The 72,089-nt window shown below is 33.8% G+C and overlaps 1 protein-coding gene across 1 annotated transcript; it reads left to right on the top strand.

Annotated features, from left to right (window-relative positions):
- The first annotated feature begins 35,587 nt into the window (after nucleotides 1–35,587).
- Nucleotides 35,588–70,475, top strand: LOC143238593 (cell adhesion molecule Dscam1-like). The gene is made up of 15 exons (XM_076478954.1): nucleotides 35,588–35,948; nucleotides 40,052–40,339; nucleotides 45,291–45,410; nucleotides 50,158–50,328; nucleotides 52,077–52,221; nucleotides 52,759–52,907; nucleotides 54,396–54,527; nucleotides 55,129–55,284; nucleotides 55,548–55,618; nucleotides 59,614–59,851; nucleotides 60,139–60,237; nucleotides 62,261–62,449; nucleotides 62,940–63,089; nucleotides 63,982–64,106; nucleotides 67,704–70,475. Exons 1-15 carry the CDS (start codon nucleotides 35,867–35,869, stop codon nucleotides 67,755–67,757), a joined length of 2,169 nt encoding a protein of 722 aa, XP_076335069.1. The 5' UTR covers nucleotides 35,588–35,866; the 3' UTR covers nucleotides 67,758–70,475.
- Nucleotides 70,476–72,089: the final 1,614 nt, after the last annotated feature.

Here is a 72,089-nt window from a genome sequence, read left to right as displayed (position 1 = left end):
TCAAATGCATTTCAGTATATACTGGAACCTGAATCACTTTGATATGCCTAACTGGGTTTAACTATGCCTAATCTAATTAACTTTGATAAATAAACAAAGTCATAACTGAATAATTTTATGATACTAAACTAATTAATTACTCATTAAATTCTCAGTAACTTCTCTATAAATACTTTACTAGCTGATTGACATGACACTGACTAATTAACTGCTTACTCTATTTACAACTAGTTAATCCATTTAGATCTTAGTTGAATTTACTGGATATTAACCCTATTCGCTCACTGGCTAGCATGTAAATTAAAACATTGAAACTATAGTTTACACGATGTAACTGTTTTTGTTTCCTGTTCTATGATCCTCCAGTGACACAGCGGCATGTCTGCGGATTCATACCGCGAGACACCGGGTTTCGATACCCGTAATGGGCAGAGCACAGACAGCTCATTGTGTAGCTTTGTGCTTAATTCCAAAAACAAACAAGCAAATCATATTCCATGCAATACTTTGTACTACGTATGTTTCGAAAGTTAAGAATAGGTCAAGGTTCATTTTCACAAAGATAAATAGTTTCGACACAGAATAAATGAGAGTATGCCGAATTAAGCTGGTTTCTGATGTATTTGTGCTATATACAGCTTTGTAATTAGTATGTCCGGTCTGTAAATCCAAGGGTTTGTGGCTCGCGTCAAATCTCGATTTTCACTCAATCTACAGTGTCCCAAGAATTGGTGGTGGGCACTGTTTACTGAACTGCATTTGTCGTTGTCCAGCTTTGCACGTGAAATTCTGAAACAAACTCATTTAAAAAACTATAGAAGAGAATATAGAAACGAACATAACGATAACAATTGCTAAATCAAGCAACTGTCACGAAAATAAAAAGAAAGAAATATGAGCTGGGGAGAAACCTATATCCACTGAATGAACGTGTTATGTATTCCAACAGACAAAGCTATACAAATAATCTGCATTACAAAATTGTCTTCGTTTCTTTCCTTTTCCTGTGTGTGCCATTAGTAATTGTTTCTCGGTGATCCAACAATGATACATATAAGCTACGACGTTTTCCTTGAAACTTTCCTGCGAGCTACAAAGCAATGCCAAACGTTTACTATAACGAAGACGCCACAAGGTCACGCATCAATCTCAATTGATGTTAATTACAGGTGGCGCTACAAGTATGTGCCCTGTGTCATGGTAGTTTGATGGAATGAGCTTTCTAACAGAAGATGGCATTCCAATCGTTTTTGTTTTGTATTTAAATATATGTAAATGATTATACAAACAACAAGACTCATTGAAAAATCGGAAATAGACTTGAAATTTACCGTTTGTATAATTTTTTTATGAAATGATGAAAAAACACACAAACATTAAAAACAACAATTTAAAGATGTGCCTTGCTGCCCCTTTATCTTGGTAAATATGTTATGAATCCTTTATTATACAGATATAACGTGGTTTGCATATCATATTCTCCTTTGCTTCCACACGTGGGTTTTTAGAATTCGTAAAAGGACGTACTTAAAAAAAATCCACTTAAAAATTACAATGATAATTGGTAGGTTTAAGTACGCTTCTTTATAATAATTTGATTGATAAAGGGAAGTATTTAAGGAAAGATAATGTACACAGTATAGAGAATATACTATAATGTCTTGTTCTATTTACTATTACAGCAAAATGAGCTTGTAAAAGTATAGGTGAATATTCTAATCATTCTTCATCGCAGTGAATTAGTACGTAGATATGTATTAGATTTATTGTTATTGGTTGCCGTGGCGGGCTGTATATCATAAGATTCAAGGTTCGAGCCTATACTATGCCATTGAGCACGTTCAGTATTTTAAATTGCGAGGAATTTATAAAAATAAGAGTTTTTCTGCTCCGGTTAATTGTGGCTGCATTGGCAGAGGACGCTGCTGACTATTTGCCTTTCTTCTTTTCCATAGCTCTAAATTAAGCACGGCTATGTCTGAACCTCAGCATCTCCGACCTGGGCACTTAACCCATTTGTTACATAATATTTCGTTCGGGTTGAAAATACTAAACACTGTTACTGATCTTATTATTTACAAAGCCATGTCATCAGAAAGAGAACAACAAACACCTGTTTAATGAGAACAATCAAAACACAGAATATTAGCTTAGTTCTTTTTCTATAGCAACAGGCTGAAGAGGTCACGGTTCAACTATTTTTCCTATTTCTTGCTAATTTGTTTTTGAAAATGTCCTAAGTACACAGTTTTAATTTGTTATTTCCCCGAAGGTGAGCCGAAAGCCGCTTGGAGTAGTCACTTCTTTTAACCATTTGCACCACCATACAATACTATGTTGTCTGTCTGTCAGTCAGTAGAGACTAAAATCATGTTACGTAAAGAACAGTTAACCTTGTAATTTGTAGTGTTATAGCGTCAGTAAAACGTGCGCATTCTATGAATCATGAAAAGAACTATGTTCTCTGCAGGCTACAACACATGACATAGGAACTTGAAAATAAATAAATGAAAATATTTGTTAATGCTATTTATTTGTTTTGTTTTTTTGCTTTCATGCAAAGCTACACGAGGGCTATTTGCGCCGTCCCTAATTTAGCAGTATAAGACTAGAGGGAAGGCAGCTAATCATCACCACCCACCGCCAACTCTTGGGCTACTTTTTTACCAAAGAATAGTGCGATTGAACGTGACACTATTTCACTGCCATGGCTGAAAGGGCGAGCATGTTTGGTGTGTCGGCATTCGAACCCGCGACCCTAAGATCACAAGTCGAGCGACTTCACCATCTAGTCATGCCAGGCCATTTGTTAGTGTTAATGTTAGCTCTGTTTACCCTAACAGATGTACTTCCACAAGATTACCGATACCGGAAAATAATGTCGTTTTAGCTACCTTAAATTAAACTGTTTCTAATTATGTGCTCTCGTTTCTTTTCAGGTGAATTTGATTTAGCAGCAAAAATAACTCTTCTTGCTCATCAACTTTTATGTTAATAAAAATAGTTTTCCTCCAATCAGAAACAATAACTGACCACCATTCCTAACGATAATCACGTTCGATATTGCATGCTCTACAAGTTTCATAAAAGTAGGCAACCAGGAACATTTTCGGGTTTATAAAGATGCCTTGAGTGTTCAGTGTCCAGAAATGACAGAAGTGGTTCAGAAAATTTAGTTCAGGTCATTTTGATCTCTCAGATTACCATCGTCCAGGGATACCAGTAGATTTGGACAACGACCTCTCGAAGTCAAAGGTTAGTCAGAACCCCATCAAACCATCCAGTAGTTGTCAGAAAAACTTGGTTTTTCTTGGTATAGTATTCCAAAAACATATCGGGAAGTTCAACAGATAAATAGTTTGGGGTCAACACAAACTACCCGAGGATAACAAAACCGAGTGCAAAACAGTTGGCAATTCATCAATAACCAGACATGAGAAAAAAACTATTTCTTCATCGTATTATTACAAGAGATGAAAAATGTCTTCTTTATGTCAATACCAAGTGCAAGAATCATGGCTCAGCCCTGACTTGAACCAAATTCCGACAGCCAAACCAGGTCTATACCGGCAGAAAGTCTTGTTGCCCATTTGTGGGACTGAGACTACTTAATTCACTTTGAGTTATTGAAATTGAATTAACAATAGTAACGTCTGCACAAGACTCTCATTGAAAGACGTCTGGTATTGATCAATGTAAAAGGTGTCATTCTGCAGCATCACAATACGAGGCCAAATTCTGCAAGGACAACTAAGAACAAGATCAGGGCTTTGGATTGAAAAGTTTTGCCCCACCCACAATACTCTCCTTACTTTGCCCCTTCAGGTTACCATCTATTCAGATCTCTAAGTACTTTCTCAGCAATGAAACCTTCCGAAATATTCATGGTATCGAAATTTCTCTCCCAGAATTATTTCATTCAACACAAGCTTTCTTATAATGAGGAATTGAAAACTTGACTGAAAGATGGCACACTGTTATTAATAATAACGGGGATTATGCATCCGATTGAAAAATAAACATTCACCTTCAAAAGACGTTTTACTGTATGAGAGGGGTATGTCGACATTATTTTCAGGTATCCCCAATAGTTACTAATAATAAATAAATGGTTAGCCATGCATATTATCTATACATTCTGTGAAATACAGTGTTATTGTAGTGGACTTATTGTTTGTTCAAACTCTCACTTGTTTACAAAGAGAAAGCTGTTAGGTTAGTTAAGAACATTTATACTTTAGTCAACAGTTCAAATTAATTTAAAACTTACATTATAGAACACGTGTCTATCTAGCTAGATAAAAAGGTTTGGTTTTTGAATTTCGCGCAAAGCTACACGAGGGCTGTCTGCGCTAGCTGTCCCTAATTTAACAGTGTAAGACTAGAGGAAAGATCACTAGTCATCACCACCCACCGCCAACTCTTGGGCTACTCTTTTGCCAACGAATAGTGGGATTGACTGTTACATTATAACGCCCCCACAGCCTGTAAAAAATGGGATTTATAATAGAAATCTTACCAACAATCGTAGCATTTATATAGCTAAAACAATGACAAATTGTCGACGTCTGAAATTCTTCGATTCTTGATATGGTTATTTAAATTAAAGACACAAAACTTTTGAGCCTTACTATGCCTTTAAATACATCCAACTAATCACACACGATTAAATTGTATTTGCTTTATAATGTACATATAAGGTATAATCATTTTCATACACACAAACTATATACATCTGAGCTGTGTCCACCGAGGAGAATCGAGCCCCGAATTTTATGCTGTAGGTCCGTAAACTTATCGCTGATCCACCGGAGGGGGTAGGAAAAAAAAAAGAGAGGTCTCTATTTATGACAAAGTTTGAACAGACAGCAAATTTCGTTTGTCAGTTATTTTATTATCTATTTTTTCCACAGAAACACTCAGGTAGTTTTAAACATTTTAGCAGGCGACAGTCTCTCTTGGATAATAGCATTATTTCATCTTTCTGTATTATTAAGTGTTTATCTTATAAATACAAAAATTCCAAATCCGGTTTTTCCACCTTTCTATAAAACGTTGATTACTGTATAAGTTTAGTAAATAAGCTGTCTTTTACCAAAACAAAAACTGCTCGTGAAAGGAATTAAAGGAAAATAAAACAAGCACAGCCAAACAGAAAGTCTGTATTAAAATAACCTGAAATAATTGTGCTATTCAAAAAGGTGTAACCTCGAATGAGTAGTAAATTAACAAGGGGCAGTAAAAATATACTATCCGCATTCTTTGGACTAACTGAGCTCTGATGGGATCAATGATCTATAGAAAATGAGTTCCATATAAATATACAAAACTGACAACACACTGGAGTTCATATATCTAAAGTGGAATCTACGATGCCCACCTTATTTGCCTGCAAAATTAATCTATGTTTAAGCTGTCTCCGCCCCCTTGTGACTGAAAATGTGAAAAAATAGTACGAGATTCTTTTGCCCTTATTAGGACTTGGAAAATCCCTCTGTTTCCCTGCATGAACATTATAATGTGCCTACGCACACGTCTAAATGCACGTGAGTGATTAATTATGGTCAGGTTGTAATTAGATGTTGTCGTTATAATAAGCTATCGGCTAAAAGAGATTATTAGCCTAATTTATACGAACTCATACTAAAGGAACGTTTTTTAAGTCGCGATAAAGAAAATTCATGAGATTTTTTTAAAAGGATAACCCTTAACTAGATTATAAAAGTTCGTATAAGACATGTGGTATTTTGTCATAGAATGAACACATAGTATACAGTTATAACAAATTGTATAAAACTATTTTCTAGATTTATCTAACATAAAAATTGCCTTTTTCTTCCCTCTGGATGCATTAAATTGTTTCAACATCGTTTTAGTACCTTTCTTAATATGAAGGATCTAAACAAAACAGGAAATGTAAACTTACGTTAATATAGTTAGAACAAAGCTCTTTCATACAAAATCTTGACTTTAACAATAAATAAAAAGTACCCGATAGCGATGTTTTGAATTTAGATTAATCGTTTTAGGGCTCAGCATGGACAGGTGGTTAAGACACTCGACTCGTAATCTGAGGGTCGCGGGTTCGAATCCCCGTTACACCAAACATGCTCACTCTTTCAGCCGAAGGGGCGTTATAATATAACGGTCAATCCCACTACTCGTTGGTAAAAGAGTAGCCCAAGAGTTGGCAGTGGGTGGTGATGGCTAGCTGCCTTCCCCCTAGTCTTACACTGCTAAATTAGGGAGAGCTAGCGCAAATAGCTCTCGTGTAGCTTTGTGCCAAATTCAAAATAAACTAATAATTTTAGTTGTAAACAGGAAAAAAAAAATTAAATATTTTGGACAAATTCATTTCTTCAAGTAAAATAAATGAATAAATTCGGTGATTAACTCTGCAAATCAGATATTAGAATTATTTGACAAGAGGAATGAAAATGTTATTGCGTTTTAAATGCAGTAATTTATTTATCGTCTTTTTCTTAGTAACTTTGAAAACTTGATAAAAAGTAAAATGTTGTTATAAAAAACAGATAGCTAACTTTTTTGTCAAACAGAGGCGTCGCTAGGTACTTAAAAGATTCGGGGATCGCGCCCATAAGCCCGAGAATTTGTGGCGTTTCAGCACGATATCGATCAAAGTTTTCTGTTCTGATTTTTCAAGACACCAATTGGGAATCCGGGGAATATGCTTCGTGTGCCAGTGCCATGCATGTTTCTCTTGTTAAAACTCTAAAGTTGCTTGGCATTTGTAAAATAAGAATGTTGATAATAATACAAATAATATTTCGTCGTTAACTGAAAAATGCCCCACCTGGTGGTTGATACGAAAGTATGAGGGCTTATGACACTAAAAATCGGATTTCGATAACTGCGGTAAATAGATAGTATATTGTATAGCTTTGTACGTAATAGCAAACAAACAAAAACTGTTAACACTGATGTAAAAACTCAACACAGTAGGTGTTTGGTTCTTTTCTACACATACACAGCATGGCCAGGTGGGTTAAGGAGTATGACTCGTAATCTGAGAATCGCGGGTTCAAATCCGTGTCGCACCAAACATGCTCGCTCTTTCAGCCGAATGGGTGTTATAATATAACGATCAATCCCACTATTCGTTGGTAAAAGAGTAGCTCAAGAATTGGCGATGTGTAGTGATGACTAACTGCCTTCCCTCTAGTCTTACACTACTAAATTAGGGATGGCTAGCTTTGCCCGAAAACCAAAAAACAAATAAACAATCTTTTATTCACTACTTAGTTTTCTGTGCTAAAAGAAGATTACTTGTCAGGTCCGATGTGAAAGGTGCGGCATGGTCAGGTGGTTAAGGCGCTCGACTGCTAATTCAAGGGTCGTGGGTTCGAATCCCCCTCACACCAAATATGCGCGCCCTTTTGGCCGTGGGGGTGTTATAATGTGATGGTTAATCCCACTGTGCGTTGGTAAAAGAGTATCCCGAGAAATGGCGGTGGGTGGTGATGACTAGCCACCTTCCCTCTAGTCTTACAGTGCTATATTAGGAACAACTAGCGTAGATAGCTTTGCGTGAAATTAAAAAAAAAAACTCATGTAAAAATTATTTTATTTTTACAATATTTAAAGTTTACAGAAACCGTGTTCTTCCAAAACTCTTTGTGTTCGGTATTTGTTTTTTGTCACAATTTTGGATTCTGTTCAAAGTTGTAATTTACTGACTTAAAGTAAAGAGAATATATGGTGGGTAGCTCGACAATTAAAGATCATTTTTAATGATTTAGTTTCGAAACAAGTCCTGCATATTTGCTGAACAGAGTCTCTTTTGTTATACTAAACGGGTGAGCTATGAGCACGGTTTCACACCCCTCAAGCACTCCCAAGTACACCCACTCACAGCCTTCATCGAGGTGTCAAAACCAGTCGGCGTTAATACGATTAATGGAAGACAATGTCACATCACTCATCCCAAGGCCATGGCTCCACTAGATGGCGGGTCGGTCACGACCTTCTTCCCTCACCCATCCCTCTATAATTTTTCACAACTACTGATAACAATGTCTAGTGTATTATCCATCATATATGTTTAAGAGCTGTGTGTTAGGTGGACAAGTGAAAACAAGTGCAGCTGGAGCTATTATAGAAACTTCAAGTTACAGAAGTAGATAAATTGCCATCAATTTATGTATTAATAGCCATAACACATGTAGGAGAAGTGCGAGCGAACACCGAATTCAAAAGCATAGTTTTTATTGAAGTCTTATTGGTCATGACAGCTTGCATAATTTTCTATGAAATCAACAGAAAGCTTTAAGGTAATATATACCGTCGTATCTTTGAAAGGTGATTTGAGGGTAAAAGTAAAGTTACAGAAAGAGATAAAATCTTCCGTTGAAAAAAAAGGTATAAAAAATGACCGATGTCAAAATTAAGAAGCATGATGTATGTAATTATATACAACAGAATATGTTGATTTAACATGAAGATTACAGATTATAATCATTATTTGTAATACACTAAATTCTTTTTTTATTAGCTCAATATTAGACTTTTCCTATTTGCTCAACCTTTGTTATATTCTACCTACCTGTTGGATTGTTGGAATGTTTAACTGTTCGAACCAGACATTTACATATTATCTCGGTTTTGAAAGATTTTACTTGTTTAACACCAGGCCTTTTACTGCTGGTTCAGCATTTGGAATATTTTACTTGTTCAAAGTCAGATCCTTTCTTATTGGTTCATCCTTTGTAACGTAAGACCTTCTGTTATTAGCTCAGCTTTTAGAGAGCTTTTACTTGTTAAAGGATAAATCTTTCATTATTCATTTAGCTTTTGGAAAATATTAGCTATTCAACGTAAAAAATTTTAGTACTAGTTCAGCCTCCGGAAACTTTTACTTTCCAAAGTCAGGTGATTTTAGGGGAACCCCCGCAAATAATGCCTTCAATAAAACAAACTCCAAGTTCAAACAACGTTAAACTCTAAACCATGACTACCGGTTCAGTCCTAAGATAATTTCTCTTTCTTATCTCTGGCCAAGTTTATTAACCTTATGGAAACCCCCTACAGGAACTATCTTAAATAACCAGCTAACAATACCTGATGTTCTGTGTTTTAAATTTTTCTTATTAAAATACATTTGAAACATTCCAGGAAGAACATGGTAAAATAAATAAGAGCCATAAGGTACGGTCAGTCTATAAGGGGTCAGACATATGTACTCATTAAAGTATATGAAGTCAATGCATTTGTGAAAAACATATGTACACTACACGTTTCGCACTAGTTTTAAAATTCTAATATAAAGATGTCCCCCAGCTGGGACAGCGGTAAGTCTTCGGATTAACATTACTAAAACAAAAAGCTCGATTTCTCTCGGTTGATACAGTGAATAGCACGATGTGGCTTTGCTTTATGAAAAACAAACAAACATAAATCATACAAAGATAGTTTTGTTATAAGATTATTTCATTATTACATTCCATGTGATTTGTATGTTCGTTATTGAATTTCGCATAAAGCTCCACGAGATCTATCTGTTATAGCTGTCCCTAATTTAGAAGTGACAGACTAGAGGGGAAGCAGTTAGTCAATATCATCCACTGCCAATTCTTGGGCTACTATTTTATTAACGAAAAGCAGAATTTGATTGCTCCACAGCTGAAAATGCGAATCATAGTCTGCGTGTTGACCACCAGGCCATGCAAAGCCCGGTGTTCCACATGGGTACCAACAAGTAGAATCTAACATTAAATGCTGCAACAAAAATTTCACGATATTCATGAAACTCTGGATGCTTACAGTTGTATAGTTTTAACATACTTTAACGATAAGGTAACATTTAAGGTAAAACATCATATCACTGGTTTCCTAATATAAAATATTTCTTTTAACCAAACTAACACATCAGAAAGTAAACTGACTCTTAAGGAATATAACTTAAATCGAAGTTATGCTTTTTATAGTGGTGTAATCTTAAAAAGCCAATTTCTTTAGTTTATCTTGAGGACATATGTATATCTAGTTCTAAACAAATGAGAAAATAAACAATACTAAATTATAACTTATTAGGACTTTGTACATTCTATATTGACATACGTTTGTGGTGCTTAATTTTTAAATGATTACCATAGTTAATTAAACCGTTCAAACTTCTCAAATGTGGTTCTATAGATGGTCTGTACTACAGATCATTCAAACTTCTCAAATGTGGTTCTATAGATGGTATGTACTACAGATCATTCAAACTTCTCAAATGTGGTTCTATAGATGGTCTGTACTACAGATCATTCAAACTTCTAAAACGTGGTCCTAAAGGTGGCCTGCACTTCATGCCGTTCAAACTTTCTCAGTTACCGTATACCTAAAGGCCAGAACTGTTTTCGTGTGTGTCTCCTCCATATTTTTCAACCTTTAGAATTGTATAAATGTTCATAGTATATCATATACAAGTTTGAATAACTCCTAACAGATCTTCACACTAAAACAACATATCAGGTGCAACATATCTGAAATGTTTCCAATGTTATCAAATTCTAATGTTTCACACACAGACAACAAGTTTCGATTACAGTTCTAATATCATTGAAAGAGAGGTGACAATAAAAGCGAGTCTGAGGAAATCAACTTTAATCAATATCAAACAACTAGTGATGTGTGAAGAACAATGATAAAGTGATATTTATGTGAACTAAAAAGTAAGAGGAAAAGGAGCAGACATATACCTGATCCAATAACGGAAAGTTAGGAAAATAACTCATCTCAACAAGGGACCATTTTCACCCTGTGTGGTAGCACTTTAACCTAGTGGTAATGGCCCCTTTAGAATGACCATACACGAATTGTTGTATGCATGTGCGCAGAGTGAGAGGGTAGGGCTTATTTGTTTGTTTTTTTATTTTTGCGGCACAAAACTACATGAGAGCTATCTGTACTAGCTGTCCCTAATTTAACAGCTGTTTTCCCTCTAGTCATCATCACTCACCGCCAACTCTAAAGCAACTCTTTTACCAACAAATACTGAGATTGACTGTAGCATTATAACACCACCACAGCTGAAAGGGGGAGCATGTGGGGGGGGACGGGGTTTTGAACTCGCGACCCTCAGATTAGGAGTCGAGCGCCCTAACCACGTGGCCATGAGAAGGAAAGGTAAAGCCATCAAGTAAACCATACTCAGTGGTCAGGTCTTATTATATAACATTCTAGATACCAGAGTTTCCTGCTACAAGCTACTCAGAAGAACATTAAGGTGGTTCTTGTGAATAAGTTCTCTTATAACCTTCCAGCACGTTGCTGCCAAGTTGAATTACTTATAATGGTATCTGTGATGCTTGATGACACACAGATTAGTCGTTTTTAGACAAATGTTTACAGTTTTTGTTTAGCCCTATCCTAACTTTATTCGAAGTTAACGTTACTTTTACTACGATGTTATCCAACGTTATAACTATAATCCCAGTTTAATGTGTGTGGCAAAATTCTATATGAAGTTGCTCTTAGCACACGCTTTTTTCTTACGGTAATTCTTTTAAATCCAGTCATCCCCTCTTTTATCTTAATATTTAACATTGTTTTACTTTGAATGATTTTTCACTGAGTCGCATGTCGTAAATTAAGATTAAGTGAAAATGGAGAAAACTTAAGATACCAACACATCTAGTCGTTGAAAAATTATTTATACTCGCACGTCACCTAATAACCGAATATCTCATCGTTTTCACTTGTCGATTGAAATAAGTCTGGTGTACAAATTACAAACCTTTGACTTACAGTCCGAAAAAAAAAAAACTCGATGGATTTACGATTTTAAACTATTCATAAATTTTATAGAGCCAGATGGATATTATATCCCAAAACAAAAGACGCAAAATGAAACTTGGTTAAAAAAACAAACCTAGTTGGTCGACAACTTCAAAGTCCTTCAACGTTTATAGTTTTACTCGCAGAAATCAGATAGTAAAGAACAATAATAAATAATTCAACGACAAAAATAAATCTAATTTTCAATCACGTATTATTTACATACTTATCTGCTCTTCCATTATATTTGTTGGGTTAATAACTTATTTATAAAGCACAACTCCTTGTTGTCTAGGCCTCGTATTACATCTGGACATAACCATTTGATAAGCATCGGGAGAGCTATCTGTCTTGTCTGTTTGATTAAGAGTAAATGAAGCTAATCTCTAATGAAGAATGAAGTGATTTAACTTTTGATTAGTTCCTTCTAACTTATTATTTTCTTCAATGATATTTTAATACATAGTATTTATGGTGGTTATACACCAGAACACAGGGAAAACGTTAACCTTTGTTTGTGAAATAATAATGGTGAATATTTTAAAATGAACTCAATCTGAAAACGAAATAATGCTGAATGTATGTTTTGTTTTAATGCATTTACCACAAAACTTTGGAATTTATGTTTAGAGCTCATTAAAAAAAACATTTTTTTCTCAAGTATCAATTCTTTTTTATTTGAAAAATGGATTTCTGTTGCTTCTTTTTGTTACAGTTCGACACAATCTTTGAGTGATTGTTAAGTATTTACATTAATAACTTCTGATAATAACTATATCGGCCAAGGGTAAAAAGTAACTTGTGCATTAATGACCATAGTTTTACATAGAAACGGGTAAAAAACTACATAATGTCAATAACCAAGGTAACTAAAATCTTTAGTGGTCGACAGCTGTGGGTATAACAAAAATCATGGAAAATAGGGTCCAATCTCTCCAACTAAAATACTTTACAAAAATTGCCATAGAAAACCGGTCTGAATATCACCTATTTTAAATAGAAAACAAAAGAAGAGAAACATTACAGACACTAAATATTCGTAAGATTTATGGGTTGGTCATATTTCTACAAATGATGACCAAACAACTGCATCAGTCATTAGCTGCTAGAGGTGGTGTAATGGTGTGCGTAAGGCTTCCAAACATTAATTGAATATTTTTATTATTTTAGAAGAACTAATAATGTCCAAAGTGTTCTTGAACATTGATAACGAGTACTGTCCGCACCAAAATGCTACATTTATAGTCTGATAGACGAAAGTTCTTATAAGATGATGATGTAACTTCTCTCATAATCTCCGAAATGGGTTAGAAGAACATTACAGTGTACTTTTGACATTTTCTCAAGGCAAGCACAATGACCAGATCTCAAACAATTAAATATATTTAGAATGAGGTTGGCCGCCGAATTTACCACCATAATTCTCTGTCAAATCAAGTACTACAGTTGCTGATCATACTCCTCGAACAAGGATACTACAATCGAATACAACAACTTCCACTGTCTTATGGAGTTTATAACATGCCGAATCCAGGCTAATATGGTGGCAAAAGGTTGTCCTATTGAATAATGAGCTGGAATAGTAATAGCATTTTCCGCAACTTTAATTAAAGCCACATCAAAATAGATTAATAAATCAAATCGTATTCAGAATAATTACAGAAAGTTTCGTCGACTTGGTGCGTTCTTTTCCAGAAGAAGTTTCCTACTGAGTGAGAAAGATAGGCGAAGACCATGATAAATGTAAAAAATGAAATAAATAATAATTAATTAAAGGCAAAAAACAAAAATTTACATCAAGTTTATTTCTCCTTTATTAGGCCTAATTAACGTAAAACTAAAAACAAAATCTTGGTTGGAGTTAACATTTCTGAAATTATTATCACAAATCATTAGATATTTGACATAATGATTCAATGTTACTCTATTCATATTCAAAACATGGTTATTAATATTAGTCTCCAATTAAAATGCTGTATTTGTTGGTAGCTACTACATCTAGAAAAAACAATAATAATATACAAATGCGATTTTACCAAAAATGGTTTATGGTTATTAATAATAATTATACATTACTTCTACAGGTAGAAATTATTCACTACAGTTTCCCGTAGAAAACAGTTATTTGTATTTTGTTCATAATCAAATGCACGTTTATTATTATAGTATTTTGAGAACAATTTCCAGTCAGATTCATTTGGTACCATACAGAAATCAGTGCAGTTTCGAACTTTCTCTGAATAGTTTCAAATTATTTCGGGATCATTGTTTCGTAACGTAATATATCTCGTACCAGCAACGAAGAAACTAAAATACCAATGATTCTTTGCTCTTGAGCAGACAACCATTCTAAACCTTAGCTCTGAATTCAGTCCCAGGTACGTTAGCAACTAAGCAGGTGTGAGTAATGGGGTCGCTATAACGTAAAGCGTCACAAGACCTGGACAGCGCAGAGTGAATTTTAATTGCCTTCAATGAAAATTCAAGGGTTGGGCAAAAATAAAATAAAATAAAAAGACAGCGACGGTGCGCTTGACGCCCTCTGCCCTCTGTTACTAGAGTTACGGCTGCATAAATACAGAAATGTTGACACGTTCAATGGATAAGAACTACATTAATTCGAAAGCGACATCGTTTCAGGATTCGTGTTCCAGAAAATATTTTCAAAAACAAAACTGAAAGTGCTGCATAGGCTTGACCTTGGATAGACAACGTAGTACCTGCATTTGTTATTTTCCGTTTATCTACACTTAAAATCAAAGGCTCCTGACAGAGAACACAAGATTTATTCTACCGAACCTCACACTACCCAGTGAAGAAGAGAAAGAGTGACATCTGGTGGCACTCTCCATACTTCTAGGATTTAACACTTTTCATATCTTCCCAGAATTCTAAGTGATAAAACAACCAGCAAAATAGGGATATTTATGCATGGTTAGATGAAGGTAAGAGGATGATGGTGATAACCACCACCGATAGATGCTCCTCCAGGAATATCAGTATATTTTATTCAGAAACAATTAATCATTCTTCAAATAAATGAAATTCTGCGAACATGTTAAATTCCCTCTGGTTACATACGGGTAACTTGAGACTTGTTTAGGATGTTTATGATTAAAATCAGTACTTTCGCTGCTCTTTCGTTTGCCTGTTTTTCAATCAAATACGGTGAAATGCTTCAGTTACTCTATCAGAAGAAGAAATGTTGTCTTCATTGGACGCGTATTTTATGAGAAAATACACTGTTAATGAGTTGGAATTAATCTAAGTCACATCTTCTTGCTACTGCCTGCAATGGACCACATGTTGTTTGTTATTAAGCACAACGCTACACAAAGATTTGTTTCTTTGTTAAGCACTAAGATATATAATGGCCTACCAGGGGTATCAAAACCGTATTTTCTAGCGGTATAAATACGTGGATACACCCCTGTGCCACTGTGGGGGATGGGGAGGCAAAATGGAAACAATAGGATTTCGATACCCGCGGTTGGCAGAGCTCAGATAGGCTGTTGTATATCTTTGTATTTAACAAACAACCAAATCTTTACTGCTTCGCCAATAACAGACATAACCTCACGATAAACGACATACACATTATGTTACCGACACGATGTTCATTACCACAACGTTTTTTAGTAACGTTAACAATGATTGTCAGATTGTGTTCTGCTTGTCATTTTTTTAATATCAGTTTTTCTTTTACCAGTGGCTTACAGAACGCACATATAATCTAAGTGAGATCGCTAAAACGTGCTTTATTTTAGTTTTCCACTCAAAAGTAAATCACGCAACACCAGAATACACTAGAAATATTTACTAATATAACTTCATTGCTTTTGTGATAATTTTACACCAATGAAAAAGTTTACAAAAGTAAGACTATATATTTAGAATGGCATTAATCCTGACAACTAAGGCTTAATAATTTTTGTACAACGGTAAGTTTGAAGGTTTATAATGCTAAAAACCGAGTTTTGATACCCATTGTGTAGTTTTACTCTTAACAAAAAAAAGTCAAACAAAATTAATAATTCCACCTTCACAGCTCTAAAAACTAAAGGTCTGGTACATAACTCCATCCATTTTCTCACATATGAACTTTGTTTGAAGCATTCGTTATTTTTAATAGAACTAGTCTATATAACACTTCAAACAACTATTGTTCAGTGAACGTATTTTATCATAAATCACGTCATACCCAGAACATGTAACAGTGTCAATTTTACTTATTCATTTTGTTTTTAACAATACAGGTTGGTCAACTGACAAGAACAGACAAGTAAAACACAAAAATATGACAGTTCAACAAACAATAAGAAACGACATTTGTTGGGACTTATAAATTCTTTGAAACAATCATCACTAAAGACAACTAACATTATGTATTCAGAATGTTCGTGTCTCACCCTCTCTGGGATTAAAATGTGGCCGGTCGTAAAACACAGCAGAGCAAACAAAACCCTTTAATAATTTAAATTCTTATCACATGCTGTGTAATCTTTAACAAGCCAAGCCCGGCATGACCAGGTGATTAAAGCACGCGACACGTAATCCGAGGGTCGCGAGTTCGAATCCCCGTCACACCAAACATGCTCGCCCTTTGAGCCATGGGGACGTTATGATGTGACGGTCAATCCCCACTATTCGTTGGTAAAAGAGTAGCTCAAGAGCTGGCGGTGGGTGGTGATGACTAGCTGCCTTCCCTCTAGTCTTACACTGCTAAATTAAGGACGGCTAGCGCAAATAGACCTCGTGTAGTTTTGCACGAAATACAAACCAAACTTTAACAAGCCCAACCAGTACCAGTACGCCCCCAGTGGTACAGCGGTATGTCTGCGGACTTACAAACGCTAGAAACTGGATTTCGATACCCGTGGTGAGCAGAGCACACAGAACCTATTTTGTGGTCTTGTGCTCGAAACCTACCCTATTTGAAACGACTACAAGGATCCCATTTATAAATATTGCATTCTAAGGAGGTATTATATTAAACTATATTTTTTGATAAGTAAGCTCAATAATAATATTAATAACTAACATGAAGATATGTAAGTTAAAGGTTGTGTCTCCTACTTTTCCGAGCTGATAAAGAGGTAACAAAATGAGTATAAGGGTATTAAACATGTCTAGACTAGATGACCAAAACGGAAGAGGGTTTTAAATAATGGATTTTCCATGAGTCACACTAGACAAGTTGTCTTGATTCACTGTGAACCTGAGATCATGGAATATTTGTCATAACAGTCGGCGTAGTCTGCAAGTTCTATGGAATAATGAAATTAATGAATCGGGTCTCCGGCTAATCAGTAATGAAAACCATCGAGTTATACAACTTTTAAGTACAGGAAAACTGATTATGATCTATTCCTAGAACTCCTCGCCCCATAGACTACAGAACTTGCTAGTATTTTGAGAAAATGTTATTAAATGGCCAAGACAAACAGTTTCTGTGAGAAGACATTTCAATGTGTATTTTCCAGTCACACAGTTTAGTCTCCTAGGCAGAAATAATTACACACAAGACTAAAGTCAAACAGTTAGTTCTATCATAATCCTTCTTATCATAGCCATCATATGTCGAAAACTGAAGGGAAACTCTGCTCCGAATTGTTCCTTCCTGAAGAGAAACCCTGTTCCGAACGGTTCCTTCCTGAAGGGAAACCCTACTCTGAACTGTTCCTTCCTGAAGAGAAACTCTGCTCCGAACTGTTCCTTCCTGAAGAGAAACCTTGCTCTGAACGGTTCCTTCCTGAAGAGAAACTGCTCCGAACTATTCCTTCCTGAAGGGAAACCTTGCTCTGAACTGTTCCCTCCTAAAGAAAAAGCCTACTCTGAACCATTTATTTCTAAAATTAAACCTTGCTCCGACCTGTTCTTTCCTAAGGTGAAACTCTTGTTTAGAACTATTCATTCACAAAGTGAAATCATGATCCAATTTATTGCTTCACAAGGTGAAGTATTACTTAGAACTATTTCTTCATAAATACTACGAATTATCTTCCTAAGGGTAAACCTTGCCTCGGATTATTTCTTTCTACGTTAATGAGGTATTCTCTGAAAAGAGTTTAAAAAATAGTACATTTAACCAAAGTAATCAGCGACATAGCTCTGAAAAAAAAAGTTCCTAATTCCATTTAGAATGTACCACCATGACGGGACAACAGATTTTGTTCTTATAACCGTTCCTGGTTTATCATCGTGACAGAACAACGATCCTCTTATTATATAATCATCTCGAGTTAAAAAGAAACATTACCTAATTCATAACCATTCCTACTGTTTTTCCTAATATCGTGTGATGGGTTGAGAGATTTAGATCTATGCCGAAAGGTGACGCTACTGCTTTTCGAAAACAACTAAGTCATTTTATTTATTTGTTTATTCTTAGAACGAAACCACATCCGACTATCTGCTGTCCTACTGTGGGAAATCCGGATTTGAGAGTTGTAATTTTGACAACTTACCACTAATTCACCGGGAGACACTATTATTTAAATAAGTCTTTCAATATTCCTTTTTTTCTTTAATATCAGGTATCTACTTTGTTTAACTCTTTAATTTTCGCTTTATCAGGTAAACAACTTTCCCAGTGTCAGGTTCATTCTTCGATACACAATAAAAATAAATCCATGACTTAATATTTTCTTACATATATGAAACCTGAAAATGGTACGAAATTCCAAATTCACATGACGGTATTCCAGAATATACCCACAGCAATGAAATATCCACAACTTCTTGGAAAATATTATTTATCGATCAATTAGTTTACCCAAACTAAAGACAAAGATACAAATAACTAAACTTTATACACTGACGGATGTCTAATAGCTTATATATATACATAATAATACACGTTTTAGCAAATTAACAATGCATATCCAAAATATCTATAGATGTATATAAACATAAAGTAACTCTTTATAATAAGTTTGTTCGTTTAAAGTTGAGCACAGAGATACAACGGGCTATCTGTGTTCTGCCCACCACGGGTATCGAAAACCGGTTTCTAGAGTTATAAATCCGCGGAAATACCGCTGTGCCACTGAAGGGAAGGCATTATTAATAACAAGAAGAAATTTAACAAATGTGACAGCTCAGTTGGACATTACCCGAAGTCATGAGTCTAATCCCTTAGACTGCTATTTTATAGATTTGGAATGAAAATACTTTAGACAATGCAAGACATTGTCTAATTGTTTCTGGCCTATTGGGAACATTACACGTATAAAGAACACTATCTATAATTATTTATAACTCAGGCAGGACATTACATCAAGATGAGATACTCTCCTGTTTGACTTAGGGATGATTCATGTATTTCTCCTAGTGAAAAATGTTAAACAATACTGGGTAAATCATTTAAATACCTGGTAATTTGTTATTTTAACAAATGCCAAGCATACAGATCTGGCCCGGCATAGCCAGGTGGCTAAGACATTCGTCTCGTAATTCGAGGGTCGTGGGTTCGAATTTCCATCACGCCAAACATGCTCGCCCTTTCAGCCGTGGAGGCGTTATAATTTGACAGTCAATCCCACTCTTCGTTGGTGAAAGAGTAGCCCAAGAGTTGGCAATTGGTGGTGATGACTAGTTGCTTTCCTTCTAGTCTTACACTGCTAAATTAAGGACGGCTAGCGCAGATAGCCCTCCTGTAGCTATGCGCAAAATTTAAAAAACAAAAAACAAACAAGCATACAGATCTAACACGTCTATGTTGTCTGTTTAGGTCCCGGTCGTTTAGCACGACGTCGTTGGAGTAAAATGTGAGCAATCAGTTAACAAAATCAGTGTATAATGTTAGTTGCTCAAGATATTCCATGCTTCCTGTACGTTTCGGTCAAGGTTCTAAAAGTCATTTCGAGGTTAGAGCAACGAAAACAAACAAATCTCAGATTCCTCTGCTTCCCTCACTCCTACCTTTCTACATTTATCTTATGGCGAAACCTGTGTGTAAACCTTACAAATAGCCAAGCTACGGAAGTATTTAGAAACTGAGAAATGTCTTTAATACGAGATGTATGAGAAACTAGTTTTATGAAAACTAACTAGCTGTTGCTGACTCACGAATAAACTATTTAGTTGATGAACACCTTTATGTATCCTAACCTAACCCTTGCATACCAACCATTAACAGAAATAGTGTTACATCACCCGACATGTTTTAAATTCAAACTTGTTAGGTAATGAACATATACTTAGATAATGCTCAACGCCCACAAGGAACAGGATACCATATTATTCTGATTTTCGATTAAAAAAACAAATTTTATTACAATCATCATAAGACAAACGAAAAGAAACAGAGTTATGAAAAACTGGCGAATATTATACATAACTTGTTGCTTGGCAACTTATTAAAATATGTGTAAGGAAGAGGGGTAAACAAAAAAACGTGTTTGCTCTTATGTCACGTGATATCTTATGTTGTTTACATGCTAATCCTTACGAAGGTATCTTTATATTAATATACTTCAATACCTAAATTAATCATGATTTTGCTATAATAAGTGGCCTCCCGCTAGTACAGCGGTATGTCTCCGGATTTACAACGCTAAAATCAGGGATTCGATTCCCCTCGGTGGGCTGAGCAGATAGCCCTTTGTGGCTTTACTATACGAAAACACACACGTTATAATAAGCTAAGGTTTTTTGTGGTGTTATTTTATGAATTATTACATATTAATACTATGTACAACTGTGAGCACTTAAAATTGCTTGGAAGCAAAGGTTTATTATAGCACTCATTTCAAATTTGTTGTGGGAAAAAAAATAGAGGTCGACTTCCAGTGTCAGCTACACCTCCTCAAATCAACTTCTACATTTTCTAATCGCCTTCCGTCATGTCTGCCCTCTGTAGAAGTATAAAGAGGCTAAAAACAGGAAATACGAAAGAGCAGGTGCACCACTGCTTTATACATTATTAAACAGGAAGTAAAATAAATGACAACATTAGTGAATTCGATCTATTACAAAAATCACGAAAAAATAAATATTTATAATATAAACAGATTGTAGCGCCATCTGTTGCAATATTTTCGTTAAAATGAATGTTGAAAATTGCAGAAAGAGTTTGTTTGTTTGTTCTAAATTTCGCGCAAAGCTACAGGAGAGCTATCTGCGCTAGCCGTCCTTAATTTAATAGTGCAAGATTATAGGGAAGGCAGCTTGTCATCACCACCGATCGCCAACTCTTGGGCTACTCTTTTACCAACGAATAGTGGGATTGACAATAATATTATAACGCCCCTACGGCTAAAAGAGCAAGCATGTTTGGTACAACAGGGATTTGAACCTGCGACCCTCAGATTACGAGTCGAACGCCTTAACACACTTGGCCATGCAGGGCTTACAGAAAGAGATCCAAAATGTTTCACAATTACACAATAAGCCCGCGGATTTAACCTTCATAAATGTTGTTCTTGGTTTTAATGGTGGATTTTCCATAATTCAGCTACGCATATTTTGAAAATAATATTAATTTTTTCTATTACGTAAAAACCTTTTACAAATCGAGAACAAACAAAAACAACTGTTACTCAGATAAAATTATTTTTTTGTTTACTACAATGAACATTTTTTATTGTCACATTTGTTAACAAAAATACAAACAAACCAAAGGGTAGAAAAATGATGTTAAATGAATATAAATCCTTATTCTTCCTGATTTGTTTATGAAATTTGTATCCTTTAGACTCAAAACTGTGTGTCGTGGTCTTTCTTTTATGTATTATGTCTGGAACATCTTGTTTCAGTGACCATCAGTAATGAACCAAGATACTGATGTTCCACCTTCCTTGATACCCTCTCTCCATTTCTTTAACGTCTTGATGAAATCTTTTGCCTCATTCTTTATTGACAGTACCTAGAATTTCAGGAAAATGGTCAATTGTTGAGAGTATTAAATAAACTTTGAGCTCATATTACAAACCAACTCTTGGAATGTATCAAGTGTGTTATTATAAACATTTTCATTTTCTGGGTCATTGTCGTTTCCTAAAAAATGTGTCAGTGACATCTTTACAAGCAATCCATGCTTTTTTTTCGACTTTCCTCATAGTTCATTTGAACTGTTCATCCAAAGTCAATTTCCTAACCTGAGAATCAACAAAATTCCCTTCTTTAAACCTCACTTCTGAAAGAGCTAAGCATAGATACTTGAAACAGTTGCCATCTCTTTTTAAGGCCTTTACGAACTATTTCATCAAACTCAGTTTTATGTGAAGTGGAGGTAATAGTACTGTCTTTGGGTCAACCAAACTTTCATGTTCAGTGTTTTTCCATCCTGCTATCAGCCGATTTCATGTTACCATTGCTCCTATATTCAGTGCTGATTTCATGCTCTGCTGTTCTGTTCATACAAAAAACCATGGAAAGTTTGTATAACCAGATTGTTGACCCAACAACATAAATACCTTTAAGTCTCCACAAAGTAGCCAACCGTGTTCTTTGTTTTGACCTTATTAAGAGGAAGTTCGAGATCTTCATACGTTTCTTTCAAGAGATTCGAATTAGCAATAGGAACAGATACATATATGTTACCATTGTGAAGGAAAACGCCTTTTAGACTTCTTTTGGAGGAATCAATGAGCAATCGCCACTCACTTGGTTCTTAGACTGCAGCTCATAACATTAGTATTAATTCAATAGTATTGTTGCAATAAACTAATGAATCTTCTTGCATAAAAGTATGGCATAAACTATATGTCATGATCTATGTATCAGTAAAATTATGTCCTTGGAGAAAGTAAGATCTGAGACCAAAATCTCGACCCCCCAGGTCTCTCAAGAATCCTTTAGATTGCCCAAACCTCTCATCAAACAGTTAAATTCACCTTGTGTAATAAGTTGTGATTCACCAGACATTTCAGGTTGAAATGTCTCTGTCACCATTTCTACTGACATCAGAATTAGATGAAATTGTATGAGGCGTCTCTGGTGGAAAAGATACAAATAGATCAGGTTCATGAGCAACAGATCTTGTAGCAGGTTGAAGGCTCGGATAAGAAATTTCCTTTATATTTCAAATATTGTATCCTTGCACGTTATAGGAGCAAAAGTAGCAGTCATCTTCAGAGTTTCTAGGCATACACTAGATCACTGTAATTCTAAAAGGTAAATACTTTGTTTTGCCTTTAGTCCATTGTCTCAAATCTTCGACACAAATGGGGCAAACGTTTTATTCCAAAATACTCATAATACGCTTTTCTGATGAATTATGTAATGTTTTGTTTTTGTATCTTAAAAAAACTATTGGTCACAAATATAAGAGAATGTGTTTGAGTCACTTACACAATTCACTATTGCCATAATAATGGATAAATTATAGTGAAAAGAAAAATTAACGTTAAAGTGACGTACAAGTAAATACTATCCAGAAATGATAAGTCATGTAACCTGTTAGCTGTTTATATACTAGTGGTGTGTTTCTTATTGATTCTAGAATGATCGATAAGACTCTCACGTCGCGATTGTTCTGGATAAATGTATAGCCAGTGATTGTCAACATAATAAGCATAACAAAATGTGGTCGGATTTCAATGAAAGTGATTCACTTATGTAAAAGTACATTTGAAAATCTGAACGTGATGGAGAAAAATGAATATGATTTTCGAATTCAGCGTACATGTGAAAAACATTCTTTGTTGTTACTTTATATTTAATATAAATATTTGTTTAAAAATTGTATTTTGTATATTATCTGCCCCCTGGCTAGTACAGCGGTAAGGTTATGGATTTACATTGTTAAAATCATGGGTTCGATTCCTCTCCGTGGGCTCAGCAGATAGCCCGATGTGGCTTTGCTAAAAAAGAAAAACACACTCTATGTATACTATATAGTCATCGTATGAAATAGAGGGCGCTATAAAAAGTATAATATAATTCGTAGTGCATTTTACAAGAATTTTGTGCTGGCTGTTTGTGCTGGAATCTGTAAATGCGTATTAAAAGTTTATTATACCATAAATGATTAAGCACTTAATTCATATCATTTGCTCGTTTAGAAAATCACGAGTTCAAGATCCACCAATATGTCTTTGATCTGGCACTGGTCAGAATGTGGAATATTTGAGCTAAATCGAAGCTAATCAGTGTGAGCATATTTAGTCTAAAAATAAATTTAAAAATTTCAAGTGTTTCAGAAATTATTTTTGTTTCAGGATTTTCGCCCAAACCTTCACAAAGAGTTCTCTTTGTTTAGGCATGCCTAATTTTGAACTAGCATTTAGCTAGTCAACAGCCCCATTCTTCTACTCTTGGGATAGTTGTCTGGTCGAATACTGGGGTTTGACTGTCACCATTATAATACACCCATAAGTACAAAGTATAGATGGCACGTATGCGGCAGCAAACCGTAAACGATGAACCTTCACCTTCATATTCATAGTCCAAGCACGCTGGCCACTCGACTCTGACCCCATTCCACATACACACACACACACATACCCTAAAAATATACAAAGAACTGACTTCTCTATTACAAGATTAACAAAAGCGTGTTTAATAATGTGTGCAGTCTATTTCTGAGGTTTAGTTTTCGCTTATCTCCAGCTCTTGTTGTTTTTACGATATTTAAGGCTTGTTTGTTGGGTTTTTTTAATTTCGCGCAAAGCTACACGATTGCTATCTACACTAGCCGTCCCTAATTTAGTAGTGTAAGACTAGAGGGAAGGCAGCTAGTCATCACCACTCACCACCAACTCTTGGGCTACTATTTTACTAACGAATAGTGAGAATTGACCGTTATATTATAACACCCCCAGCTGAAAGGGCGAGCATGTTTGGTGTGACGGGGATTCGAACCCGCGACCGCCGGATTATGAGTCGAGTGCCAGAAAGAACGTGACAGAAAATTGAAAGAAAGAGTTAGAAACATAAAAGAAGAACACGTGTATTAATTTAAAGAGAAGTTAAAAGAAATAAATAAAAGAATGAAAATATAGAATAAATCGCATTGAATACAAAACTGATAAAGCTATAGCGAACATACAGACAGATATTACAATAGAAAGTTTGAAGAGGTGCAGATGGACATCAGTAAAGTAGAGAGAAGCTGTAATGAAAAAATAACGAAATAAAGAAGACATCATTGAGTTAGAAAATAACATTAGCAACAGAAAATTAATTATTAAATGCAAATATTAGACTAACTACACTTCGTTTCGTTTCGCTCAGGAGTTTTTTGTGGAATGCCATATGCTACAAAATATAGAATAGGAGAACTTTATTTTAGTCTGCAATTACTGTCACAACTACTGTTATTGAAGGACCTTCTTGGACTACTCCAGCCATGACAGTACTGAATTCAGCTTCGTGATTTAGAGTGCCAGTTCAATATTAGCTAACAGAAAAACTACTAAACCATAATGTGAAAATATCAAGAAAATCACACCACGCTCAGCTCGAAATTACTTACAGAGTGGATACGTAGAACAGAGAACAACAAGCTTTTCCTCTTGTGACTCATTTAAAAGAACCAGCCAATTTTGACAAGATTAAGAAACCTTCTAGTTGAGAGTCACGACAACCGTCGAGCATTTGTAGTTAGCTCTTTTGTCCTACAGTTTCAGAAAGACGTATTAAGAGCAAAGTTCCGAAAGAGGACAAGGAAAAAATTGAGTCTTAAGCCAAACTAACAAAATATTTCGAAAGGCTTATCCTTTTATCTTACCCATATCGCTTATCGTGAAATGATACATTTATTGACACTTGAATAATTTATAAACGCTATAACAGGCGAGGATAGAAGAATTACATTGAAATAGAGTTGAAATATTTGTACATCCTTAAAGTGAAGTTTTGCAGATAGCAATTGAGGTTATTTGTTATTAATTGACCATTAACAGCGCAGATGAACTCATCTCTAGTTATGGGATCATCAAACTGAAAAGCTTGATCGCAATATGATATGTTGATCAGTTACTAGAATTCCACCTGATTTGGTAAAGAAAGGTGGAAACCTGTTTCCAAGTATGAAAGAAAAAGGGCGACAGATGAACTAATCATGACACCATCTCTAGTTAAAACACCATCTTCTCTGGTCACAGCTTAGAAGAACTAAATAAACTAGTTACACAACTGGAAACAAAACGGAGAAAATGAACTACAAAATAGTAGGTGTTTAAAGTGTAACTAGAACTTACATATGACCAAGATCTACAGACTAAAGCCTGTATGAAATAAATCGCTTTCCAAAACGTATGAGAAAGTGGGAACTGTTATAATAGTTGCAAGAATGGTCATTATATACAGTATAAACTGTTAGGAACCACTGGTTGTAAAAACATCAAGGAGATTAAAACCTCAAGAATGAATTTTCAGGCTCAAACAGATTGAGGAACAACCTAGGTCTAACTAAATAGACAATAAGAAACAGGAATAAGCTTGACTTATAAGGCAAAGTTTAATTGAGAATACTTCATCTGCCTAACATAAAATAACTTTATTATTTAATCTAAAGAAACTAATCTATGAGTTAATAGGTTTAATGACGAGAAAGAAATCTCACAATATGTTGATCAACTACCATAATTCAACCTGATTTGATAATGAAAGGTACTTCCATGTATGAAAAAGAATGAGGAATTGTAAAGGCATAAGAAGAAAATTAGAAATTTCCCTTACTGTAGGAAACTTATCTATGCCTCATGGTCTGTGTATAATTTACATTGTGGAAAAGTTCACAGTGATAATTAAAAGCAGTGGTTCTCAGAGTCCAGAAGGATGAGTGGTCCAAGCTGTAAATCAATTATTGTCAAATTCCTTAGAAGTACATCATTGAAAAAATAGTCAAATTGGCAACTACAGAGAAGATAGTGTTAGTAAAATCTCAACCTACCGAGTTTTGCTTTAGCTCTGATAAATCATGAAGAACTTAAGTAGAAGACCAGATGGCAAAAATGTCAGGAATACAACGTTAATGACAACTACTACACCAAAGATTGATCGTCCTGACACAAAGAAAGCATTCATTGTACCACCAAGAAAAAACTACTTATACTATCACTCGTTGAAAATAAACTCACATATCGTGACTGAACTGTGATAAAAGTAACCATTCCTGCATATACTAGAGGATTAATGGTTATTATAACTATTGCAGGCCTGAAAAATGAGTATATCCTTATTATGGGCATTAATACAACACACCATAAGGTTCGAGTCAAATATGGATTGGACATTGCAAGATGTGAGGCTTTATAGGCAGTACTTCCACGTCAAAGAACATAATAATTAAACATATTTAAAGAACGATGTAGGAAATCTGATGTTAGACCCTAAAATAAGGGCAGCTTACTACCTCACTTACAAGAATTGTGTTACCAGAGTTGTGGACGTCTTACTTCTTCATTAAATATCAAGACACCTTCTCCTCTGGACTTCTTGACTTAAGTCGAACAAGTAAAATATCTCACAAAAGTCATGCAGGAAGTGCTGCTCCAATACATCAGTTAGCCAAATGACTTCCCCTTCCAAAATAGGCTGAAATTTTAAAAGAGATGGAAGCCATAAAGAAACCGATTACTAGTCCTTGGGGGCATCACTTTCTGTACTTGTGAAGAAGAAGGATGGATTCACAAACTTCTGCCTGCGCTTTCATAAGGTGAATAAAGTTACAAGGTAGGTGCCTATTCATTACAAAAGACTGGCTGTACATTGGATGTTCTATTGGGGTTAAATGGTTTGCAACGTTAAATCTTAAGAGTTATATTAGCAAGAGTGTGCTTTGTCTTAACTACCATAGAACGTGGTACCCATCTATTTGGATAATATACTTGTACGTGGAAAGACCTTTGGTAATGCTTACGAAGTATTAAAGAAGGTTCTGGAAAGGTTGCGAAAAAAGAACCTTAAGTTGAAACCAAAGAAGTATGAGTTATTCCATCAACAACTGATTCTACTGGGACCATAGTCAGCAGAGAAGAATTGTCTATTTATCGAAAATGGGGTTTTCATGGAACCATCCAACACTAAAGAACCTGTATGAAATAAGGAGATTTATTGGACCCTGTTCTCACTAACGTCACCTTGTAATTTTCTCTTTGCCATAGTTTGCCCTCTACATAAAGTACTTGAAAAGTTGAGTAGATTTTTGTTTGCTGCTGATTGTGAGTAAACATTCAACAAAAAAATAAAAAAGACTTGATCACTGATCTTGTATTAACATACCCAACTCAAGATCCACTCATTTTATATACAAATGTCATTGATTTTGCAGTGGAAATAGTTTTTTCACAAGTACAACACAAAAAGAAACATTTTGTTGTCTACTATAGCAAAGTAATGAATGCCACAGAAAGAAACTATTGTACAACTCAGAAGGAGCTACTGAGTTTTGCTTTAGCTTTGACAAATCATGAAGAACTTAAGTAGAAGACCAGATGGCAAAAATTCCAGGAATACAACGTTAATATTTCCGTGAATAGAATGCTGTTGCATCATCCTAAGTACAATGTATTAATGAAAAATGTAAATGCTTAGAGAAACTGAAAGCAGAGGGTAGATAAAAACAACCTAAAGTACAACAAAGAATACTCCAAAACGTAACATATCATCATCATTGTTTGGGAAAGAAGTGAAATTGTCACTGAGTCTCTTGTACTCTCATCCAGAGAACAGTCATTCAGAAGAGTCTTTCACAGAATAAGTAGAAAAATTAAGGAACACTAATGATGACATACACGATTATATCCTAGAAAAATAGATGTTAGCTAATGATGCATGAAAGGTGCTACGATCTTTCTATATAACTGGATTCCATTGAGGTGACATAGTATGGCTTTACAATACCTGACACAAGAGAAATCGAATTTTAGAGTTAAGCAAGTACTGGGAGAGAACTGTATAATATACTGAAAATAATTAATGATGTGGTTTACAGAGTCCAGAAGGATGAGTGGTCCAAGGTGTAAGTCAATTATTGTTATCTTCCTTAGAAGTACAACAGTGAAAAAATAGTCAACTTGGCAACTCCATAGAAGATCTTGTCAACAAAATCTCAACCTACTGAGGAGCCCAGAGTTCCTGTTGGAACTACTTCTAGAAGATTATCAAAGTTATAACCACCAGTGGATTCACCTAAACATCTATCTAAGAAGAATTCCTGCAGTAACAGGATGCCTAGTTTCAACAAGGATCAAGGCACTACACCAACCATATACAATAGGCTTCAGAAAAGAATAATACAAAACAGTCTTGGTGACTGAACAATTTATTGTAAAGTGTTATTATTTTATTATTAGAATTTTTCAAGAGAATCACAACCTAGGAAGAGGCAGTGTTCTTAGTTATATTTTTAATGCTGTAATTTATTTTTAGGTAGACAACGAAGAACGCCTAGAAAATTCAAAGTTTTTACAAATATTTACAACTTCAAGCTTGTAAAAACATTAAAAGAAAAAATAAAATAATTTGTTCTTCTTACGGGGACTAATATATAATAACTTTTAATGATTTTTACCAAATAAAATAAATGATCTACCAATGGAAAACATTTTACAAAAAAAATTGTTTATTTAAAAAATTTGAAATGGAAAGCCTTAAATGTAAAATGAAAAAAATTCCTTCATGGTGTTTATATCGTAAATTATGAAATAAAATTTTCATTTGCGCAAAAACAAAATACACACTTTTCATATACAGAAATTGAAAAAAAAACTGTTACAAATATGTCAATTATAGCAGACAATATTACTTATTTTGCTACTCTAATAATAACAAACAATATAGTTAAAATTGAACCAATAAAACAAGAAGTAAAATACAGCTGGTTCCTTTTGAGCCTACCCCGCTGATACAGCGGTAAGTTTACGGATTTACAACGCTAAAATCAGGCGTTCGATTCCTCTCGGTAGACTCAGCAGATAGCCCCATGTGGCTTTGCTATAAGAAAACACGCATACAATCCTCTAGTTGGTCAGCAGTAAGCTTTAACGTACTTGCATTTCCAAAATTAGGAATTCGTTTCCACGTGGTGAACAGAGCGCAGGTACCTAAATTACTGTATAGTTTGTAGTAACATAAAATCAGACAGGACTTATAAATCCTGTTATTCATTTTCTCTTTATTTTTAGCGGTACCAATAAACTTCTTTTTAAGTAGGAATATATTTGAAATTCAAAGTTAGACTTTATCGTTTTTGAAAATAATATGAAGACAATTCCTCACAAATGACACTTTGTACCACATGGACGAAGAATGTAATGTAAGGCACTAACAGAGACTGCTGGACAAAAGATAACAAAGAAAGTTCACTACGGCACAGTATAAACTAAATTTCTAAAATTTAAATAAAAATAAATAAAACTTAAATAATTATATTTAATTGTTTTATAAATATGGTATTCCAATGTAAAGTGATAGACAGAAAAGTTGCAGTATTAGATGAACTGGATTTTCCTGCATGAATTTCGTATCACAGTAATTGTATTTTTGGCTCAGCTGGTAAGGCAACCCGGCCTAATTTCATAACACTGGCCAGATGGAAGGTAATCAGGCAGCAGGACCTTACCATCCATCATCTACGTTAAGAGATTGACTGTCACTCTGATAACGCACCTACAGCTTAAAGTGGGGTCATATTTATGGTATTACATACACTCTAACATTAAGAAGATTAAAACAAACAAACATTTTCTATGAAAATTGAATTGTATGACAATCAGCACAATACCGACCCAACAATTCAAACACATATACGATGAGTCAATGATTCTATAACTATAACCAGTTATATGCAAGACAGGAAAATAACCACTCTGTATTCTCATATGGAAGTTGAACTAGCAACATGCGAAGGCCTTCTTAACAATAACATTAAAAAAACAAAAAACATGGAGATAAAGCAAGGTTGGCATCCTTTATAGAATAATGCAGTTTCAACGTACGAGATGAAATCGGTCAAGACTGGACCGCTACAAATAATTAAAGTTTGAACAAATTGTGCACATTTTGAATATTAAATAAATACTAACAGGTATGAAAATCGTAACTACTACACAAAGATGGCGCCAGTATCATTCAGTCAAAACAGAGTGATGAAGGAAAGGGGTGCAGGGGATTCGGTGGTAAGGGTGCTGCTAGAAATGTTACAAGATTGTTGATTTATGCTGTTTACAGTATGAAATGTACTATTTTTTTGTTAGTCACGTAGTACCCATTGCAGGATATTTATATTACGTTATCTACTTCAAGAAAATGTTTATTCATAGTATTTAAGTTACGGATAGTAGTATTGAATAGTCTGATTTACTTTTCGGTTTGATTGCTTTCAACGTTTTAGAGTAGGCCTATTATAAACATTCTAATTTCACCCGGCATGACCATGTGGTTAGGACGCTCGACAAAAAATCTTTGGGTCGGGGGTTCGTCTCCCAGTCACACCAAACATGCTAGAGCGTTATAATGTGATAGTCAATCCCACTATTTGTTTGTAAAAAAAGTAGCCCAAGAGTTAGCGGTGAGTTAGTGGTGATGACTAGCTGCTTTCACTCTTGTCTTACACTGCTAAATTAAGGACGGCTAACGCAGATAGGCCTCGTGCAGCTTTGCGCGAAAAACAAACATTCTAACCAGTTCTGTAGGTAAGTCAACCTTTCTTTTCACGCAAATATACAAATATGTGTTGATATTGGCCTCGTGTTATTAACATGTTTTAACATAACACAAACTTAAAAGTTTCCATCAAAAACAGGATTTACAATATATATAGTTCAATGGTTTTTCATCAACTCGACATAAAAATACAATTCGTTATATTAAACACAAATATTTTCATTTCTCTAATCAAAATTGGAGAAAATAATTTAATAAAATCTCATGTTTCTGATCATGCGTAAGGATGTATATTTATAAAGTTTACACATTTTTTTATACCAATTTTGAATTCATAATTTTATGTTATCAAAAGATGGCGGTAGTGTATGTCTTTTGGCTTTTAAATTGCATAACTAGAGTAGCCATCGCTCTGTAAAGCTTGAATTTTACTGTAATTAAAAAGCGGAACTTTTCAGGCGAGTATCCCAAAGCACAGTCTGCGGACTTACTCTGCAACAAATTGGGTTTCGATACCCGTGGTGGGCAAAACACACATAGCCCATTACGTAGACTTAGACTTAATTCCAAAGAAACAAATTATTCAGCGAAACTCCTTAGTAAGTAGCAGGCTGAGAATGTGAGAGATATGACTTGTGATATGTGATATGTTTCTTTTATTTTCTCTAAAGCATCAACCCTATAGAAACTTTACAGCTTTCAGCTTTTACTTTTTCTCTCTCTTAAAAGTTGAAAACTGTTGCAAAATAATTATACTATTTTATTACTTATGGAATATTTATATATTCATTACTTTCTGGTCTTATGATTGTTATTTTGTTTCTGTTGTTTACAGGCAAGGAAACAAATATAGTTCACCGAGAGGAGTGATTAATAAAAACGAAACAATATAAAAATAACTTTTAAAATATTTTTGAAAACTTTTTAATCTGTTACTGATTTCGTATCGTCCACGATACTCTTTAGTTTGTATAATAAAACTTTCTCAAACAAGACCTGCTTATTAACGTATATGTGATTTTATTTATTTCTTTTGAATTAACAGGAATAAATAAAAAGGTTTTTAAATACTTTAATAATTTTTATGTTGTTTCATTTAGATATATAGATATATGACTCAGGTCCAGTTTTTGTGTCTTGTTACTAAAATGATCTTGCCTCACACTTTGGAGGCTTGGGTGCATTATAAGAGTAACTGTTAAATCCAGTTTTGTGGAGGACAAGAATACCCCAATAACCGGCGATGAGTGCTCTTGAGTAACCCCCTTCATCTAGTTTATAAGTTCACAGTTTGGAGAGACTAGAACAAATAACTTTGAAAGAATAACAGAAAACAAACAAAATATAATGTCTATAAATTGCTTAACAATAGTAGATAATTATGTATTCAAAATATTTATCACTTTGACTTGACTTTCTGAGAAACCGGTTAGTTGACCTTTTATGTTTTAAATACAAGTTAGGGTTAACTTGGTAGTTTTAGTTAGCAACTGCAAACGCATCGGTTAAAAGCTTCAACCACGAACTATATCTTAAGGTTTGTAAACGTAACCAAGGGAAAATTCTGACTAAATAAGCAGATTTAAAACATTTGTATTAAATTTCACAAAACATAACAAATTACAGTAGTCATTATTTCCGTTTTTATTTATTGATCGTTTTTTCTGCACATCGAAAACAACATATTTCATCACTAGATAATAGATGTTTAAAGGTTTATTTATACAGACAGAAAAACTTTTTTGGAATAAAAGATTTATCTCTAAGCATAAGGATAAAACATTTGTTCTTTACTTATCAATAAAAGTGTTAATATCCACACCAGTCGTTCTGAGATACATTTTTATTTCAAGTGGGTTTCTTGTCATCAAGAATTTTTTCCAGAAACTTTTATTTTGTTTGCTTATAGTCAAACCCAAATCTGCACAATGAACTAGCTTTACTGTGCCTACCAAGAGTATCGAAACCCGGTTTTTAGTTGTATAAGTCTCCGAACTTATCGCTGAAACACTGGAGAGCTTCACAAAACTAAATTCTACAAAGAGAGTCATAGACACAAATATTAGTCATGTGATTGTCTTCACCTTGTAACTCACTATTAAGTAGGAAAAAACAGTTCTACAGGGATTCTTTTATTCACATTGTAGAAACTATAACTCTTCAAAGAGGAAGATAAATTGCATTTTCAGAAATATAGTTGCCGTGATTAGAAAACTCAGACTTATTGCCGAGTTAAACTGTTGTTAAGAATTTAGGTGTTTAATGCTCTTCATTGTTATTGAGTAAATAAGTGAAAAAAAATAGTCACTGCTTTTCGGTGGAAATACTATACAATGAGTATATGTTCTAACCATTTACCTGGAAGATATGTGTTACAAAAGAAATGTATTATTTCTTAGAAAACTATTCATTGAAAGTTTGTTTCTACATTCTACAAACTAATGTTTTTTACTGCAATTAGTCGTATGTGTACCTGCATTTCTCGGTTTTAAAGACGGTCCACTGACACATTTAGCTAGCCAATATAATCGTCAGAATAAAATGTATGGCCTTTGGGCCTAATATTTTGCATTGTATTATTATTTTTCTATGATAAACAATAGCAATCTCTACCAATTTGTCTTTGTCCTAGTTTATGGTGAACACATCCTAGTAATGACTAATTTTGTAGTTTATGGCAACATATGATTCAACATTTCTGAAAGGTTCAGCATAGCCAGGTGGTTAAGGCATTCGACTCGTAATCCGAATGTTCGCGGGTTCAAATTCCTGTCACACCAAACATGCTCGCCCTTTCAGCCGTAAAGGTGTTATAATGGGATGGTCAATTCCACTATTCGTTGGTAAAAGAGTAGCCCAAAAATTGGTGGCAGGTGGCGATGACTAGCTGCCTTCCCTCTAGTTTTACACTGCTAACTTAGGAACGGCTAGCGCAGATAGCCCTCGTGTAGCTTTGCGCGAAATTCTAAAGAAACCAAACTAACATTTCTGAGCAATGACGTCTAACTTAAAAGTTTCCAACAATATGTAATACAATAATAACTATCTGTACTACCCGTTCCATGAACAGAAGTTATGTAAATTAATGAGTAATGAAAGGTTATCTCAGGGCATGAAAAGTTACTTTCCTAAAATGTAATTGTAAAAAACGTAAAACACCTATAAAACTGCAAAGCATACAGTTTGAAATCGACCTAACAAATCATCACGCCAAATTTGGCAAAGATCTGTCAACAGGGGCAAAGTAGTAGTATAAAACGCGAAAACACAAAAACGCCCATAAAAATCACAAAACGTAAAACTAAATATTTGTATGTACCCCCCACCCCACCCCGCATCGACCTGATGAGCTCCATACTAATTTTGCTGAAAATCATTCCTCACCCTGCGAAGTAATTACTTGGACATAGAACAGACATTACTATTACATCTATATACAGATACTGGCTGGAAAACCCGTCTCCTGGATGGAATTTATGTAAATTTATGATTAATGAAGGGTTATCTTAGGACATAAAAATTGCTTCCCTTATATGTAATTGTAAGGAATGCAAAAAAAAACACTCATAAAACTGCTAAAACAAAATGTGAAACTGCAATTTTGCATGTACGTACCTTTGCATGAAACCAATGAATCTTTGTTTGCCAAGTTTGATTAAGAACCATCAACATGGGGCGAAATAGTGAGAAAAAACGTCCACGAAAACAGCTGAAAGCAGAACTGAAAATTTATATGCACCCCAGCTTGTACCTAATGAAATTCTATATCAATTTTGGTTAAGACCCATCCACACAGTGCGAAGTAGTCACGTGGAAACACAACACATAACAGCAGTATTATTATATACATTATATAGATACATAAAAGAACCTGATTTAAATGGAATTGTGAACAATAAAAAGTTTATATTTAATTTTATATCTGATGAGAAGCTCTAGTCTTTATACCTGAAGCTGCTAAAATAAAATGTTGCAATAGAAATAAGTTTTGTATTTATAATCACACAATCAGAGAGAAAAATTCGTTAAATTAGTGTTTTATTCTTTCACTCACTGTTGTTACAGCAATATTAATTTTAATACTTAACGTACACTAAAGTAAAAGAACAACATCTGAAACTAATGAATGTTCTTTTGCACAAATTCTCTTTCTAATTTTATTGTAGTTTACATTTTTCAGTATATTTTACTGTCAGTTTTTTCTTTATTTTTAGTATACTTTATTATTTCGTGGTGGGGCGCTACAATAGACTCTAGTGCTTGGAGTGAACGAACCGAGACATTCAAACGGTATCTAATCGTAATGTCGATAGTGCAGCGTCTTATATAAATCTGAAAGAGAATTGTGAAACGTAAACTGTCTTATTGATGAAACCGCCATAAGTATATTGGTTAGCTGTGCCCGAAAATGTGTATTGTAGCTAACCAAGTGTGTCAGTTTGTGATTGAAGCCTAATCAAATTCCTTTCTGTAACGAAATAACGCTTATTCTTTGGTGACGTCATATATATGACGTTGCACAGACAATATGGAGAGAATTTCAGAATCTGTGAAGTGTTTAGTTATAGCTTTAATGATTGTTTTAAAAACAAGTTTTGTAATCGAAACAGGTAGGTGTGTTGTTTTCCTGTGTAGGGTATCAAAATATTATCTTTTCAATGCAAATTGTATTATTTTAATAAGTTATATCATTATATTCATTCACACTTATGTTTGTTAATTTATCCAAGAACTCTTTACAGTTTATAAGCTAGAAGGACCGCACTTAGCATGCGAACTCGGGATGGTTCAGGTGTGTCCTTATCTATATGGCAGGGGCTTGTATGGCTTGGTCGCTAGGGCGCTTCACTTGCAATCTGAGAGTCACAGGTTCGAATCCCTGTCACTGAGGGATTCCTTGAGGGCTATGTAATGAGTAGTCAAAAAGTTGGCAGTGGTGGTGATGACTAGCTGCTTTCCCTCTAGTCTTTCAAAACAAACCAAATCAAGCTATGTGACAGCTTTCTACTCGAGAGGGGGGTAGCTAAAATGCGCCGTAACGGTTACTCAGATATAACAAGGGGTAGTAATTGGTTTTCAAGGTCTATGAACCCAAGCAGGATATCGAAGTTTGTGTACCTGAGCCTCCTCAGGGTTCTAGGAACATTAGCTTTAAAACTGATTATATTTCTACTAATTGTCGGAAGCCATTGGGTTTGTTTTGTTTTGAATTTAGCTCAAAGCTACACGAGGGCTATCTGCGCTAGCTATCCCTAATTTAGCAGTATAAGACTAGGTGGAAGGCAGCTAGTCATCACCACCCACCCCAATTCTTGGATTACTCTTTTACCAACAAATAGTGGGATTGGTCGGGACATTATAACGGGCATGTTTGGTGTGACGGTTATTCGGACCCGCGACCCTCAGATTACGAGTCGAGCATCCTAACTACCTGGCCATGCCGGCCCTCTGACGGGTGTCCTAACGAGACTTGTTTTTGGGACACAGACCCTCTTTGGGGCGTAGCTATAAAGGTAATTAGAGATAGCGGAGGAGCTTTATCGGTATATAAATCTTGGCTTTTAGTTAGACATTTTCAAATAGGAAAAGCTGTAATGGACAACTGATACTAGCCCTGAACCAGCGGGAATGTTGTAGGTAGCAGCATCATTTGATGATGGCTGTTGTTTAAGGGTTAAATAAATATTACGAAGTATTTATTGTCTTACTTTTAATTTCTTATTAAAATTTCTTTTTCTTTCTATGCTTTGACGCGATTATGCACTAAAAACGTGATTATAGATGAAAATAACTCTTCAGTTTCGTATCATATATATTCGAATATGTTTGTATTCCACGCGCATTAATTATTTAGAATGTTCGATTATTTTCGGTATTTCCAACCCGAACAACACTTTATACGACACATAGTTTGAACAACCAAATCAAGAGACACTTTGTTTTTAATGAACCTGATCTCAGTTTAAGGCTTTTGACTGTGGCTTGACTCTTACTTTTATAACTACCCTTAACTAGATACCTCCAGTGACACAGCGGTATGCCTGCGGACTTACAACGTTAGAAGCCGGGTTTTGGCCAACACAATGCTGTGTTTCTTAATATGCATAGTTCCAAGAAGTTACCTTAGAGTTAGTTGTGGCTCGACAAACGTTATTGCTGACTAGTTGGGCTGCTTTTTAATGAATAAAAGAACAACAAAAAACTAGATGTTTTGGATTTTCGAGTAAGAATTAAACGTTGAAAAACAATAATAACGAAGGTGGGTGATTATCGTAACGGATTGACCGTTGCACCTACAACTAACATAGGAGTGTATACGCCTTTATCAACAGTAAAATTAATATTTCGAGATTTTAGAGAAATATCAAAAGTGACAGATTGTATATGTTGAGGTTTGAAACATTCGACGAAAGCGCGTCTCGAGCTTGATGATGTGATAAATTTAAAATAATTCAACCAGCATGATGTGGGCCTTCTTTATAATAATGCATTTAATGATATAATTTCTTTTTCACATTTATAAGTTTGGAAAGTTGATCATTACATATGCAATAATGATACAGTTTTATAATAAGACCTTTTTTTTTTTTAATCTTTCAACAACCTGTTTGAAGATTCCTCTTTTTCCGATTGAAAACTTTCAAACGTTGTCACGTTATTTGAACCTTGGTTTGAATACTTCGTTTGGCTTAGAAAATGGTTTAGTTCAAAATGTATAAAGTGATAAAAATCTTCGAATTTATGGCAGAAGCGAATGATGAGTTTAGACAATGAATCTCAACAATTTATTTGTCTCTCACAACAGTTAACACAACGTTGTGTATCGATCATATAGTAGCCAAAAGGTCATTCCAGATTTTTGTTTCACCCGTTCAAATAACAAACATAAAATAGATCGGCATTTTTATTACTTTTTTTCAATGACGGATTTACTGATAACTTCAACAATTTCAAATTCAATGAAGCTTCAAAGCACGTTCTCTATAGTCGTTAAGGTTTTAAGGTTAAACAATCAACAATACTACACAGTGGCCTCGTCATCTTTACTGTCCACATACAAACGGACCGACTATGCGTTTCAATTGCCCACAATCGATAAAACAATATCACATTTTTTAAATTAAAAAGTAGCATTCTCATTAAAAATATTAGCTGCACGAGGGCTATCAGCGCTAGTCGTCCCTAAATCAGCAATGTGAGGCAGCTGGTTACCGACGCCCATCACCAATTTTGGGCTGCTCTTTTACCAACGAATAGTGGGATTGTTTGTAGCATTATAATGCCCCCATGGCTGAAAGGGCCAGCGTGTTTGATGTAACGCATGTGACTATCAGATCACGAGTCCAATACCCTAGCCTATTGGCTATGCTAGGCCCAATATAAATAGTCACCGTTATAGAGGTTCAAATAATTATTATATTTCAAATTTCATATATCATTTCCATTACACTGATACAAAGAGTTTGCATATTGGATAAAATGGTGGCTTTCGTATTTTTGAAATTGATTTACTCTGAAAACACGGCCATTCATAATGGCAGAGTTTGTGAACTGTACGTGATTGACGTGTTCATAAGTTTGGAAAGGTCCATTGAGGGTTTGTCATAAGTTCTGCTTGGTTAAGAAACGCTTAGATAAATTTGTGTGAAGTCAGACCTTTAATAGTTCTTTTAATTTTAAGGGCCCATATGGGCTACCATGCAGACACTTTTTACGGGCCTGTCAGGATTTGTAGGAGACATTGCTTTTGGACATCAGCTAATTTCGAGTCCTGATATGTATTAATATATTATGGAACTGTATTATACATGTATATTTTAAACATTTTCTAAAAGGGTAGGTCATCAGAACTGCACAATACCATGCAGTGTTTCATTTTATAAGAATATATGTGTAATGACTAAGTCACAAGATCTGGTGATGTCTGTAAATATCAAAGCAAAAAGTTTGAATTTCTTGTTTTTTTTCATCCATTTCTTTTTTTTTATTACATGATGACTCAAAAACCAAAACAATGATGTCAACTAGTTTTATTGAGGTGACATAATTTCAAATGGAGTATTCGCTTGTATAATTATTTTTAATGACTAGTACTAATGAAAAAAATCCTAATTCTAGTGTGAACGAAGTTATCACCATCCCTTGAAATTAGTTTTTTTCACAGAAATTTGATGTTCCTTGAAAAATACTTAAGTACAGGGCGAAACAGTAATTAGTAGTCAATAATAGACAAACAATAAATATTACATTTGGAATTTCACTGTATTTAGAACTTGGTTTTGAATACAACTTGCTATGTCTGCTGAAACACTGTATTAAAAACTTTTTCAAAACAGGAAGTAACTGTTGGGATGCCTAATATCAATAGTTTAAAACAATGTAGACAAGATAGTAGAGATGGCATTTGCATCATCCGTACATAATAGCACAGACAAGAATTAATACACAGTGATATATCTAATTATTCAATCACAATTGAGTTTAATTTATCCTGTTTTTATCTGTTAACATTACATTCTGTGTCTGTTCTGTACGTTGGGATGATCCAAGGCCATCCTTGTTGTCTTCCTTACATTGTTTTTGAGGGCCTGATAGAAACCATTTACATTGGTTTTTGAAAAATCTTTATTTATCTGTATGTATCAATCTGCTATGGAGCTGTATTATTACATTATCATGTTTGACTTTATTTATTTATTACTTTCATTTCCAGCTGTTACTCCACGAATCCAGCCGTTTACCTTTCCTAACACGGTAACATTTGACTCTCAAGTTAGTGTTACATGCGCTGTTTCAGAAGGATCCTTACCCGTCGTATTTTCGTGGAAGCGAAACGGACAGTTACTTGTAGCTTATGACGAAAAGATACATTTTCGCACCCACGAGGATTTGAGCACTTTGAAAATCCAAAACGTAGATGTAAGTGACATTGGAAACTACACGTGCGTAGCTAAAAACTCAGAAGGCATGGATAGTTACACTTCTCAGCTGTTGGTGAAAGGTAAATTAGGACCATTTTTATTTGTATATTTATAAATGTTACATTATATATCTTTGTGACTAACTCTTTGATACACTCGAAACCAGAAGGTTACAAACAGATACTAATTTTTCAAGTTTAAGCTTCTCCAAATAACAAAATGGTTATTATAAAATAGATTGCTTTTACCACTTTTGAAACTTTATATAAATTAATGGTTTGTCTGATGAGTTTCGCGCAAAGCTATTCAAGGGCAATCTGTGCGTGCCGTTTCTAATTTAAAAGTTATAGATCAGAGGGAAAAGAGCTAGTCAACACCACCCACTGTCACTTTTCGAATTACTCTCTGACAAAGAAAACTGGAATTCACCGTCTTTTTAATACTCCCATGTCTGAATTATAAACATGTACGGTAATGAGATTCGTACTTGTGATCCGCAGATTTCTAGTCGAACATCAGGACCCGAATTTATTAGATGGTTTAACTTTACATGAGACGCAAGTCCTACTTTCCTGAAACTAGCAGCTCGTTCACCGAAGTCGAAAGAAACAGTTTTGTTTCCAGAATTCCCCGAAAACCGCAGTTCTACTCTTATTTCTTATGCAACAGTCTTTATTAGTACGAGTTATTTACACATCTCTAAGCGTGATGAAAAACGTGGGATTTGGTAAAGGTACGCGACTCGTAGTATCAAGTCAATTCTTTTCAACATGCTGTTTGTTCATATTAGGGTTAGTCTTTTATTCAGAGTCTGTTGCACGTTTTAACAATTCCATATGAACATCACACATCCTTAACGTCTTAGATCCAACTCTTATAGTTGAGGGTATTGAATGAAGTCATACCTTTAGGCGTGAGAAACAAAACAAGCAAACGTCATTAGAACTAATAGATATCACAGCTGTCAAATGTTAGTCGTATGAAACATTATAGAATAACGACGTTTACTATCTGGACTGCCGGAAGAGCACGAGACTTGACATATTGACTGTGGATCTGGTGATGGTTTGTATAATCGTAGTTCTCCAGGTAGGTTTTTTATTCAGCAATTCTTTAAGTGTACTAATTAAGCTGCAAATTAAAGCAAATTGATCATACACCTCTTCCTTAAGTGCGCTAAATAAGCTGTTAATTAAGACAAGTTGATCGTACATACACCTCTTCCTTGAGTGTGCTAACTAAGCTGCAAATTAAAGCAAGTTGATCGTACACCTCTTCGTTAAGTGTGCTAATTAAGCTGTTAATTAAGACAAGTTGATCGTACACCTCTTCCTTGAGTGTGCTAACTAAGCTGTTAATTTAGACAAGTTGATCGTACACCTCTTCCTTAAGTGTGCTAACTAAGCTGTTAATTTAGACAAGTTGATCGTACACCTCTTCCTTAAGTGTGCTAACTAAGCTGTTAATTTAGACAAGTTGATCATACACCTCTTCCTTAAGTGCGCTAAATAAGCTGTTAATTAAGACAAGTTGATCGTACATACACCTCTTCCTTGAGTGTGCTAACTAAGCTGCAAATTAAAGCAAGTTGATCGTACACCTCTTCGTTAAGTGTGCTAATTAAGCTGTTAATTAAGACAAGTTGATCGTACACCTCTTCGTTAAGTGTGCTAATTAAGATGTTAATTTAGACAAGTTGATCGTACACCTCTTCCTTAAGTGTGCTAACTAAGCTGTTAATTTAGACAAGTTGATCGTACACCTCTTCCTTAAGTGTACTCAACATGCTGGTAAGCAGTCATGTCTTTCACCTTATAAACGTTGAAATGGGCTATCTGTGCCCTACCCACCACGGGTATCGACACCCGGTTTTTAGCGTTGTAAGTCCGCAGACTTTCAACTTCTAAACGTGATGTTTTTCGCTAAGAATTGAATCAAAATGTTTAAATATTTTCATAGTGTTTTAATGTAATCTGATAAGGCCAACAAGTTAGACAAAAGAAAAGACCTTAAAGTAAAAGTGTTATGAATTTTTCTCATTGTGAGAAATTTTTTAGTATCTGAAATTTATAGAATTAACATAAAGCATCTTGAAGGCTAAGCTTACAAGTAGATATTCTATTTTGATAATGATCGTGCACTAAAATACTAAACAATATACGTCGTTCAGGCTGAAATATCCTACTGAATCAGATATGAAGACTTTCGTATTGAAATGGCCCAATTTTGAATCGCAATTTACTAACGTGACGCTACAGAAGAATTTAATAGTACAACCTTCGTTCTTTCCCAAAACACCTGCCGCCGATTTTGACTTGAAGTATTGTACACCGTGCCTCACGGAAAAAAAAACATTTATTTTTTCCTGCTCCAAGAATAGTGAGGAACCGTAATTTGGAAGTCATATTAGGTTTAAATCTCTGAAAGTTCACAGGTAGGCTTAAGATTCAGGAACTTAATATCAGAAATTTCTGGAAACTGTTGTTGTACACCAATAATGCTGCTGCAAAGGGTACTTTCACTCTCCAGCTTCTGGTCGAAGGTTGACCATTAACTTCTTGTTAAGAGACCTGGCAATCCTGATGATGGGGCTCGACTCGTAATTTGTGGGTCATAGTTTCGAATCTTGTGACCGAACCTTCCCGGATTTTCAGCCAAATTGGCGTTACAAGGTGACGGTCAATCCCACTATTTGATTACAGTAGCTCAAGAGTTGGAGATTAATGGTGTTGACTAGCTGACTTCCCATTATTTTATAACTTCAAAATGAGGAACGGCTAGTGCAGGTAACACTCTTGTAGCTTACTACGAATCTCAACAAAACAAATAGGGTTTGGTTTATTAAATTATGTTTTGTCTCATGATGATTATAATATTTTGTTTCAAAATACACAAATTAACATTAGTTTAAGAACACAATGATGTTTTATTTTAAATTCAGGTTTTAAGTTAATAAATGTTATATTCAGTGGCGGCTTCGTTGGGGGTGCTGAGGTAAATTGTGGAGAGGCTTCCCAAAATGCCATCAATATGAAGTATATATGGTAAATTATAATAATGTAAATACCAAGGTACATTTCAGAAAGGTGTGCTATTTTGAACTGTGTTTTCAATGCAGTTTTCATTGGAAACTCATACTCTGATTAATAATTCATTATTACAAATTAGAAATAATCTGTTTATGAAAATATGTGTATATGTAAAAGAGGAAACTCACCTAAATTCCACTCAAGGTAATACGTAATAATAAAGAGAATCAAGATTAGCTTAGATTGAACATTTAATATACCATTAAGAGTAAAGCTACAAATCAAAAGAAATATAACATGAAGACATAGTTTACATAGCAGAAACGAATTATCCCATGTGAAGTTAATACACTCTGAGGAAAAGTAAGGACATTATCAGGCTAACTATCTTTCATTACGTTGCTATGGGACGCATGACACATACTTCCGTCTTAATGAAGATGTTGAGTTCTACAGATCTCTGTCTCTGATGTTAATTGTTAAGCAACAACGACGATTGTGTTTTTCGTATTTTATGAATATATGTAGGTAACAATATTGGGGGCTGAGGGGGGCTTGGCTCATTTGGGAGGCTCAAAGCCCCCCAACCCCCTCCTTGGTGCCGCCACTGGTTATATCAACGACATCATATTGGTACGACATGATTGTTAGTCTACATTCTATACGAGCTTAGTACAGGAATTAATTATTTGTTGATAGTTTTATAAAGTGAATAAAAACAGCAAATAAATTTAATCATCTTTAAGACAAAGGCTAAAAATATAACTTTGTTATGTAGGAATTTAGGGTATTTGTTGACCTTGCTATTTCAGTTTCAAAGCTGCAGAATCTTAAGTTGTGTAGTTGACAGTGTATATTGGTGTTGTTATAATAATACTCAATATTTTGTCTTTCCTGAAATGGGCGCGCTCTTGATTTCAACAGATTTAACCAAAAGGCAGATGTAAATATGCTTTAACAGACATTTTGTATGACGACATGTTAAAAGGTTGTGAAAGTTTTTACAAATGTATAATGTTAGATTGTAAAACAATAAGATTATTCATTGGTAGTATAAAGTACTGTAAAGTGTATAGTCTTAACTAAAGCATAGAATGTACACAAGCTGCAGTGTTGATTTATCTCTATCAAATATAGGCCGTACTTATTAAAGGGTTAACTAATGCTAGGCCTACGACGAGTGGATTTAAGATTTTGGTGTCTGCAGTTAGAATATTTTTATATATATTAGTTTAAAAATTCTGCGTTTAAAGAGGTGCTATTGTAATATAAATACTAATCTGATCACAAATATGTAGGTCATTCCGGCTCTCTTAACAATTCTTCATAAATATTTACATTTCCCAAGCTCCCAAGTGGTACAGCGGTGTATCTGGGTATTTATACTGCTAGAAACCGGGTTTTTATAGTTTTGTGCGTAAATACAAAACAAACATTTTCCAAAAATTATTAATCGATGAGGACACAAAGTGATGAATAGATTTAATATCGTGATGAGCTTTACAGTTGACGTTTTTTGTTGTTTTAATTTTTTTATTTTACACATCGCATTTATGAGTGTTGTTAATCATGAACTGCCAGAAGATGGCCTGCTTCCATGAACTTAAATGCCAAAGTTTTAATTGTTTATATATATATATATACTGTAAATCCTGAACGGGCACTTCGTTGTGTTTATTGCTGTTGGTTTTATTCGTTTTTAATTTACAATAAGAAATGTGCATTGAATAAAGTAAACAATTCGTATTTTTTACCCAAGTTGAAAATAAGTACAAAATGAAAGGGAGCCAATAATCTGTTTTCACAATTACGATTAAAATCATTTGTATCTTTCAAACGTAAAGATTCATAAGAGTTACCATACATTTGTAGTGTACATTTTAAAGGCTTTAGATCATTAGATCTAATATTCAATGATGACTTGTAAAGTTATACATATATTTTCTGTTTCCAAGGAATGTTGCTAATCTACTTTTTTGCATTATTTTCACTGATATCGTAGCTCCTCCATATTGGAAAAGTCAGCCAGTCAATGTGAACGCCATTTTAGGAAAACAAGCAATCTTGCGTTGTGACGTTGGTGGATATCCTCGTCCTCATATAACATGGAAGAAAGTTAGTGGTAAGATATAAGAATTTTAAAAAAGAAAAATTAGCGAAATACCAAAAATTAAAAATTATTTAAAGAAATACACGTATGTGGACTTGGAATATGTGTTTCTTTAAGAAACCAACAGGTGATATAGGAAAAAGTTTAACATTTTCCGTTATTTTCACCAATTCTTAGAAATTCGGTAAACCTTGTTAAAAATTTTAAGCCATTTATAATTTGACCAGCAAACGTTAAAAACAACAGTATTGTGTTTATCACTTTTGTATTCTGCAGTTGGAAACAGATTTATAATTATGTTCAGAAAACGCGAATCGTAACAAACAAACAACAATAAATCCCAAGATACAACAACCTACGATTGTTGCATTATACTGCAATCATTACACTGCTGCATACCATATGTTCCTGACATCAGCGAAAACATAACCAACATTTGGAAAAAAATTATAATAAAACACAACATTCCAGTTAACATCAAATTTAGTCAAAAACCAGATACAAAACACTAACATATTTTATAGAATACAATGTAACAACTGCCATGACCTCTGTATTGGAGAAAGAAGCAGAAAAATGGAAACTAGATTTAAAGAACACATAAAAACACCTTCACACGTTTTTGAACACTGCAAATCAAATACACACAATATAAACATAGAAAACACACAGATACTAAGTAGGGAAACAAATATAAACAAACGCAAAAGCAAAGAAGCCCTACTTATACAGCAACTAAAACCAAAATTAAACCAATATATAGGAACACCTTTATACCTATACTAATTAATAATGTAACACATCCACCTGAAACGCCCCCTACAATCCCGTACCCGTTTATACTCTCGTCCTAAGACATATGTCCGTCAACGGTCACATTCAAACTCTCTTTCTTAACCTGAAGCTGACCGAGGAAGGTTGAAACGTTGTTCTCTCTTTATCAATAAAAGTGTTAATACCAATACCAACCGTTCTGTGATACATTTCACACATCTGTTAAAATTTAAAAATAATATTCAATTTGAAGATTTTTTTATCAGTAAAATACGTCTCAATATGGCGGCACTGTTTTTTTTGTGCTTATAGAATAACTTGCATAAAGCGTAAGTTCATTACGTTCGAAATTATATTAAAAGAAGCCTTACAGACACAAACATGTATATAAGATAATGGAAAACTTTTTAACTTGAACCTTTTATTTACAACGTAACATTATCGAATATTTAGTGCAGTTGGTTAGTACCACGTAATACGTATTTGTTGCTCATGAGCCATTATAGGCCTAGTTGAATTCCTTATATATATATATATATATATATTTAATTGTATTTAATGGAAGGTTCATCTTTTTTGTTATTTCAACGTCATTATTGGAGAAAATAATGACTGGTAGAATTCTTCTGTGAATCTATTGTGCAACATGTTGTATATTTAACATAAGGGACAGTTAAAATTATCTTTATATACGGTATGTATTTTCAACAGATGGAATGTTTCATGATTCATTATATTAAGTCGCACACACAACCTAATTTCATCAAGTATACCGAAGGTCACATAAACGTAAAAGGGTCTGGTGGTTAGGGCACTGGACTCGCAATCTGTGGGATTGAAACTCATCACCAAACAGACTCTCTTTTTCAACCGTAGGAGCATTTTAATGTGACGTTAATTTCACAGTTCGTTGGTAAGAAAAGCCAAGAGTTCGGGGCGGGTGGTGATGTCTAACTATCTGCCTTCCCTCGTCACCCGCTAGTACAGCGATAAGTCTATGGATTTACAACTCTAAAATCATGGGTTCGATTTTCCTCGGTGGATTCAGCAGATAGCCCTATGTGGTTTTGCTATAAGAAAACACACACTGCCTTTCTTCCAGTGTATCGCTTCATAATTAGGAACAACTGGAGCAAATATCATTCGAGTATTTGCACGAAATTAAACAAATAAATGACTTAAAATGTCAATAAAAGTTTGAAAGAAATATCGGAGGGTTATAACAGATGAAAATAAATCAAATTAAAGGGACAAGTGAATTATGAAGATTTGATCAGAGTCGTTGAAAAGGTGCTGACATCAGCACAGAAACATGCGTTTATTTGTATTTTTGACTTTATTATTAAAAAAAAATTGTATTTGCCTGTATGTATTAGGCTTCTTGTGAATTTGGCACTAACTTACACGAGGACTTTCTGCGCTCGCAGCCCCAAATTTAGCAATGAAAGACTAGGGGGGGGGGGAAGGTAACTAATCGTTACCATTCACCGCAAACTCTTGGGCTACTCTTTTGCCAACGAATAATGAGATTGATCGTAACATCATAACGACCCCATCACCGAAAGGGCGAAAATGTTTGGTGGGACGAGGTTTCGAACCTGTGATTCTCGGGTTGGGAGTTAAGTGCCCTAACCATTTAGCTGTCTGTATTAGAGAGAACCTGCTATCGAAATAATAAATACCTCACAATAGTGTTTTGACCAGCTAGCGAGAAGTTCGTCTACGTTACATCTATGATATGTGACGTCACTTGAAGCTCATGCGTCGAAAGTGTGAGATATTACCTGAATCAGCCACGTCGATCACATGCTGTCTGAAATAAGTGCATTAATAACATGATATAATACACAAAGGTATTTATTGTTGGCTGTCGAAAACCTAAACCAGCTACTACTGAAAATAATTAAAACATAATTTCAATGGAATAAACTTTTCATAAAACAGACAGATTCGTGGAATTGTGACACACATCCGGGGCTCGTGTCCTGTGGGCCGTTTCCCAGCAACACTTCTGATGATACCTAAAGCAGCTACGTCTATAATATGTAATATTACCTTAAAATAAAGTAGTATTCCTAATTTTGGTTAAAAATACAAAAAAAAAATGTTTTGGTTCTTTGCAGAAAGTGTTTGATTTAAATCTTGATTACTTCAAGCACTGTTTCTTAAGAAAAGCAGCTGTAGATAAGAATATAGTAACTCTCAATAGGTGTCGTTACCAGACATATTTTCAAATCAACATCTTCTTGTTTGTTTGTTTTTTGGAATTTCGCACAAAGCTACTCGAGGGCTATCTGTGCTAGCCGTCCCTAATTTAGCAGTGTAAGACTAGAGGGAAGGCAGCTAGTCATCACCACCCACCGCCAACTCTTGGGCTACTCTTTTACCAACGAATAGTGGGATTGACCGTAACATTATACGCCCCCACGGCTGAGAGGGCGAGCATGTTTAGCGCGACGCGGGCGCGAACCCGCGACCCTCGGATTACGAGTCGCACGCCTTACGCGCTTGGCCATGCCAGTCAACATCTTCTTAAACTGCCTGACACTGCAGTCAAAATGAATGTAAATGTAGTTGAAATGATCGTTGTTATATAAATAACTCACTTCTGTAAGACGTAACGTTATTAAACCCATTAGAAGGTGTTTCTTAAACTAAGCTTCTTTTACAAAATTGTCTGATATACTATTACAACTTACCTCTCGTGACAGTAGTGTTACAGTAAACCTCTCATGGCGTTGGTAATCGTGATTGTGAATATTTAATATACAGAGAACCGGAGATAGCTGCAGTAGTGTGGGGTCGAAAACACATGTTTATGAGAACGAGATGAAACGTGAAAAAAAATCAAATATACAAGATGAAATACAGCTAGTTATTTTATCAGACATTAAAGTTGGCATTATGCTGAAATTTGCTAAAAATTATACTTACTTGAAATTGCTACATTTATCATAAATAGCTGTGATATTAAATATTTTAGAAGCAAACCCAAACTGAAATTGGAATTGAGACGTAAAGGAAGATATTTTAAAACGTGTACTTATGGTTGGCGCAGATTTTCACACTGGAGTGTCCCCACTTGCGAGAGACTGAAAACAGAAGGATCTAAGAACGCTCGAAACGCACTAACGGAAAGAAGATATAGAGACTACAATAATAAAATAAGATATACTTAAAATGATCATTTCCATAAATAAGGGGCGTGGGCATTAGAATAGGGCCTTACTAAATAAAAAAACACATCCAGATACTACGTATACTGTTGATGTCACTTCTGAATTTCCACACAAACACATAGGGTCTAAGAAATATGTGTATATGTATAAAACTTGTATGGGTGGGAAGTTACAATTGGTGAACTACATCTATAACCCGTAAATCTAGAGCTACATGCAGCTCTTTAACTGTAAACATTGGGTTCTCTGTAATGTCCATATTAAAAAAGAAAAGTTTACCTTGCATACGCCTAAATAACTTTCTACTCAAAAGAAAAATATTCTTTTAAAGTTAGAGAAAGAAAGACTGAGTGCAAAAAGTACTTTGATTAGTTTTTTTGCTGGTCAGTTTTGGTATGTACAGTTGTTAGACCAACTGTAGTCTAGTACGTAACTTGTGGATCTCCAAAAATTATATTTATCTGCTACTCCATACTTCTGAACACAATACCTCTCATACCATGAAATATTGCCGGTCCCTGATGCATGTGCACGGTGTAAGATACATTTTTTTTTTCAGAGTTTCAAAACTCTTAACCATACACCATTTAATGTCGAACACAATTCGTAGATATTTTTAAAGAGAAAGAGTTTATTTTGTAACGACCTACAGTAAATCAACAGTATAGCGTAACACTCCCTCCAACGTCTTAAATTATAATTTCTTATCCGCGCGATTATTAATGTAAAATCAATACTTCTTATAAGTGAAGCCTTATTTATGTTTTGTTTTTTTCTCTCTCTCACTCGATTTCACTACCTTTCAGACTTCCGCACTGAAGACGTTGTCCTTCAAAGCGATTACAGAACGAAGATTTGGGACAATGGTTCTTTATCGATTAATTCGGTGGAAAATGCAGACGAGGGGCTTTACACCTGTTACGCTGAAAATGGTATAGATGAAGGGATTACAGCCTCTATTCGACTTGAATTACATGGTATGTTAAAATTATTCAATGTGTTACGATATAAAATTATTCTTTTTTACTGTTAAAGCAGACATAAGGCGATAAAAAATCACACCCGTCAAGTAAATGAGTAGCACGTATGTAACGGAGAGAAAAAAGTTTCAACTGAAAACTATATTTTACTACGTTATAGCTTGGAGTGAAAATCGAAGTCAATTATTCATAACGAAATTGATATACAACGTTGTTACGAGTTTAAAGTGTATTGTCTTGATTGTTTGTTTATTTTGAATTTCGCGCAATACTACATGAGGGCTATCTGCGCTAGCCGTCCCTAATTTAGCAGCTAGTCATCACCACCCACCGCCAAATCTTGGGCTACTCTTTTATCGACAAATAGTGGGATTGACTGCAATATATGATGCCCCCACAACTGAAAGGGCGAGCATGTTTGGTGTGACTGGGATTCGAACCCGCGACCCTCGGATTACGAGTGTAGTGCCTTATCCACCTGGCCAAATTGGTAAAAATAAAAAAAGAAAGAAAGCAAATACATTAAAACTAACTAATAATCTGATTATTTTCAAAGTAACCTTTTTTTTACCCCAGTTTTATTGAACTTGAACAAACTAGAAGTACGAAAAAAAATATAAATATTTATCGTTTTTATGAAATTTAGAAAGAATCTACTATATAGATACGAAAGAAACTTGCACATTTTTGCTTTATCGAGTTTTTACTGGAATTGTCACTTGCATAAATTATTATTGGAATTATTTAATCGGAAGTTTGTGCAAAAATAATTTTCTCATCCAACTGTATGTTTTTAAATTGACAAAGCGTAAATGTATAAGTTAGAGTAGACCTTGATCAGGACAGGGTCCGAAATTCGCGTTGTTTGGTTGACCTTGACCAGTTAGCAGGCTCAACTAGAAGAGCAAAAAAAGGTAAGTTTAAACATTCTCTCCTTATTTTACCCTGTCATCAAACACACAGTTCTGTACTTTTCTCTTAGAATCGTAGTTTTGTTTTCGTCTCGTGAAAGCATCTTTTCTTTAATCACCAGATGGAGCCTCTAGCTCTACGGGGATCCATAGCCTATTTTTAAATATTATGGAAAATACCCATGATATCTGAAGTAAAAAGAAAGTCTGGAACATGTGAATGGCTGGATAAATCCAAACGAAAAATCCTGAATATTAACATTTCGGTTAAAAATTACCTCTCGGATAGTATTAAAATAGTAATATCCGTTCGCGTTATTTTGTGTGTTTGTCTGACTAAATATAAAGATTATATACATTCCATGAGTGATATAATTCAAAACTGTTGTTTTATATTAAAGCGTTTTTGTTTAACATTAAACATATATCCACATACATATGTGCAATTATGTGTTTCTTTAAAAACTGATGAAACATAATTTACATGTTCATAGATCAAACCATTTTAAACCGATATGGATAAATTAGTCTTTTGTGAAGGATCGATTAGACATTTTGCGAATTTCGGACCTTGGATCATGAAATATTATAAATTTCTCTTGTTTGAGAAAAAAAAAGAAATTGTGGTAGTGTTTTCTCAGAGAGTTCTGTCAACGATTTTATTTGTAAAGCGTTTCTGAATTTAAAATCGTCCTTTTAAAACAAAAAAGCGGTTTATAATAATCATTCTCTTTAATAACTACTTGAGATTATGTTCTATAATCTTTACTTTATTCTCCATTCGATTATTATCATTTTGTTAGATATCTGAAAGTTAATGTTACGAAATTTCAGTGCCTCCTAATATAATAGTAGTAGAAGGGTCGAAATCTATCAGGAAAGGTGAAAGCACTTTGTTACAATGTGCTGTGAGCGGGGAGCGCCCTCTAACGATATCTTGGATAAAAAACGGAAATAGCATTGACAAAAGTTTTTCCAGGTAAGCAAAAAGGTTTAAATGTTTACTGCATGAAACGTTCGTATTTAAACTCTGACATAAAATTACAAAAAATAAAAATGGGCAAAAACGCCTCTATATTGTTCTGCCAAAATGACTCTTATAGAAGTCTTAAAGATCAACAAAAGGGGAAAAAAAAGTGAGATGTATGACGTGAATTAGACGTTAAGCCATAAGAAACAATAACAAAGGTTTAACTTACGAATGACAGAAAGAAAGGTCATATAAACTATCTTTTGTGCTTTGATAAATACTAAATAGTAGTTTATATTTAACCTTCACTGGGAATACTGAAGTTTATTTTGAACAAATTTAATTGTCTGCGACAAGCTATTTCAGTTGTTAAGATATTTCTCTATGTGTTTAAACTCACAAAGTTTTATGCTCTAGAGGCATCTGATGTGATTATAATTTTCTTATTTAAATTAAATTTTTAAAAACTTATTTTAAGTTGTGTAAAAAGTTTCTTAAATTATTAATGTACTAATATAAAAAATATATTAAAATAATTGTATCAAGGTATGATAAGTTTGAGGAAGAAGCAGTTGATGGCTTACAAGCAAATCTTGTTGTCAACGAGAGTGAACGAGAAGATGAAGGACGTTTCATATGTAAGGTTGAAAATAATTATGGTGAAGCGCAAGGCACGATTCAGCTTCAAATAAACGGTTAGTAGCATCATTAAAATGGTAATTACAAGATTGTTTTTAATTAGTTCACGAAGTTTGAAAGATAAACAAAAGGGGAAAGAGAGAAATGTGACGTGAATTAGACGTCAAGCCATAAGAAAACAATAACAAAGGTTTAACCTACGATTAAAAGAAAGAAAAGTCAAATAAAATATCATTTGTACTTTGATAAATACTAAATAGTAGTTTATATTTAACCTTCACTGGGAATACTGAAGTTTATTTGGAACAAATTTAATTGTCTGCGACAAGCTATTTCAGTTGTTAAGATATTTCTCTATGTGTTTAAACTCTCACAAAGTTTTATACTCTAGAGGCATCGTTATGTATTAAACAATTAATTCCTTTGGTGTGTGTGTGTTTTTTACAGCAAAGCCATATCGTACTATCTGCTGAGCCCACCTAGGGGAATCGAACTCCTGATTTTAGCGTTGTAAATCTGTAGACTTACCGCTGCACTAGCGGGGGAAGGGGGCAATTCTTTTGGTCAAAGAAATTCCCCGTATTTTAACTGCATGTAACAAAAAGGTTCTTTTTTAATATCGTGTAATTGTTTGTAATTGTTTGTTTTTTTAATTTCGCGCAAAGCTACTCGAGGACTATTTGCGCTAGCCGTCCTTAATTTAGCAGTGTAAGACCAGAGGGAAGGCAGCTAGTCATCACTACTCACTGCCACCGATTGGGTTACTTTTTTACCAATGAATAGTAGAAAGAACGAGCATGTTTGGTTTGACCAGGATTCGAACCCACGACCCTGAGATTGCCGTAATTACCTTGCTATACCGGACTACCTAGTATAATAGAAATAACCGATAAACGTGGGATTATAGTAGGTTGTTAAACGAGAAATGCCAAATCTCAATACTTTGAAGACATAAGTTATTTAATGCACTTTAATAGTAAGAGTAGTGTAACTCATCCAAAGTAAAAGTAATTCAAATTACAGGTATCACAAGTTTACGTATTTTAATTTAATACAATAATTACCGGGAAATAGAAAGTGCAAGTTTAGCGTATACTGTTTTATAATAATGATACTTGAAACATTATATGTGTGTTTATAGAGAGGTTTACCGTTTAGACGTTTTATCAAAGCTGTTTTGACAGCGTACATTGTTCAGACTTTCATTCTCCTATGTGGCTGTGCTTGGAGGTTTGTGGTTAATGATATTTTGGTCTCTGGTAACAATTCCATCATGTGAAGTCTCCAGCACAAACACCAAAACATCATTTTTCTTAGACTCCTAATGTTAAAGTTTGTTTATTACAATATATGTTCAAACACTTACCTATAACAGAGATTCTAACTCATAAGTACAGAAACTACACGTTTACTGAAAGCATGGTTTAGTCAAGGGTATAAATCAAAACATCCTGAAGTTTTTTATTGTTTTAACCCAAACATTGGATGGTGAACTGGTTGCTTATGTGTTTTTGGTTCTCAGTTATTTCAATTTCTTTATATAGAACCTCCATCAAGTCCTTTAGATGTCAGATTTGTGAATATAGGCAGCAGATCAGCCAGAGTTGTGTGGAGAGCGCCACCTAGTGTCAATCCACCAATTATATTATATATTATTAGATACTGGAAAAAATCAGGTATGCAGAAAGTTTCGAATGAAAATTAAAGTTTAATGTTTCAGTACCTACAAATGATCTTAAAATGCTTGAATGTTGGACTTTTGAATAATTTATTTCTGCACTTATGTTTACTGTTAAACTTAGTTTACAAGCTACCTATAATAGTGTAAAAGGTTTTGTTGTTGTTTTTTAGACATTCTAGATATAAAATTTAAATATAACAACATCTTTAATTAGATGTTCGCAATTGTAAGGAAGTAAAAAACTAAATTATTTCTAAAACATTAATTATTACAAATAAAATCGAACAAGGTGATGCAGAATTTAGTTTTTCTATGGCAAAAATTAGTAACTCTCAATTCAATCCAGTGTAAATTTATTTATTAGTAGCTGATACAAGATTCTGCCCTCTTGAAATAAATAGGACATAGAGAGGAATGTATAGACATCTATTATAACGATATTGGTATGCTTGTTTTTAAACTTACCAGTTTGTGTGTATGTGTACTGTTTGCTGTCAAGCCAAGATTAACAAGTGTGTTAAATGTTTTTCTGTAGGTTGCCTGAACTCGTTTGTTTTCTCTGTCTTTTTTCTGTAATAAGTAATGTTAATTTTCAGGTGCGCTTCAAGAAATATCCGTGTCTAACACTGAAACAACAACTTTGCTTAATGATCTTCGTGCTGGCTTTGAATATATTGTCCAGATTTTAGCAAAGAATGATGTCGGCATTGGTCAACCTTCTGAAATGGCTACCTTCAATACAGAGGAGGAAGGTATAGGTCAATTCCAGTCTTTTTGTTCTTGAAAATGTACAGTATAGAAGATTAAGAAAGAAATGGTATTTAGAAAGCTGGAATTTTTAAAGTTCTAATCGTCTTTGTAGTATAATAGAATAGTTTCTAAAGTTGTAGAATTTTAATTCTTAGAATTATAACAATAGCAAGGAACCATGTTTCTATATGATTAAGTGAGTCAGGTCTATATACATTTCAGCAAATATTTTTTTTATTTGATTAACATTTTTTTCTTGTTTTAGAACCAGACATGCCCCCAACTGACCTCTTAGTAGAACCTGTCGATTCTCGTAGTTTAGAGATATCTTGGAAGGTATGTCTTTGTATTTAGTACTCGTATGTCATGTGTCTACCATCCTAAATCAAGAACAAGGCTCTTAATAAAAACATAAAAAGAACAATGGTCTCTTGTCAGTGTTTTGTTCCAAGGTGCAATAATGATATATGATACATCAAACCTCTCTCTTTCCACAATTTTCCTATTGATGTTAACAGAAAAAAAAACCAGTGGTTTGTAACGATTGGGCGTGGTAAAGAACATCTGTTTTTGGTAAATAATCCAAAACAAACCCATGTAAATCTAGTCTAATTCTAGGAAGAGAGCCTTAGCCTGCACAACCTAGTTCTGAACCTATAATAAGGCTGTATGAAATTTTAAACATATATAAGAAATTATAGCGTTAAACAAGCCTTTGTTTTCAAACAGTCCTATTTAATCTGCATAAAATATCCAATACATATACAATAGTATTGTGTGTCACCTGTTGCATGTCCATGTAACTACTTTACAGAGCGTAGATGGATCTTCGCAAAAATTATTATGGACGTTCATTGGGTCCATTCAACAATACATACAAATTTTCATTTTGCAGTTTCTGTTTAATCATGGATTTACATAACTTCCATCCAAGGGACAGATACCCCATCTAGTAGTGCATAAAGTTCAAATTAGCCCATTAAGACAGTGTCGCACTGTTTCCCTTTCAATGCATTAGTACTATGTATTTCAATTATTATGGAGTTTTATTCATCAAATTATGCACATGTATTATTAAATAATGAATAATCAGTTTTGAAATAAAAATTACAAACACGGTAACAAATGTCAGGAATAGATGTACAGTTTTAGGCCTATATTTATGACACAGAATGTGACAAATGGCCTTCAACATCATGTACGTATAACTTATGGAAGAAGTTGTGGCCTTTCCTGAGATATTTTACAGACAGTTTAAATGTCTCTCAATGATTGCAGTAAAGTCACACATTATACTAAGTTATTGGTCCATCTAGGATCTCCCATGCTTTTGTTTGTAGTCACCATTGTTTATTTGTGGTGTATTAAGAGTATTAAGAATTTTTTTATAATGAGGTATGAAGATAGAGAGAATAAGGCCTTCTGTTGAAAAGTGATGTGGTGAAACTTAATTTCATTTTTAGATTTTAGACAAAAACTATAAAGATTCCTAATGTTAGTTTTAAAAAACAATACAATAAACGATTGTTAAGCTAGAAGTACAACTGATATTCACAGTAATATAAGAGGTTTTGTGTTATGAGTCTTAGGCTGACAGCCGTGTTTCAGCCATGTTACATTTTTTTTAGTTTAAAGTTTATTCTATAAAATTTATTTCCTCTCTAATGGTGCTTACTGTGGAAATATCTATCTGAATATATCATATTTTTAGACAAAACACAAAACTATCATGTTATGAGTTACTGTAATATATCATATTTTTAGACAAAACACAAAACTATCATGTTATGAGTTACTGTAACACACCTTTCAAGTAACATCAGAAACTTTTGCCAGCACTTTGAAGTAAGTGTAATATTTAACAAATAAACTTTACATTATACTTAGATAAAAATCAAGTACATATTTTGATTCTTATATGTAAAATGCCTAATATATATATAAACTATATACACTTTATACAGTTGTGTCATTTATCAGTTGTTGTTTTTTTAAGGCAGCTACAATGAGGGAGAATAGAAAACCAAGAGCAAATATTGAAATAATTGTTTCTTCTAAATATTCACTGATATGGGTTTGTAATTATTTTCTATTGGTAGAAACATGTATAATTGACAACATACAGCATCTATCCACAATTAGTAATATTAACAAAATATATTTTTTTGCCCATACATAAAATTAGGAGTTTGATTCTCCTCTGTACACAGCTGATAGCCCAATGTGACTTTGCTGTTAGAAAACATGCACAAGCTTACTTATATAATTAAGATATTATAGCATAATATAAAATTACAACTAATTTTAATTACATTAATTAATTCCAATTACTCACAGGTACATTGAATGGTAGGCAGCTAATAATAACAAGTAATAAAACATTTATAAAAATTAAGTATGCTGTAGGGATAACAACGCCAAAAAGTACCAAAACAAGGTAGGAATGAATACTCAAAACCATGCAAAAATCTCTACATGAGTATCCAGTAAGTACCAAGTCAAACATCAGGATTTCTTTAATTGAATAATAGGTATTGATTTGGCTAGAAAAAAAATGGTTATCAAGAACCTCAAAATGCAATAGTAGGATCATTGAACTGACATGTAAGAAGCCAGTGTATATCTGTAATCTCTTTTAGGAACAACTGATGCAGGACTGAACTGAATAACCCTTTTGTTTCTCCAACAGAAGAAAATGGTAACTTCCACAGCCCAGTCACTCAATCCTCACAGAAAACACTTGTTAATAAGAAAAAGAAGTCAAATATTGAAAGCTGGAAGCAAATTTGACTTGGTTAGCCTTGAATTATTGTTTCGAAAAACCTTTATTGTTATAGAATGTCAACAGTTTATATCTAGAAGCAATTCTGAGTCATCTACTGAGAGCTGTGCTGGCTAATATGATGTAACAATACAAATAACTATGAAATCACATGTTACACGTGTCCTGGAAACACATGCAGAGGGTACTGTTGATCATTCAAACCTACTACATAAATCAGTACTGTGTGTTTCAAAGATGCAGTGGCTTTTTATACCAGCCATGGATGGAAGCAAGTACAAAAGCTTTGATGAGCTGGCATTCTTATATGCTAATATTCTCATGCAACAGTTTCAGGAATCAGCACTATCATTAGCGTGATTAAAAGGTATAATGTGATGAACGCCTCTTAGGAATGGACACAATGCAAGTAGAAAGTTGTGGAGTGTAATGAAAATACAATGCTACATGGAAGAAGTTCCTAGGTATTCTAGACAACAAGTACATACAGATTGTATATAATTTGATATGAAGAGCTTGCAATGACCTGTTTACAGAACATCCACTAAGAGCTTTTTGTTTAGTGGGATGCAGCAGTGTAAAAAAATAAGGTAAGAATAATGTACTGTTCCATGCAGTGTGTGTAAATCAAAGAACAATCATCACAGATTTCTCAGACATTGATGAAATGAAGAACACATTCCATTTTAGATAAGTAAAGGTTCATACCTGCCCATGAATTCAGTCATATCATTATAAAATGATCTGTGGTATTTCACCAGAAGACTGTAATTAAAGGATGTAATTCAGTTTCATTACTGTTCAACATTGGTAAAGTTGATATCAAGTGATCCAAAAAACATTTTAAAACTTGTCATGCTCTCAGGGTCAGACAGATTCTGCAGTGAAAAAAAAAAGTACAGAAACTGGTCACTGCACTGTGTGATTCAAGAAGGAAAGAACTAATCACCATACTGATTCTAAGAAGATTTGCATAGAGCTAGCCAAGGATAAAAAAACCTCATGAAGAGACCTGCATAGCAGCAAGGTGTAGTAAAATTCATACAGTAGGTGGAAAGAAGATGAAATTCTTTCCATGATCCCAGTACCTCCAAAGTTACTCATATTTTGATTTGTGCATATAGTTGCAGACAGATGTGCTCAGGAAGTTATGTCACCAATTGTTCCTAATGTAAAAATTTGATCAGACCATCAGCCATCAGAAGACTATACTGGATCTGTTACGATTCTTGTTTGTGTGTGGTTAAATGGAACATTTAACTACATTATATCAAGCAAGTGTTAAATTGATATTTTGTGTTCTCTGATGCCATTATGAGTTTATTTCATATATTTCTTCAGGATTGTTAAGATATTTTTGTAGACACCATCACTTTGTTCTGACATACTTTCCTGTTATTCTAGATTATTCTCATTTTTGCTCTAACTCCTGTTTATACCATCCTGTTTCAATTTTTTTACAAATTGTAGAGGTAAATAATTTTTGGGTTTATACATATTCATAGGTAAATACGATCATGTATTTGACATAATATTATACATATTTCAGCCACCACCACCAGAGAATCACAATGGGCTGTTGAAAGGATACCACATAGGGTACAAAAAGAAAGGAACTACATCATCGTTTATGTTTGAAACTATCCCCACAACAAACAATAAACTACAACACATGGTGCTTAAAAATCTTCAGTCTTCTACAAGCTATACAGTAGTAGTGAAAGCCTTCAACAATGCTGGAACTGGCCCACCTTCAGATGAGTTTGTGTGTCAAACTTTAGCAGGAGGTAAATCTTTTAAGTCACTGTCTGTTTTACTTCAAATAATAAAGTATTCAGTGACAGTTTTATGTTGTGCTATTACATAACTAAAACCTCCTATGGGTCAGCCGTAAGTCCAAGGGCTTCTAACACTAAAAATTGGGTTTCATTATCTGCAGTTGGTAGAACACAGATTACCCATTGTACGGCTTCATACTTAAAAACAGTTTTCAAGATGTAGTCATAAACTTAAATTTGAAATAAAAGAAATTAATTAATATATGCACATAAAATTTCAATTTGGAATTTTAAAGATCCTCCACCTCCACCAGAACTTAAAGTCCATGATGTGCAATGGAATTCTGCTACTGTCACCTGGACAAATCCAGCAAATATGAAAGAACCTGTATTTCGTAAGTAATACTATACCATTTCATGTTTGATGTCAGAGAAGTTCAAAGAAGTTTTCATATTAAAAATCTTAAAACCTGAGCACTTTTTAAAGGTCAATCTTTCTTCTTCAGAGGTAAACTAGAAATGTTTACTTCGTGTTTATCACAGTTCCAGTACCATGGGGGGGAGATTGCCTATCTAGTTTAGATTCTCTGCTCCCCTAATTTCAGACTCAAAATTAATATAAAAATTAACTGACAAATACAAATAAAAAATTGAGATAGTATACAATACAAGTTCAACATAGAAGTAATAATCCATAGCTCAGATGTGAAGGCTTCTAATGTCTTAATATACTGTCATATGACTTATTAATCAATGTACAGTGATATATAATAGTAATGAATACTAGACGATCCATTTTAGTTACTTTTTCCATCCCCCCACCCCAAATAGATTAATTAATTAAAAAAAAAAAAGTGGTGCCTTCAGAAGACACACATGTTGCAACAGTGATGGAATTAATCTTAAAGATATATGCATGATAAAATAAATGCTAACTATTAGAAATAGAAGTTCAGAGCATTTAAGATTAATTATTTATTAAGAAAACGTTGAATTAATACTACAACTAGTCTATGAAGTAGAATTGTTTCACCTAGTTAGATCTATCTGTAAATTGTATTCTCAAGACAGCTGGTATGGGTATTAAAATAAAGTACAGAACAAGTTTCTAACCTTCTTAAGACATCTCCAGGTAAACAAAGAGAGTTTGCAACTGACCATTGACAATGTCAACTTAAAACTATGCTCACCCAATAAAATTAAGGATGAAATAAACAAAATAAAATGACACTTCATCAACACTAACAAATTCCTTCCAAAAACTGTTGAAAAAATTTTACACACACACACACCTAGATCAGCAACACAGTCAACAACAAACAAACAATAATAAATTTCAAGAAACAAAAAAACTACAAAATCTTACATTGCTGTATACCATATATTTTTGAAATCTGCAAAAAATTAACCAACACTTGGAAAAAACTTGTAACAAAACACAATATTCCAGTAAATGGTAAATTTATTCAAAAACCAGATACAAAACTAAAGTCCATACCATGTAAAACTACACTGATAAACACAATGCCAACATTATTTATAAAATACAATGTAACAACTGCCATAACTTCTATGTTGGAGAAACAAGTAGAAAAATGGAAACTAGATTCAAAGAACACAGAAAAACACCTTCACACATTTTTGAACAGTGCAAATCAAATAAGCACAACATAATCATAGAAAACATTAACATATTAAGTAGGTAAACAAATACAAACAAACGTAAAATCAAAGAAGCACTACTTATACAACAATTCAAACCAAAATTAAACCAATACCAAGGAACACCTTTATACCAATACTAACTAATAATCTAACATCTATGTCCCCTGCTGGTACAGTGGTAAGTCTTCAGATTTACAATGCTAAATTCAGGGGTTTGATTCCCCTCAGAGGGCTCAGCAGATAGCCCGATGTGGCTTTGCTGTAATAAAACATAAACCTAATATCTAACTACAATGCCTTCTACAATACCATACCTGTTTATACTCTTTTTTTTCCCTAAGACATGTGCACAGCAATGGTCAGTTGCAAACTCTCTTTCTCAACCTGAAGATGACCTCAGAAGGTCGAAACTTTGTTCTATACTTTATTTTAATTAAAGTTTTAATACCCATACATTGAGAATACATTTTTACTTCAAGCGGGTTTCTCATCATCATGAATTACTATCTGTAAATTGTTATCCAAACATGATGAGAGTGAGTCATTAATGGTTTCCAAACTCATTCTTTTAAGAATAGTAACAGAAAAGTCTGAATGAAGATTTGAAATCTGTTAGTGATTGTTTAAACAAAATATAGAATAAGAATGTTTGTGTTTTGTTTCTTATTCTTTTTTGTTTCCTTTATTAAACCCCGAAACTGCAATTCATAATAATTTAAATTGGAAAACCATAAAGATTTTCTTATTCCTAAGAGTACCTGTTGGAATATGGAATTTCTACTAACAGACAACAAAAACTTCACATTCCGGGATCACTTCAAGAATATACCATCCAAGATCTTAACAGTGGTCAACATTACACTATTCATATAGCTGCTTATAACAAGTTTGGATGTGGTAAATTCTCTTCTCCCTTGCTGGTAGTCATTGAAAGGAAAAAAGGTATATTGTGTTTATATTCCTTCCATCCCTTATTGAATAACAGCAAATATAGACCTCTTATGTTCTATATAAATCAAAGTAAAAGCCTCTATTTTATGATTAAACCTAGAATGTGATAGAAGTTTATTAGTTTTTCCACTTAGGATAGCAAGAGTTTATTTATTTAATTTGCAAACAAATAGACCAAAACTTGATATTTAATTTCTCCTTAAGATATAAAACTAAAGTATATATAAAAACTGTAGTTTCCAAACAATATTCTTCTGTATATTTGATAGAGTTGTATTAAACGTAATTGTCCAGTATTACTGGAAAACCCTAGACTTCTTTTACTTTTATAAGTTTTGAAACTTATATAATATCATTTACACATTTAAATTTTGCCTGCATGTGAATTAGTCTATAAATTTTTTGCCAGATAGGGTAGAGAAGCCACCTTATTATTTTTTACGGTTTAAAGAGCACCATGTTTTATTAATACTGTTTTTAGGATCTGATCTCAAAACATCAGCAACCCCTGATGCAGTGTCCTTTTACTTTGAGATGTATTTTGTTATACCAGTGGCAGCCTCAGTTACGGTGGTCATCTGTGTTGTAGTGATTGCTTGGGCTTGTCTCAAAAGAACACGATTTGTTCAAGGTATGCAAATGTGATACAGTTTGTGTTGTCTTATAAACAGAGTTCAAAGTTTCATTTGATTTCAGCTCCTGAAATGATAGAAGGAAAGAGGTTATGGCCAGCTCATGGTTAATATGTAAGAAATAATAGTTAGGATTAATTACATTACTAATAAATAAAGAATAAAGATTAAGAATTGGAATTAACTATGTAGCAAAAATGATTAACTTTAATGTATTATATATAGTAATGAAATCATGTGTGTTAATAAGTTAACTATTATATATTCCAGAAATGGGTGTAAAAACTGCAAAATATAGCAAGCACCATGTTTGACATAGGTAATTTCTTAAAGAAATAAATTCTCTATCCATAACTAACCTTCAACTGTAACAATCCTGACGTACCTGTCCAAATAAATTGAAAATGTTTATTAGCCATTTTCAGAACAGGGTTAAATAAAACACTACATCCAAAAAAACAAGAAAATGTTGAAACATATTTCTGTAAACATCTTATATAGGAGCTTATTTTGATCTATCTTGTCTGTTAATTCAAAAAGAATAATTAAGCCTAGATATTATTATTATTGTGTTTAGTTATTAATTGATTTATTCAGGTTTATATTACAAGTGAAAAAAACCTTCAATGGTGCACTGGATATAACGTAACTTTCAAATAATGCTGCTTTACCTTTTTAAGTTTATAATCACAATCTGTTTAACTACTTACAATCTTGTAGACATCTAATGGGAAAAAACAACTAACTTGTTTAATGTATTTGAATCTGTACATAATTAGTTTAAAATTGATTCACATATTGTTTAGTAGTAGTAAATAGATATTTTAGGGTTTTTTTCTTATTCATTGTTAAAGTTTGGTTATATTAATTAAAACTCCAAATTTTTTTCAGTGAAAAAATCCTCGCTTTATGTTGCTTATAAACAACGTGCATCATGTACTTCAGTATCTGGAGTTTCAGCATCATGTAACAGCAGAGTATACGATGTAGCGTGGGAAATACCCAGTGGAACAGTGGTAACTGAATGTTTGTCATTATTTATTTTAAAAAAATAATGTTTTAAGTGGGCTATCTTGAACTAGGATATTCTTCTTACTGTCAGTTGTTAAAATCTTGCTGATAACATTCTCAAAACATCAACTGTATGTTGTTCTTTTTACTTTCTTCAATATGCATTCCCAAAATTCATGAGCTTAGGCCCATCTCTCTCTCTCTTTTTTTTACATAAAAACAGTGTTATAAGAAGTGATATTCTAATTTGTACATAGGAATAGATTGAGGGGAAACTGGAATAATAAATGCATACTTAATATTATCAAATGTAATTCACACTAAGTAAATTCGTAAAGAATAATAAACACTTTTTTGTACAAATGTGTTATAATACTAGTATTTAATTAATAGCTTTTTGACCAATAGGACTAGGTCATCATCAGGTTATATGTCATTACAGTTGAACTTTAACCTGATGCTGACCTGTTGTTATTGTGGCTTTCTAAGGTGACCTGGAAATACTTTGGAACTATATCAGATAAAAGTATGCCAAAAAAGGAGATTTGATGAAATTATGTGAAACAATATTGAACTTGTATAGACTGAGTTCATGCTAAGGAATAATGAGATGGGACAAAAAGTGTAACACATGGTGAAAACAATGCTTTGTAGTCTTAAACAAAAACACAATATATGTACTTGCACTACATATGGTCACTTCTCTATTAAAACAAGGATTAGGTTCAAAGTAATGTTAATTAAACAAATAATTTCTTTATCAGGAAATAATGTACAATGAACCATCCAGACTCAACACTTGGTAGTATTAAACTTTCTGCCTGATATATGTAAGACTTCCAGATATTTCTAAAACATTGCTAAAACCAGTTTATCTCAGAATGGTTGGTATGGGTATTAACACTTTTATTGATAAGCAGAAAACAATGTTTCAGCCTAGGTTGACCTGAAGATGACCTAGGAAGGTCAAAACGTTGTGTTTTGCTTATCAGTAAAAGTGTTAATACCCATACCAGCCATTCTGAGATACATTTTTATTTCAAGTGGGTTTCTTATCATCAAGAGAAACCAATTTGGATACTCCTTTCTAAATCTTTAAATGTTAGAAGAGTGGTTTGTTTTGCCTCACTCATGGAAATCTGTGAGTACAACAAAACAGACCTTTTGTGAGGTTTAAGGTTTTGTCAATTAAATTTATTACAATTTTTCAGATATCTTGTTTCTCCAATGGGTTGTAGAACACTGAATTTGGGGAACAGAGCAACAAGGCGCATGCAGCAGTTCATTCCTGTTCTCTGTTGAACCATAAACTTCTCTGAGAATCACGTTGATGTCAGCAGTATGTCTCCTGGTTTGGGGAGGCTCACCACTCTATCCCCCCCTCATCTAGTTGGCACAGTGTTGCTAGTCCTTCCTTTAGGGGTTGTTGTGACCAGAGCTAGGGTTGTGTTCTGGCTGGCTTTAGTCTAGGAGTCTTTTATAGAACTTTCTTTCCACCAAATAGGCTTTAATTCATCAAATAACATGTCATTACATCAGTCATCTCTTAACAGGAGAACCTTATCAACTGGTGTGCATCAGAGATTAAAAATTCTTCCCGAATAATAAACCACAATGAGATTGTTGTCATAGACTGTTGCAGCAGTGACAAAAGACATACATCTAGGCAAGGATTTCTCCTTGACATGACTCCTCTTTCAGATGACTATCTCCCCTTAGTGACCGATTTCTAGATTGTATGCCCATCTTTTCATGGGAAATATCACTTTAAAACAAATAAAACGTTTCTAAACATTTACAGCCAAAATGTTTCAGCTAAAGACAGTAACTTTCCAGCAACTATAAGTAAAGCCCAAAAATTAAAATTTCTTGTTACATATCCACTCACTTCTGTACCAGGTCAAATCTAGAATCAGGCTCGGATCAGACTTTGAATAATACTAACTAAATGAATGGTTTCTACCTCCAAATAAATCTTAATTTTAACTAATACGACTGTGCTACCCTGTGACTGGTCATTCTCACTGCACATGGGCTGGGCCAAAACCATTAAATATTATCTATATAACCAATGAAGAGCATTGCCCTCAACTTTCTGAAACAAGGTCACTGTAAGCAGTGCCCTTTACAGGTGGTAATAGGTGTTATCAGTTTTGAAAATTACAAAGAAATATGAGTAATTTGAAGTAAGATCAAACTAATAATTTTTTCCCCATTTGTTATGAGAAAACATGCAAGTACACAGAGCAAACAGAAGATTAAAAAATAGCACAAAAAGAAGAAACCTATGGTATATTCATAAACCACATTATCTAACATATGTCATCATCAGGTTATACTCCATCACATTTAAAATTTAATGTGATGTGGCCTACTCCCATACCTTTACCTAAATATTAAAACACATTCTTATCGTAAAGCTACTTATTACTCTATATTAACTCCTACTCAGTCTTTACATCTTAAAGAATATATTATTTTATAGGAAGTAGTAGTAAAAACCTTTTAATTATTCAAACTGTGCGACTTACAGTTTATAACTAGAATGTAATTTCTCATGTTCAGATGGCTTTCAGTATTATAGTGAATAACTTAAAACTGTAGAGTGCTCATTTGCTAGGTTGTGCAGATTGCTGAATTGCCACACTAATATCAATGATACAAAACATTCGTACTTTATAAAGCAATATATATATTAATTTATACTTGGATGCTCACAGATAAATGTGATCATATATTTGGAAGCAGCTGATTTTAGACTACAAACCTTTGAAAGATTTACGAATGAATGAATCCTGAAATGTAGCAGTGAAGAAAGTGTTAATAGAAAATTAAATATCCATTTTGAGTCATAATTATAAGCTACTTTTTATACACAAATCTAATGCCTTATTTTTTACAATAATCAATGAAAGCTCAAATAATACAAAGAAATCATTACTAGCTGAAACAACAAATAGTAATTTGCAAAATTAACTAAAACTATTGTGAAGAGGAAAAACATTTACCTTACTTATTAATATTTTTAATGGCATGGCATTAGATGTATTGGTACAGCTATATTTTTTGGAAGACTTTTGTAGACAAAGTAAAATATTGTTAGAGAAAGAATTTGATTCTACTTTTAAGATTTCTCTTGGAAATATATTTGTTAATGATTTACTTAATATTAGGATTTATTCATATGACTAAAACTGAGGTAGAGAGAGATTTCTTGGAAAAAGGACAAGTGCAAGAATTAATAAATATATAATCAATGATTATGTTGGATTCTTTTCTCTAAATATTTCTACTCTTATAAACACTAATGTAACTACAGGTTTTGCTTTATTTAGCAGAAAATTTCAGAATTAATATTCAAAAAGCAATTCAGGACAGTTAATACATTAAGTGTAAGAACAATGTTCTCAAAATGGATTGGTAATTATAATGGACCAATAGCTTTTTTGCCCTTTTCATTTTATTATTTATTATTAACTAACAATTTCTGTAGAGAATGTTCATGATTGTGATGTAGTGTTTTAAAAATAAGCGTTATTTGATATTACCTTGAAAGAATTTAAATCCGTATTCAAATCATAATAACTTTCATGTATTTTCAGCCTCAGAATGGGCCTCACTACACAAAGCTGAAACCTCCTTATGTCCTTTCGTAACCAAGAACAGTGTTGGATCAGGATTTAGTTCAGGAAACGATAATAAAACAAATTTATAGTTCTTTACAAACACAGTCGTAATGTGAAAGTGTTTTTATATATCAAGTACAACTCTGAAGAGATTTTGCTCAGTAATTTGTGGTATTATAGAAAGCTGTTTTATCATCAGCCTCATGACTGTTTAAGAAATGTTTTTAATGTACACATATTGATCTAAAAGGAAAGCGTTTTTGTGTACTTATTTATGAACAAAATATCCTATAATAAGAAAATTTACTAACTTGTTGTCACTAAAATAGCTTTTGTTACTAGTTTGTCATATCCAAAAGTTTGTACTTTGATTGCTAAATAACAAAACAAATTGCAGGTTATAATCCTTTTGGTTCCAAGTGATGATGTTGAATTCAGTTCACCACAGGTTGGATGAAACATCCATAGTTTAAATTTCCTTGTCCAAGCAATGAGTTAGATTCAGTTTGTAGATGAGTTGGATGATAGATCTATTGTAGGAGACCCCTGTCCAAGTGTTGATGATGTTGTCAGGTAACAGATGGGTTGGTTGTGAAATCTATAGTATAAAAAAATCCACAAAAGTGGTTGAGAGATGTTTTCAGGTAATAAGTGGATTAGGTGAGAGATCCATAGTACAAAAATATCCTGTCATAGTAATGATAATATTTTCAGGTAATAGATGGATTAGCTGAGAGATCCATAGTACAAAGATATCCTGTCATAATAATGATGATATTTTCAGGTAATAGATGGATTAGCTGAGAGATCCATAATACAAAGATATCCTGTCATAATAATGATGATATTTTCAGGTAACAGATGAATTAGGTGAGAGATCCATAGTATAAAACCCCTCTGTCAAAGTGGTGATGATGGTTTCAAGTTAAAGATGGTTTGGGTGAGAGATTCATAATAAAAGAACCCCCTGTCAAAGTGGTGATTATATTCTGAGGTTACAGATGATTTGGGTTTAAATTAATAGTACAAAAACCCTATCAAAAGTGATGATGATATCTTCAAGTCACAGATAGGTTAGGTGAGAGATCCATAGTAGAAAAAGTTCTGTCAAAGTAGTGGTAATACTCTCAAGTTATAAATGGTTTGGGTGAGAGATCCATAGTTTGAAAAACACCTCTGTCAAAGTGATGATGATATTCTCAAGTTACCAATGGTTTGGGTGATAGATCCATAGTATAACCACCCTCATCAAAGTGTTGATTATATTTTCAACTTGCAGATGGTTTGGATGCAAGATCCACAGCATAAAAACCCTGTCAAAGTGGAGATAATATTCTCATTTCCCAGATTGAGTAACTGAGTACAAAACACCCTGTCATAATAGTTATGATGTTTACAGGTCACAGATGAGTGAGGTCTGTAGTATAAAACGCTTTGTGTATGTGATAATGTTTTCAAGTCATGGATCAGATGGGCAAGAGATCCATAGTATACAGTATCAAGTTTAAGTAATGAAGTTGGTTGCAGTTAATAAATGAATTTGCTGTAAGTTCCACAGTATCTTTTCTATGTCCAAGTAATTTATTTAGTAGATGGAGTGAGTGAGAGATGCATAATGCACCTGTCCAATGACACTTTTGAATTCAATCACAGATTTGATGGGTAAAAATTCACATAGTATAAAACATTTTATCCAAATGATGATTTAGCATTCAGTTTGTAGAAGGATTTGATGAGAAATCCATAGTATAAAAATCCCTGCCAAATTTATGATGTTTTTGTGTCAGAGATGGAGGTTTTATGAGATTCATTACATAAAAAGCCTCTCATTATGGTGATGTGTTCTGTTTGCAGATGAATGAATAAAAGGTAATCCCTGTCCTGTTGATAGTGCTGGATTCAGTTATTACACAAGAAAAAAACTGCTAACACAGTAATGTTAGATTTAAGTTGCAACCAGATTGATTGATCAATATCTTACATAATACAAAAGCTACTTGCCCATGTGATTTTATTATTCAGTTTGCAGATGGATTAGGTAAGTCTAAAGATACACAGTATATAGAAAAAATCTCTTCAGGTGATGAAGATATGTTCAGCTTACAGATTTGTTGAGTGATTGAAAAAGCATTAAAACTTCTTCCAAAAGTGTGACGATGATGTATTCAGTTAGTAGATGGAATAGATAAGAGATGCATAATGTTAAAACGTCTTCCAAAAATATGATGTTTTCAGTTAGTAAATGAGATAGATGAGAGATATGTAGTGTTAAAACTTCTTTCAAAAGTATGTTGATGATGTATTCAGTTAGTAGATCTAATAGATAAGAGGTGTGTAACATTAAAACGTCTTCCAAAAATATGATGTTTTCAGTTAGTAAATGAAATATATAGTGTTAAAACTTCTTCCAAAAGTATGATGGTGAGGTATTCAGTTAGTAGATGGAACAGAAGAGGGATAGGCAGTTTTAAAAACAAGCCCTGTTCATATAATGTTGAATTAATTTCATAAAAGGTTAGATGAGAAATATGTTCCATTTATAAGGTTATGAAGCTTAACTTCTAAATGACACTTCCTTTATAACTGTTTTATTGTTCATAGAATATGTAGCTATTTGTACCATTGTTTAATGTTTCATTTGCAATTTCTGATTTGTTTATGTGATTAATATGTCACTTTGTTGTCATGTAAACGTTAATGTACAGTGTATTTCTAGAAGTTAAATATTTAAGCAGCAACAATAAAAATGTCTGTACATATTTCCTGCTTGACTGCAATTTCATGGCCTCAAGATTTAAGTTTAAAGATTCTGTATAAGAATTCTGAATGACATAGTAACTAGAGCTAGTACCTTGCAAGCCAATCCAGCCATTATTTTCCTTGTTAGTCATGGGCAGTTGGTGGCCAAAGATTTTCCTAGTGGTAGATGTATAGCATATTAAGTGCCAATCTTTATAATCTCTCATAATAACCCTTTTTAGATAAAAGAACAAAGACCCAATCTTTAAATGTGACATTCTTGCTAAACACAATTCCCATCATATCTTTGAAAGTTCAAGATACCCTTGCTCTTACCCAGTAGCTTGCATAAATGCCATGGTAGAGCTACATCTCTTGCTATGGCTCATACAAACCATTAACATATCACATGAATGTAGTTTAAATATCCTAATAATTGCAAATTAATGTTCTCAATATAAACTAAACTGAATTGCGAAGCGTCTTGTTGTTGTTTTATTAGTAGAAACCTACATAATGGGCTATCAGCACTCTGTCCACTATGGGGAATCGAACCGTGAATTTTAGTGTTGTAAATCTGCAGATTTATTACCTACCCACCATGGGACATAGCAAAATATAAAAATTTCTATAATGTTGAGATACAAAAGGATTGCACCACGTTTTTTATATTTCAAAAAAACTGTACGTCAGAGTATAGTTACGTAAAGGCTTTATAATCTCAACCAATACTTTTTTTTTTTTTTTTTTTGCAAAACCGACACTATAGTCTCTTTAGTACACTACTTGAAATTTGTAAAACCAATACTGAGTAAATGGTTTATGTTATACCATATATATTTATTTTTTCGGCGTTACGGGGTTTGCTGCACTCTGTAAGTTGTTGAAACACAATGGAGCTTGGCGATCGATATTTAGTTTCTATAACGTCCGTTAGCACAACGATGACTTAGCTAATTATCACCAGCAGTTTTAAAACCATTAATACAGTATTGTGTCCAACTTTTATAACAGAACTACAGTAAGAAGATACAAGACAAATATTCTCAGTGATCAAAACTACAATATTATAAAATGTGATTTGAGTAGATCGTTGCTGCCTTTCACTGTGTGAAGCCAGTTGCGTGAAACCGACAGGCCAAATATATATAAATGTGCCGAAAATTATAACATTCAACCATTTCAGTCCTGCTAATGAACTTTAACGATTGTATGTGTTAGAACCCACAAAACTAAATTAATATTATCTTCAATCACGAATACTGACTGACCGTATAAAACCTACGCATTTAATTATTCTCGACAAAAAACTATAATAATTATAAATTACTGTAACAAAGAACATAGATGAATAGCTATTTCATAACCCTTAATTTTTACACGAAAAAGTAGTAAGTAATAACAATGAACAAAACCTTCTCTTTCCCAGTGGCATAAAGGTAAGTCTGCAGACTTATACCGCTAGAAACTAGGTTTCGATACCCGTAGTGCTTAATAACACATACAATACTGAATAAAATATTAGTATTTCCACTATTTTGATAGCAAACATTTTTTAAACTGGTATGTATGACTATCATGTTCCCTCTAACGAGTAAGCGGTAAATCTGAGGGCTTATAACA

The sequence above is a fragment of the Tachypleus tridentatus genome, chromosome 13 (assembly GCF_004210375.1).
Source record: "Tachypleus tridentatus isolate NWPU-2018 chromosome 13, ASM421037v1, whole genome shotgun sequence".
NCBI classification, from domain to species: domain Eukaryota; kingdom Metazoa; phylum Arthropoda; class Merostomata; order Xiphosura; family Limulidae; genus Tachypleus; species Tachypleus tridentatus.
This window is presented reverse-complemented; position numbering and strand designations above follow the sequence as displayed.

Excerpts from the sequence above, each read along its gene's own strand:
- LOC143238593 (XM_076478954.1), top strand. The coding sequence starts at position 35,867 with ATGGAGAGAATTTCAGAATCTGTGAAGTGTTTAGTTATAGCTTTAATG. Across the intron at positions 59,852-60,138 it reads GTGTCAAACTTTAGCAGGAG|ATCCTCCACCTCCACCAGAA; the intron begins GTAAATCTTTTA and ends GGAATTTTAAAG. Across the intron at positions 63,090-63,981 it reads AAGAACACGATTTGTTCAAG|TGAAAAAATCCTCGCTTTAT; the intron begins GTATGCAAATGT and ends AATTTTTTTCAG.